Source organism: Diplotaxodon limnothrissa, linkage group LG11, assembly GCF_057381915.1.
Source record: "Diplotaxodon limnothrissa isolate DT_005_m linkage group LG11, D_limnothrissa_male_GT1.1, whole genome shotgun sequence".
In the NCBI taxonomy this organism is placed as follows: Eukaryota; Metazoa; Chordata; class Actinopteri; order Cichliformes; family Cichlidae; genus Diplotaxodon; species Diplotaxodon limnothrissa.
In genome coordinates, this window is record NC_140606.1 from 27,394,358 (window position 1) to 27,455,305 (window position 60,948).

A 60,948-nucleotide genomic window follows, 5' to 3' on the forward strand; every position below is an offset into this window, starting at 1 on the left:
GTGCTAAAACGTAGTATCTCTGCCAAGTCATAGAATTACTGCAATTTCATAGTTTTTTTTAGGAAATCTGTTATGTTATAGTATTACTACTAAGTCATAGTATTTCTGCCAAATCATAGTATTTGTGTGAATTTGTATACTGTAATATCACTGTATTATGTAGTGGCTAAGTAGGGGCTGTTTACTAAGTGCATCAGTGTAAATAGGTCATCTCTTGTGTTGGAGTGCCCTCTTGTGGCGCCTTTTGGGTAGTGCCTTAGTAAACGGGAACCCTGTAAAAAGTGGCATCAGACTGATTTGTAGTGGAGGAATTTGTTGCCAGTTTTCTTAATCTTTAATCTGTATGCATGTTGTAATGCATACCCTGTTCTTAATCATAGAAACCACACCATATCACCTCTCCACATCCTCCTACTGTATGCCATACCTCCCTGTACCATCCATCTGACCGCAATAAACTCCACCTGTGGTAATCTAATCCCTGGATGTCAGCCTCTCCTTCTGACCGAGGATAGTTATAGTATTTGAGCCAAATCATAGTATTTGTGCTAAAACATAGTATTTCTTCCAAATCATAGTATTTGTGCCAAAGTATAGTATTTCTTCCAAATCATAGTATAACTGCACAATAAAGGTTCTTGAGCCACATCAGTGTTTGTGCCAAATCTTAGTATTTCTTCTAAATCCTAGTAATTCTGCTCAATGATAGAATTTCTGCTATGCTGTAGTACTTTTTTCCTAGATTGTAGTACTTCTGCTAAGTCAAAGTATTTCATGTAAATCATAGTATTTCTACCAAGTCCCAGTGTTTCTGCTTAATCATAAATAATGTTTTAGTACAAATTGTATGATTTGGCAGAACTTTCTGTGTTCCAGCACAAATGCTATGATTTGGCAGGAAAAAAATATTATTTAGTATAAATACTAAGTTTTAGCAGAAATACTATGTTTAAACTTTAAAAAATTCTGCTATTTCTGCTGATGTGTGTTATGACTTTTGACCATTGAAATGAATGGAACACATTATCAATGTGGTCACTGATTTTGCATGATGGGCTGAGCTGTGTTTTAGCTCAGTGAGATAAGCATCCGTTCTCAGACTGGGAGGCCTGGGTTCAAATCCAGCTTATGGCAACATTTCTTTCACTTAACAGTTAAACTTTTTTTAAACTCTTTTCAACACAAATTTCATCTTTTTCACCCCTTTTCAGCAAAATTTTCAGTTTTTTTAACCCCTTTTCAGCACAAATCCAAACTTTTTCAGCTCTTTTTCAGCAAAAACCTCTTTTCAGCAGAATTCTGCTCATTCAACTCTTTTCAGCAAAATTTTCAGTTTTTTCTGCTGTTTTCAGAAAAAAACTCTTTTCAGCAGAATTCTGCTCATTCACCTCTTTTCAGCAGAAATTCTGCTGATTGAACTCTTTTCAGCAGAATTTTCACCCCTTTATTTTTGCCCAAATTCTGCTTATTCACCTCTTCTGAAAAATTTTCCGCCTTTCCACCTGTTATCAGCACAATTCTCAGTAGCTTCTGCTCATTTCAGCACAATTGTCAATCTCTCCACCTTTTCTTGGTGAGAAAGTGTTTTGCTCAGTGAGCTAAATAGCTGCCCTTTGACCAGGAGGGCCAGGTTCGAATCCTGCTCAGGGCATCTTTTTTTTTTTTTTGTTTCAACTTTTTCAGCTTTTTTCAGCAGATATCTTCAGCCGTTAAGGCATCCACACTGCATTTTCGCAGGAAATGCAAATTTTTCTAGTTGGTAGTAGGCTTTCGAGCCTATACAGCTTGGAGTAAGACAACATGCATGAAGAGGATGATGTGGACAAAATACTCATTTGCCTAATAATTCTACACTCCCTGTACTACAGTCAACGTGTAGAATACATACATTATATGAATGAAGAGTCAAACTGCAGCTTAAAATCGTTATTGTTTATTCTTATAAACTAAAAATAATCCTCTTCAGCTATCGGATAATGTGCAACACCATCTCCTACCTCCATCTCCTCCAACCGACAATCATAACATGCACCCCAGCAACATGCCAGTGCTAGTTCAATTTCAAGAACCTCTAAGACTAATACAACGATTAAGAACAGGAGAGTAAAATTACAGGATACTTTTAGATAAGGCAACAAACAACGATAATATTGTGACATAAATGCAGAAAACAGGAAGAGAAGCTTTATCAAAAATGTCAGAAATAGCATCAAATACATATTTTAATATTTTTAGTGAATCATCCTGCTGACATTAATTAATTAATTCTTATTTTTGATAACTGGTGATATGCTGTAATCTACAAAAGGAATCAAAACGTAACATCTGTAAACAGGTGTGTGTGTGTGTGTGTGTGTGTGTGTGTGTGTGTGTGTGTGAGTGAAATTACCAACAAGGAGGTTCTACCTAAATATACCGTCAAGCTGCATTGTGTGAGGTGAGCACAGGGTTGGAGCTTGACCCATGATGGGGAGAAATACTGAGCCACATTAACATCTGATTGTTTCCTTTTTCTCTCCCCTGTAACTTTCATTTCTCCCAACTTTATGGATGTTGCTGACGTATCTATCCGTCAATATCTTTTCACTATAAGAAACAAAATGCCAACTTTCAGTGCTATTTATGCACTGATCAGTTGTCTTAGTTTCCTTTACAGTCACCTAAAGGTCTTTAATGCTGTTTAAAAATTTAATCGGCTGGTGAAGAAAATGTTATCTCATAATCCCTTACTTTGGTCCAACCTGCGGTCCGACCACGTGCCACCCTCAAAAATCCTGATCCATGCCATGTCACTTTAACGTTGCTGTACCTACCAGTGCTGCCAGAAAATAAACCTGGTTGGAAATGATGGAGGCTGCATGTGTTTCACATTTGTACTCGTTTGTTGTTAAGTATTGCCTCATTTCAAAGCCTTAAAAAAATACAGATGTGTTTCCTATCAGGTTATGACTCACAAAGGCAGAAAAGGATTAAAGTTTGGGTGCTCAAGGCAAACTTATCTCTCTGACATTGTTCGTTTTTCTTAAAAAACAAAACAAAACATTGGCTTCTTTATTTATTCCTCCAGTAATCCTCCAGTTCTGCACATTGTGAATTAAGGTGAAAATAAATTTAAATTCGAGATTTGACTATAAAACATCACACAGTGGTTTAAACCTGACACAGATATTTAAAGGTGCAGAAATGTGAGGGTTTTCAGAGTATTACAGTACGAAATAATATAAATATCGACAACTAAAATTACAGGCTGTTTGTAATCATAATTAGTGTCTGCGAACTTCCTTCAATCAGCAAAATTTAAGGAAAAGCAAAATTCAATCAGCACTTACCCTCTGCTGACAGCGTCCTCCCATGAAACCAGCGCCACGTCAGTTTGGTGCTTCGGGTTGTTTCCTTATTAAACCAGCCGCTGTTTGGTTATTTTTTTTAATGATTAATAGCCGCTGCGCGAGCTGACCCGTGCTGGCGCTCTGTCCGCGAGCCCTCAGGTCGCTGTTGTGCGCGTCCACCCTGCCGTGCTGTGCGCTCCCAACTAGACACGAGCACGCGCCTCGCCGGAATGCCGGAGTGACCTTGTCACACCAGCCTCAGAATTACAGTTTATATGGGTAATATCCCAACATATAGAACCCAAACACCAATTATTTTTTACATTCAAGTTATTTTTAGTGTTTTTATTATTACACGAATAGCTAGTTAAACAAGGAAGTTATTATTCTTTTTTTTTAAATAATAAACTCAGCTCATTTAACCTTATAAGGAGGCCAAGAAGTGATCCATGCCATAAGTTGCTGCTCTGCTGTAGCCAATGGGATCCTGATAAAATAAACTAAAAATAAAACAATCTATTTGTAATCCCTCTTTTTGGCTTTTTGTGTGTAGGAGACTTGTATTTTAAGTTAAATTTACAATAATTTAAGTAGAAAATGTGATCATTTTTAGATTATTACAAAGAACAAAGTATTATTTTTTATGGTTATACTGATTATTTTTATGTTATATATATTTTTTACATTTTGGCTTGCATTAAAAGTGTCTTCTGTCTTTAATTTTAAACATTACAAAAAAAAATCAAAAATAAATATCTGAAAGTAAATTGTAGGGACAGACAGAGAGCATCAGACAGTGACTATGTAACCGGAGTATTGAGTTAACTAGTTTGTGTGCGTCCGTGCATGTGTGTGAGTGTGTGTTTGTGCGTTTGCCTTTACTAATCTGATTTAATCTCAGTTAAGGAGGCCAAGAAGTGACCCATGTCATAAGCTCAGTCATTCTATGGAAACGGGGATCAGATTTTGGGGCAACAGCCAGAACAATCAACTGCATCCAACCAACGTGAGCCCATACACCTTTGGATGTTTTAAACCTAATGGTGTTCATTTATCTGCCTCACACGGCCACTGCTGAAGCTGTCTCGACAAGTATATGCAGTGGAAAATCAAAATGTCCTGACAAGTGAAAATGTTTAGTCAATGTATTATACATGTTGTATGTACAAAGTGTGTCTACAGAGTGTGTCTTTTTAAAAATAGGATAAGCGCTGGTGTAAAAACACTGTTGTAACTGTAATTGACCCATGGAAAACTCTCCGGGAGGAGGGGGGAAGAGTCACGCAGAAAGAGGGTGACGTGGGACGGCATGGTGATGTCAGGCTTTGCAAACTATCAGAAAAACACGAGTTTTAGAAAGAAACTCCAGGTTTTTATTAAGACAACAGAACATTGGTTTCAAAATTAATTTAAAGACATTTCTTTGCAATTTGGTGCCTTTTTAATGTGGTTCCTGGGCTTGCCCTTTTGGCCTTTGTGTTTAAAAGGCACAGACATCTGCTAATTCAAATAATCTTTGATGGTTATGGGTGTTAAAATGACATCATAACCATCTCGCCCTTCTCTCTGCTCTGTCCTCTTTCCATATAAACAATATTTTTAAAAGCCTGAAAATAGATAAATACATGTCAAACGGTCTTCTGGATCTTTTTGTGTTGTGTTATGATGCTGGTAAATTGTTGCAGCTGTTGTGGCTTAAAACAAACAGCGAGGAGAAATATGTACATCTGGAACAAAACTTTGCCTTTTACTTGTTTGGCAAGTAATGGTGCATTAAACCACCAGCAGTGCTCATTTCTGACTGCTAAACAGTGAGCCAACATTTCCACTGTTTAGCTTCAAATATGGCTTAGCTTCAGACACTGATATTTATTGTACAACAGTGATTTGGAAAGGTGATGGGGTGCTTGCTTGACTTTGGTTTTTACAGTTTGGAGGGAAATGTCTGCAGCAGGCTTGCAGTGTGAGAAGGAGAGCGACCACATATCTGAGGCTCAGGCAAATACTGCTTTAGCATGCTGGTTTGTTCCCACTGAAGGGTTGCATAATTAGCCTGTTATATTATTATTGGATGGATGCATGGCGTTGCAGTACTGAATCTAAGCCACCAGTGGGCAGATTAAAACAATTTTTGCATCCATCAACCAACCTGCACTTTAAATGACTTAAAAGCTTTATACCCTAAACTGGTTTTTAGCTAATCAGACTACAGGGCTGCTAATTGACCAGGGGCAACACACACCTGGTTTCTGAGAGTGTAATTACAGGGGAAGATTTCAAATGAGCAGCTGTGCAGACACTAAAAGAGAAAAGCTTCACACCTTAGGTGTTTTATGACTTGAAAGAAGCTAGACAGACAGAAAATATCCCTACTTACACTTTTGTTTTCACAGAAATGCTTTTAAAGTTACGTGCTATTGTCTGTAACATGTGGATTGTTATTGAGAGTTTTCTCTGTAACACCTACAACATCTCATATGATGGCATTACTAAACAATCCCGCTTGCAAAGCAACAGTCCAATTCCCGGCTGGCTGCTATGATAACGTTCCACATGTGCCTGTGAAAGGCTGATCTGATTTCTGCAGATGGAGGAGCAAACTCCGGCTCAGTGTCATGTAACAACAAGTTCCAGATTTTGTTATGGTTGCAAAATGTCCAAATCTAATGCTCTGTGACTCCAGGGTTAGGCGAATACTTATTCAGTGTGCGGTGTTGCTTAACCTCCTAGGACCTGCCGTCCACATATGTGGACATCACATTTTGGGTTGTCTAGACCAAAATACTTAATTTTGTTCTACAAGCGCCTGATATCTACTTACGAGGACGTTATGCTGCCACTGTTCTATCAAAATTTAAAACGAATGTCCTCACATGTGGATCTCCTTTTTAAAAAAAAACGAAATTTAGGTAAAAAAAAAAAAAAGAAAAATCTGGTAATTCTTTGTTTTTACATTCATCAGGTCCCAATCAACCCAAATAGCAAAGAAAAATTAAAAATGCATGCCATGAAAGAGTTCGGGAGAGGTTAAATCTTCTTGTGGGCACAGAACAAAAGAAATGTGACTGAAAGTAAGTGTAGGAATCTTACATACCCTGTATGTAAGGTTAAAAAACATCTAGTTTGAATTAGTTTGTTTAATTTTATTTTTTCTTTAACAATAAATATATGATTCACATTAAATTATGAGCACCAAAATCCAGCATGTAAATGTGCCTGATTTGGAAATAATTTCATCTGCAGGCATCTAAGCACATATGAGATCCAGAAGACTAAATATAAACTAAATATTAAACATCAAACACTGAAGAACATTTATGAAAACTCACACAAAAAGACATTAACATAATTTTTAACTAAGAACAGACAGTAAAAATAGAGTTAGGGTGACATCACCTCAGATCACGAGTATCCAGTTTGCTGCTGTATAGGTCTGGGGAAGGAGTTAAGAGATTTTGTGCTCCTTAATTGTGAGGGTATAGTGTTCCAGGTATAATACTCAATAGGACCAAATGCACAAAAGCACTGCTTCTGAAAAAGGACTGTCTAGAAAATTCTCTAGTAGATTTATTTTGAATTTGTTCAATCAGTTCATTAAGACGGGGGAGAAACTGGGACTGTTGAAGGCCACAAATAAAACATCTGCAAATGTAATTTTTCCACTTTAAGGGTAAATAAAAGTGTTTGTGTTTTATTTTTAAGCTGAGAAACCATTAGTGCAATAGGATGAAGACATGAACGTGCCAACATGAATAAGTGCTTTAAGAATAGTATTAAAACAATGACAGACAGATGTAATAATGGAATTAATTAAGAAGCTTAATGATGTTTGCATTGAATGCTATTTTAGCCTCCTAGGACCTGCCGTCCACATATGTGGACATCACATTTTGGGTTGTCTAGACCAAAATACTAAATTTTTCTCTACAAGGGCCTGATATCCGCTTACGAGGACGTTATACTGCCACTGTTCTGTCGAAACTTAAAACCAGTGTCCTCATATGTGGATCTCATTTTTCTCAGAAACAAAAATCCGGTAAAAAAAAATCAAATTCTTTGTTTTTACATTCATCAGGTCCCAATCAGCCCAAATAGCAAAGAGAAATTACAAATGCATGCCATGAAAGAGTTTGGGTCTCAGGAGGTTAGGAAATTTAAAACATTAAGTATACGTCAAGTAAAAATATAAATTTGAAACTGACATGTTAATTAAACTCTTCAAATTCTACTTGACAAATGCTGAAGTTATTCTGTAATTTTACAAAATGAAGTCATTAATACAAAGAGTAGCCCTGCATAATCTACAAAATCTGATGTATTTATTTATGTATTTAATTAATAAAAGTAGATGAGTAGGGAATTGTACGTTAAAAAGCGTATCTATCTGAGCTCTGTGCTCTCACAGAGGTTTGTATTGAGGGAACAGGAGAAATTTGATGTGTAACTGCAAAGCAGACAGGCTTTGGAGGGGGGGGGCGTAGTGGGGATCAATAACTCATCACAAGTTGTGAATCAGCCCAGTCCAACAACCATTTGTCATGAACGCAAATGTCCGCCCATTTAATCAAGGCTACGACGTGAGGACTCTCACCGGCAGGCAATTTGTTAGTCAGTTTGCTCAGAAATGGTTTGGCTAATTAATGAAATGACTGAGGAAAGCAAGGACAGCCAGGAAAAGGTTAGGGAGCTGTTTGTGTTTACGTGGAGGGTATTTGTCATTTTGTGACTAGGTCCTGATTGGATAGGGTTGCAACACTTACAATTGGGCGTACTGTAAAGATAAAGAATAATACTGACTAATAAAAAAAGTAAATCAAGATTTCTTTTGTTTTAAAAATCCTGCAGTCAACAACACCCCAGGGACTGTGTGCTCTAATGATATCTCAGCCCTCCAGAAACCTGGGAGTGTTATAGGTGGTGGCGAATGTTTCTCTTTGACAGCCACACAATTAGTTTAATGAACTATGTCAGGCAAGTGCAGCGGATAGACTCCCATATGCAATCCATTCACTGTCAGCTATGATCTGTACCTGCCCTAAAGTTTTTTTTATCCATCTATAAGACAGTTATTAAATTACTTTATTTATTAAGATAGTGTTATCACATTGAGCTAAATCATTTAATACATTAATGTATGAGCAGAGAAATAATTTTCATCAAGCTTTTACAAGTGATTTAGCATTTTAGTCAAAACATTCCCATCACAGTTTACCAAATACTGTCAATCAAACAAGCTAATGTTATATATGGTGATTAATTGACAAAAACAAACAAAAGACTGTATGTGATCTTGTCAAACAGATAAATATAATTTATTTAAATGAAAAAAGTCACTTTATAAATTAATCTATAGTTATAGAGTCAGATTTAAAAAATAACAGTCATTATTTAACTCTTTAACATATAAAAGAAAATGTTTCTACAATTACACAATACAAAACCAGCATAGCTCTGCCCATTGTATACAGCTTTAGTTACAAAAAAAGGGGTTAGGTTAGCTCTGGGCTTTAGATCTTATCTGCATACTCGATATTAAAGAGACTAAATACAAGATCTTTAGGTCAAAGTATAGGAAAAAACACACTCAGGTAAATTTAATTAGAAATTATATAATGTGTCTGGGCAGACATGTGTTCTGACAAAGACAAATAAACAGCGCAGCACTCAGACTCTCTCAGTCTGCTTCTCCCTGCTCCATGGTAAATATGAGTAACATCTGCACCCAAACTCCTGGTTTCACTGTTCATACTCATCTGACAACTCAACTCAACTTTCTACACTGCTGTACATCTGATACGAGCAGGCCACCTGATGCCCCTTTAATAAAACTTTCTTGCCACTTTGGCACTCATTTCTATCCACTCAACTTATATACCTGTCCATCTCCTTGTATGAGGGAGCCTGGTCTTCACATGCCTCTATGGCCCTCTCCCCCCAATCCCCTATTTTGGCATGTCTGTGCCAGGTATTTGTTCAAATTCCTCACACCCCGTGGGGATAGGTATGTCCCCCCCTTCCCCCTTTCGTCTTTACTGCCTGTCTCTGTCTATCTTATGTATGTCCTCACATGTATGAAGCAGCCAACATGGAGTCCCCTCCACCAGCACGAGCCACACAGCATACACATTTTACTGGGCAGCCTCAACTAAATCACTACCAAGCTGCTTAACCTCTTGAAGCTGGCAAACCACAGCTGTAGGCTCGACAACTGCCAAGCCAAAAACAACTCAGTGGATAACATGCAACTATAAGTTCTGAAAGACCCGTTTATTCAGTGAGTCTGCACCAGTTCAACTTTGCTCTGACATGGAAAAATGTTGATACGGGCAAGTATAGTGGGTAATTAATTTCCTCTATAATTTAAACACCAAATCATCATAAAAATCCCGCGTGGGGGTGTGAGACGTTGGAACACGAGCTGTATGGTATTGACTTTGGGTGTAAGTTGAAGTGCATTAGTTATTGCAGTGTGTCACAAAATGACAACAAATACCACTGCTGTGTCAGTCTGTCTCGCTGCAATTCCCACAGAGAATTTTAACTCAATTTTAAGGGTCTTTTTTATATATATGATTACATTTTCCACGTATGAAGCAGAAGTCAAGATTTATTCACAAAGCGAGCCACGTTGAAGACCATTTGGCCTATAAAATAGTGCAGGTCGTGTTAGGTGCTTGTTGAGTCCATTTTTTGTGTGTATGTCTGGACAGGAAAGCATTTTGATTTGAGTGCCCCTGACATTACTTTCTTTATCGAGGGTTTATAAAACAAATACAGAAAAGACGTTGGCCAATGAAGTAATAACAGGAATAACATTTACACTAGCATCCGTTTTACAGTTTTGCTTTTTCCCTACATTTTTTTTGCCTTTTTATATAAATGTCCTTACTAAAGTGTTTTCCTGAACATAAAGAAACCTGCTTCTTTATGATATTAAATATTCAGGTTTCATGGCTCTTTAGTGGTAGGTTAGGTTTTTAAATTTTATGCAGCAGCTGTTATAACTGTGAATTACAGACCATGTGATTATTTCCCAAAATATGATGTTAGGACACCATTTATGGTCAGACTCTTAACTCTCATGGAAAGACCTTTCAGTGAGTTCACAGTGAGATTTATGCTTGGTTCAAAGGTATTGAAACTATTAGAGAGTCATGAAATTTACGGTAACCCCCCCCCCCAACCCAGCTATAAAATATAGACACTAATAATACCTTTGTTTTAAATTCTTACATCCTTACTCAGCACTGCTGAGTGGAGGCACACTCAGGATACAGGATACCGTCAGTCATAATTCAGAGCTTTTGAAAGCATTACTATTTACTGTTAACTACTGAGTGATTAAAATAAATCACTGCTCTATTTTTTTTATTGTTATGCTTCTAATGAGGGAAAAATTAAACTTCTAATTCAGTCTGCGGGGCCTCCCTGGACCAGGACAATTCTGTATTAATATTCAGTATGTAGGGTAACCCCCTCCCTTCACTTAGCGTCCCATCCCACCCCTTTTTTCCACTCACACACACTCAGTTGGGTCAGACACATCAGTGGCTGAGCTGTGGACAGACAGCGAGACAGGCAGCGGAGATCAGCTCACAGGCTTTGGATGAAGATTATCACCACATAACTGCATTTAATCAGCCGAAAACCTCAATTTATGGCTGAAGAGGTCAGAGGGGATTTCAAGACAACACATGAGAAGAGGGAGCTTTCAAAATGGGAACTGAGTTTTTTCACCAAGTAAAGGAATATTATTTTACAGTGTCTGGGACTAAACTGATCTAAAGTAAGTTTCTAAAAGAAATCTCAGTAATTATTCTGATTAATACTATACTGATGGCAGCTTCTCTGCTTTCAAAAGCATTTCAGAAACCAAAAAGTTTTTGCTTTAGAGAAATGACATACAGTAGCCTTATTTATTTATTTTTAAAAAAGAGTTACTACATGATGTTTTCCCCAAATTCGGGGCTCCTCAAAGTTTTCTTTGAGGCCTTGATTAAATATTTTAAGTGCCATAAATTAAATGCTGACAGTGCAGTCTTTAAACACACTGAAACCACATTGTTTGAATTATTTTGTTTGTGGGTAAATTTGTGGGTAAATTGAGAATTAAAGCATTTAAAATTTTGGAAAATTTCCTGATCTGTGAGGCCCTGTCATTAATATCGCTGTTATTTAAAGGGAGCAAGTAACCTGTGGAGCCACGCAGCACCGCAGGGGTTCAGCCGCTCCTCCAGAGTTCAACAGTAGCTCTTAACCCCGGTGCCGCCCGGGTCACCGCGAATCACGCAGCCCGTTTCTGTCAGGCTCCCCACGTCTGCTTTGATGTCACTGCTGATTACGTTGCTCCAGAAAATCGCCAGTCAAACCAGCTCATAGTTTTGAATTGTCTGATAATGTATTTCTGTCCTTGAAAATAAAACTAGCACGTATTCCATATTCATAACACACAATTTAAAGAAAAGATGCAATCATTTAGAGCTGAGTCTGCTGATTTAAGCCGTCTCTAAATTATTGACCAACTGCTGACCTTGACAAAGAACGAGAGGTTTCAGTCTAGATTCATTGTCTTCATTTGGAGACCTCCTGCTCTGAAAATCCAATTATTTTACTAAAACCACAACAGTATCACTCAGCTTAGGGTGATTGTGGCTCAAGAGTTGGCAGTTCGCCTTGTAATCAGAAGGTTGCCGGTTCAAGCCCCGGCTCGGACACTCTCGGTCATTGTGTCCTTGGGCAAGACACTTCACCTACTGTTGATGGCCAGAGGGGAATTGTAAAACTGCATTTTCATTACTGGAAATAACCGTATTTTTATGAGTAAGTTATTTTCTGTTATTTTATGGTATTATTTTGGCGCCCCAGCTGCTGGAATATTACTGTTTTTTTTAAGATGTTTTTTCTAACAGTGTATAAAACTATAAAATCAGTGCCAACCAGAGAGGGTTCTGCTTTAGCTGACACTTTCATTTCTGCATGTTTATATGACTTTATTTATTGGTTGTTATGATTTAAATATGCATAAATCAAACTGAGGCACCCTCAAAAATCCAAATACAAGCTATGTTTTTCTTAACACACATAGAGAAAATAAAATCTCCTAAAACCAGAGAGTGACCAGAGAGTAAAAATAAGAGGATATATATATAATATACTGAAAAATCTAACAGATACTGTTTTGCTCTCCTCTCCACCTGTTTCTTTTTCCCTGACCCCATCCATTCCCCTTCTGCCTCTGCTAGAACTGCGTTTTTACTCAGCTGATATTTCACTGACTTTATTCCTTCTAAAGCTTTTTTCTCCTTTTTAAAAAACAAAACAAAACAAAAAACATCACACTATGGACCTTTCAGGCTCTTTGCCACCACCCTCTACCTACACCTCCCCTTTTATCTCCAATTTCTCTGTGCCTTCCTCCTCTCCTTCCATCTCTCCATCACCCAGTTTGGCATCCACAGTTCTCTTCTGCTCCTTCCTCTCTCTCCTCTCCTTGCTGGGCATCACAGGAAACCTCTACACTTTGGTCCTCCTTCTGAGGCGCAGGAGAAGAAGCAGGAGAAGATGTGGAGCATTACCAGCCTGCTGCCTGACAAGACTCCTTTTACCATCATGCCTTGCCAACTCCAGCTCTCCTACCTCCTCTACCTCCTCTACCTCCTCCTCCTCTCTTCACCTCCAGGTGCTGAGTCTTGCTCTAGCTGACCTGTTGTACCTTTTCACCGCACCTTTCATCGTGTATGACAGCCTGGCATCTGGCTGGGCCTTTGGCGAGCTTGGATGCCGCCTCCTGCTGAGCCTGGATCTCCTCACCATGCACGCCTCCATCTTTACTCTCACCGCCATGAGTTTGGACCGTTACAGGGCTGTTGCTGACCCACTACACACTTCATCCTCCAACTCCTCCAAGTTGCTGCGTGTAGGCCTCGCCTGGGGGCTAGCGGTGGCTCTCAGCCTGCCCATGATGATCACACTGCACCTGGAAGATGGGGATGACCAGGAGGGCCAGCTGTGCGTCCCAGCATGGGATGAGGAGAGCTCCAAAGCCTATCTGAGTGTGCTTTTCTGCACTAGCATTCTCGGTCCCGGGCTGGCCATTGGAGCACTTTATGCAACACTGGGTCGCCTTTACTGGGTGTCACAGACACGACCAGCCTGGGCCACTGACAACAACAATGCTTGTCCTCCTCGTGCTCCCAAACCCAAAGTCCTGCTCCTCATCCTGGGGATTGTCCTGGCCTTTTGGGCCTGCTTTCTTCCCTTCTGGATCTGGCAGCTGCTGCCTCTCTACAAGCCTGACATGCTGCGGACAGTCCCAGTGGGCACACAGGTGACAGTGAATCGTATCCTCACAGGTCTGACTTACGGAAACTCTTGTGTGAATCCATTCTTTTACACACTGTTGACTGGAAAACGAAAAAGCAACCGACAGCTGCTGACATCAGCAAATCAGCTGTGCCGCAAAAGCAGCTCTCTGGAGTAGTGTCACTATAATAATAGACCATAATGTGAGTGTGTGCATGTATATGTGCACATACAAGTACTGTATATGGATGCTTTATAATAGACACCAAAGATCATTCACTTCATCTTAGCCTGCAACCCAGGGAAGTAGAAAAACATTACCCAAATGATAGCACTTTGCAAAAATGCTTTGTAAAAAGGACAATGTTTCCTATTAGGAGATTAACTTTCTTTCTTTGAGTCTTTGAGTCTTTAAGATGTGTCACCTAAAGTTGTAACTGCAAAATATTCCACTGTCACTTTGATAATGAATTATTATTATTATTATCATAATTTAATTTGGTTTTTAAAATGTTCTTTTAACTTTGGGAAATGTATGCAGTGTCACTAATGATACTACAGCAACATGTGTACACGCGTCATCTTGTTTAACCCCAGAACAAAACCGTCAGCTTTATTTAGTAAACAGAGTGCAGTAATCACAGTTTATACCACATGCTGCATATGCACAAGCATTTCCAGTAAAGCCCTGAAGCTCTTCTCCTTATTTTCAGAACAATCAAAGGAAACGCTTGTTTTTTAACAATAGGTTGTGTCTGCGCGGGACCTCGCAGGGACATTTTTCTGAGTTATTGTTTGTGGACATAATGAATTATGTATTAGTGGGTCAGAAGTCTTTTTGTTTTTTCCCCCCAATCTCTGACATTTCTTTTTTTTTTTTTTTGAGAATTTGTTTTTAAAATTATATCTTGACCTGCATGTTGGGTTTGAAAATGTGTTGGCTTATTATGAACCATGTGATGCTTTGCATGCTCTCTACTGGTGTTGACTATAACTGATGTTTATATAGGTTATAATATATAGTCTTGAATAAAGAGTACGCTTTCTTTAATTCACTGTGTCACTGGATCTTTTTACTAATGGTAATCAACACCACCAGAAATCTAAAAATATAAAAAACAACAACAAATGTCAAGACAACAGGAAAGTTCAGGTATAAAATATGTGGATCGCTAAGGAAAAGGCACAATACGGTCAAGAAGTCCTTGAGTTCCACTCGTACTTTTGTTTGTGTCTGTGTCAGCATGACAGCCAGTCCTGAAGGTCTTTCTCGTTTGCAAAGGTCTGTCTCTGTCTGTCTGACTCAAAGGCTGCTCTGTACTGTGTCGCAGACCCTGCTGCTCTTTGACGCACATGAGCAAATATTGCCGTTTGACAGACAGGAGTAACGTTGGGGAAGGGATAACAGGACAAAAGGGGCAGAGTGTAACTGGTCAGAAACACAGAGCTTTCTGGTTAGGTGTGAACTTTGAGGTCAAGGGGTTTAAGTTACTATGTGATTATATGGTCCCTGATTCAAGTCTGGCTTGAGGCTATTGACACATGCCATCTCCAATCTTTCTCCACTTATTTTCTGCCTGTGCAGTGGGTTCAGAAAACACCGGGAGGCTCGAGGAAGCCAAAACACAGACACGAGCCACAAGATCAGATATCAGGGTAGATTTGAGTGTTTTGAAAACGAATCAATCAAAGCTCACAGAAACTCAGAACAGCACTGGCTCAGCGTAACTGATACAACAAGTTCAAAAATAAAACATGCCATAAAATCTTATTTTTTTACTGTGTTTCCACTTATTTTCTAAAGTTTACAGTATGTCTGCGTCTGTGCTGATGGTGGTTAACTTTTCCTTTAAGAGGACATACCTCCTCATAAAAATAATTCAAGAAATAAGTTATAAACATTTTCATTTTAATGCTCATGGAGAATCTGAGACAACATTTTAGAAAAATAACCAAATACTTCAGGAGACCAAAGTAGTAAAACTCACAAATTATAATATTATTATAATATACAAATTATAATATCTAGCAACTCAACATTTTTTTCTTGCCATTTAATAAGCAGATGATTCACAGTAGTGATCCCTAAAGCGATCCGCTGAAAAAGGAGGAAGATTTAATAATGGGAGCGTGCAGGCAATGGATAATTTGATTTAATGCTATAATGCAGTTTAAAATGAAACCTAAACTTAAATTTTAGGTTTATTTATCTGCACATGAAGTAGATATATTCAAGAAATACCTCCGGACTGCACAAGAAGCTCTGAAGTCATGTGTCTCATTACTGCTTGAGCAGTAACAGGTTGAAGAGACACATACCAAAAGCGTTTGTCAAAGGGAGCTTGTGTGTGTCTCTGCGTTGCGATGCCATTATTTCTGCAGGCTGTAGAGCTCTCCAGTAATTCATGCCGCCTGCCATGTGTTTCTATTTACCTGGCACGGCTACTTCTCAGCATAACGTTCCCACTGCAGTTATTATTCAGAGCCCTGTGCAGTCACACCACGGGGGCGCTTCTGTTGCAAAGCTAATGCAATATCCATCCACCGTTCACAGACAACTGAGACCCGAGTACCACATTTATCCACTGAAATGGAATTTCTTTCAGAGGAAGCGCCAGCTCAGTATACATTTAAAATAAGGCGTCTTAATATGAGACTCAGTGATTTTGGGACCCCCGGGGTCATACCAAAATGACAGAAGATGGAGGGTGTAGCTTGTGTAAAGATGAAAGGTATCCAAAAAAGACACTCAACAGGAGTGTGGATATTAAAGCACGCAGGGCTTGTTGTTCAATTTTCTGACTCTGCATAGCGGGCAGGTTTGAGGTGTCGATGTATTCTAACCTCCATATATCAGGTGATTAAGTCCTGCCACAGATCTGCAGGGATGACTGAGTGTTTGATAAACTTCAAATACACTGTGTTTGGTCAACCCAATGAAATAAGATGGAAAATATTGTCTCAGATGGCAGGCCGGCCAATCTTTAAACTTTGTGTTGGTAGCTGCAGAGGCGGATTTGTGCCAATCATAACTTTTATCCTGTCGTGCAACAGAAGCTTTAGATTTCATCCTGAGACCACAGAGGGTGTCATTGTCTCGAGACCACTGGGGAAAAAAAGGGGGACAAATATTTTCGTCAGAGGGCATCGCTCTGTTCTACCTGAAGATTTCATAAATCCAGCACATGTCACTTTCCTGGAACCATCGAGCATCTTTCCATTTCAGCACCCCTCACCCCCTCCCATCAGGCTCTCTTCTTGACCACTGTCTGAGGCTGAAGCAGGTGCCCCTCCCCTGGGCAGCCCGCTCAGGAAAGCAACCCGCTGTGTAGACGAGACGAGGCCACAGCCCCGGGCCAAATTCACACTGTGAAGTGTATAAGAGGCTCCCTTTCTCTCCAGACATACACAAGAAAGATTCCCTTTGCACTCCGCCTCCTCTAAAATTCAATCTGCCCATCTGTTTTCCTTCTCTTAATCACTTTGTGTCCCCTTTACACTTTGCTTTGTCTGCACCTCCATTCCTCTGCATGGCCTCACCTCATGTGATGTTTATCTTTGTAAGTTTCTCATTTTATTTATAACAAAAGGGGTTGGTATTATGACATGTTATCAGCTGTAACATTTATAACACCACAACAGCAGATATCCCTTTCAGGTTGATGATACCCTGCCTGTGATACACACAACCACAAGATTAAAAAAAAAACCCCAAAAAACTGCTTGTAATTTCTGGTTTGACAGCAAACTGAAACATAGGCACTGACAGTATCTCATTGTTCAACCCAGTCGAAGCCCAACGTGAGGCGCCCTTCTCCTCATCACGTCCCCTGATTTCACATATCTGTGTCAGCCGCCAGGATCAGGCGAGACCCAGGCCTGCGTGCCTTGAAGGCCGGAGGTTAAATCCACCAACATGCACATTACAGTTCACACTTTGCCTCTTACTAGGAAAGGCAGTAAATATGGCATGGATGCCCTGCTCGCTCCTGCTCCCTCTGTTTTCTCTGTGTCTCTTGCTCCCCTGGCTTCTCCTCTCACAGCATACTGCCTGTAAACAGTCGAGTCAGGCGTCAAGACTTGGCTGACCTCTGACCTCTGACTTCTGACACGGCGAACCCTGCAGTTGGTGAGGAACGGATATTTTACATTTCTACAGCTTTTCTTAATCTTGTTTAAATACGTCACATATTGTTTCATTCTTATTTTTATCAGTTAAAAAATATACTTTACCTCAGTGTGCACTTTGTTTTATACTTGTATACATATTTGTATTTATTTGACTCTGAGCTCTGAGCTCTGAACAAGATTTCCTATGTACCAAGACCTAGTGCATGTGTATAAATGGCAAATAAAACTTTCAAGAATTTATAGCATTTGGTTTTATGGGATAGGAATGTATATGAAAAATGATCTTTTACATTTTTCAGATAAGAAGAGTGATAATTATTATGCTTTACTGAGCATTTATTTACTAAATAAATACACTTGTGTTCAGCAGAATCAAATATAAAGGTCAAGCTGGATACGTTTGCTTACTGTAAATTTATTTGGCCCAACAGGTTAAAGTAAAACACCAGTATGATAACTATCTAAATGTGACATATAGACCAGCTAATGTAGCTCTAAGTGTCATTGTTAGAATTAGAGTGCCACCTGGAGGTGAAGTGAAAGAAAAAATCAGAGTGAGGGTGAGATCAAGAGTTTGTCTGTGTGGGACAAATCCTTGCCTCAAGAATGAGATTTCCATACCGGATTAAAAGGGTCCCGGGTCCCAGGAGGATGCTGGGGAAAGGGTGGTGTGGAGGCAGGTGATCTGCTGTGGTGACCCTTAAAACAAGCAGCTGAAAGAATAAGATTAAGAAGATGATGTAAAAGAGAAATATAACATATTTATTTTTATTGCAATATTCCTAACATACTTAAAAACATTCTTTCTTAAAACATTTAGTAACTGTGCTTCAATGAATCTCTTTCTTTTTGACTTGCACTCACTTGATTCTGGTGAGACTTGCATGTACTGACTTAAAAGCCAACCAAAATGTGGGACGATGTCTCAATATGTGGGGCAGCGAGACAAGGAGTAAAAATGGTGTTCAGTCCTTCATAAAGTGGGACACCTGGCCACCCTAGGCCTAGTTGCCTGCCACAGCTAAAAAAAACAACCCAAAAAACCCACCTAACTTTGGAGAAGACACCTCGGTTCTTTTTTTCATGGTTTGAAAATTCTTAAAAGTCACAATAAATAAAGAAAGACAGAGGTCCGTGGATTTTAATTGTATTACAGTTTATTTTGGATTCACTTTGCAGGACTCACAGTTCAGCCCACCTTGAACAAAACCTTTTGCTCCTCTCTCTTTTTTTTCTGATTGGCTGCCCCGTGGAAACAGAAAGTTTGAACTGCAGGTGTGTGGGCCGTTGTGAGCTCACAGACAGAGTCTTGTGCCTTAAGTCACCATATTAAGGATATTACCCTCTTCTTGGCAGAGCAAGTAGAAAAAAGGCTGAATTTTTACACTAGTCTGATCATCAACCAGTGTAACAATAAAACCATGTAAGAAAATAAAGGAAAAGCGCCATCGTTCAATTTGAACAATAAAAATCATTATAAAAAAGTACTAAATATCTACTCGTCGTCCAGGCTGATTATTTTAGTTTGACAGGCGGGTTGAAAACTGAGGATGAAAAGGCAGCGATCGAGAGTATATCTATTATTTTATTAAATAAGAAAGCATATCTTTTATCTTCAGGATCAATAACAGACTGTCCCAATGGGCTTGCTAGTTCTACACCAAGACTTAATCATGTCTGTACAAACATCACACTACAGTCATGATGGCTTGGCTGCACCGTGTTACACAACTTATTGTTCCACCCGTCTGTCTTTGCACTGACTGAACTTCCAGCTCGGGTGGCTCATTAAATGACACACCTCAGCAATCAAGTCTATAGCTGTGAGGTCACCTCCTGTCCTGATGGCTTAATGCTGCACAGCAAACTCTGTTCACCTGGTGAAGAAATATGATTAATTTCCAAGGCTCAAAGGTTGACCTCCCTTGTAAGCTTACATGCTTGTTTTTTATCAGTGATAATGACTGACGGTCAGTTAAAACAGTGAACTTTACAAGTTAACAGTTTTAGCATGTAAAGTTTACCCTTACCTAAATCTGCATTTAACAAAAAATCTGCAGCACACTTAAAAGATACAGTTAAATAAATTAAACATTTAGTAAAAAGCATGTTAGTTACTATAAAAACACCAAAACCTATCCATGACCTCTACCATAAAAATGATAAAATGATCTTAGGCCCAATAGATAAATGCAAACCAACAATTTCCTGGTATGAAAACATGACACATGTTGATCCTGATCAAACTGAAGAAAGCAGAGTTTAGCAGATAATTTTCAGCACCCTGCACCACAGAGCAACAGAAATACAAGCAGGGCTGCCAGTTGTTCAATCTGTTGATTCATGTTGCCCCCCTGCAAGGTGTTCTCACCTTCCACAGAAACCTGCACCTCCTGGCCCTGTCTCTGAAAACCCAGGGTGGTCAGTAACCGAACACCTGTACCTGCCAGAGTGACTCTCAGTAAGACAGCACAGCTTAAGAGCCAGGAGGCACGATGCCATTGCCTGGCTTAGCCTATAGGGGCAAATGGGGTCTCTGCAAGACTGGGTCTGTTTTGTTTTACAGAGCAGACTTGGGGTTTTTAATCTTGGGTCAGTTTAGAAACATTTAATTTTAAGTCTCTTTACAAAACTCACAAACTGGTCCATGTTAGCAGGAACACATTTGTATCATGATAAGCTGGAGAGGACCCAAGTGCAGGACAATGAATGCTGAATAACTTTAAAAAATCACAAGTTTCAATAGCTTTGATAGTAACAGAAAAGTCCAAAAACAAAGCGAGCCAGAGAAAACATGAGGATACAGCAAGTAAAGCAACACAGCAAATTCAGGAACATAAACAGTTTGACAAACACTTTGCTAGTGTTGGGTTAGACCCTGTTTTCCTTCAGCGCAACCTTAATTCTTTGTGGCACAGATTGATTTCTCAGAGATTTCGGTCCATGTTGACATGATTACATCACATAGTTGCTGCAGATTTACTAGATATGCATCCATGATGTAAAACTCCCTTCCCACTACATCCCAAAGTTACTCAACTGGATTGACATCTGTGGAGACTGTGGAGGCCGTTTGAGTACAGTGAACTCATTGTCAAACGCAAGAAAGCAGTTTGAGATGATTTGAGCTTTGTTTCATGGGGTGTGATCCTGCTGGAAACAAACGTTAGATGATGAGTACACTGTGGTCATAAAAGGAAGGACACAGTGAGCAACAATACTCGTGTAGACTGAGGTGTTTAAAAGATGATCAATTGGTACCAAGGGCCCCCAAATGTGCTGAGAACATATTCTCCACACCACTATATCACCAAGCAACCTAAACTTTTTTTTTTTTTTTTTCTTTTGCCTGTCCCGTTTGGCTCTTTTGCCATCAGAATTGTTGTCTAAAGGCAAAGAAAGATGCCCAACGGATTTACTTTACCAAATTGACCATCCCAGCCTTGCCATAATGGTCCATTTGATTCACCTTTTATTGTTTATTTTATTTTCACTTACTGAACATGGGACAGACTTGACTGGGGGAAAGAAGGGGAGAAAGAAAGAGGGAAAGAGAAACAGCTGAGAAGAGGGACGGGGGAGAAGGGCAAAAACCAAAAACCAACAGAATGAGCAGAAAAAGAAAAAAAGAAGAAGAAAAAAACAGTAAGTATTCTTTTAAGCAACCTAAACTGTTGATATAAGACAGGATGGAGCCATGACTTCATGTTTTTTTATGCCAAATTTTGACCCTACCATGAATGTCACAGCAGAAACTAAGGCTCATCAGACCAGGTAGCATTTTTCCAATCTTCTCTGCTCCAGTTTTGATGAGCCTGTGTAAACTGTAGCCTCAGTTTCCTGTTCTTTACTGACAGGAGTGGCACCCAGTGTGCTCTTCTTCTGCTGTAGCTCATCAGCTTCAAGGTTTGCCAGGTTGCTTATGCAGAGATGCTCCTCTGCCTTAGTTGTAATGAGGATTATTTGAGTTACTGTTGCCCTCCTATCAGCTCGAAGCAGTCTATCCAGTCTCCTCTGACCTCTGGCATCAACAAGGCATTTTCACCCACATTTCTCTCCATATTTTCTCATTTTGTCTTTTTGTTGAAAACCATATAAATGATTGTGTGGAAAAATCTCAATAGATCAGATGAGATCAACAAGCATTTTCTTCCCCAATCTGATGCTTGGTTTGAACTTGTCGCCATGTGATTAGCTGATTAAATACTTAAAACAAGGGGTTGAACAAGAGTACATAAAGAAAACACCAGTGTGTTTGGGGCTGATTACACAACAGGACATAGGTGAGGGTGGGGGAAACCAAGACTCATGACAAGAATACCAAAAAAAAAAAAAAAAAAGAAAAAGAAAAAGACACAGAAACACAGCAGAACATCAATAAAACCAGAAAGCAGAAACCAAAAAGTAGTATTAAACAGAAATACAAAACTGGAAAACCACACCAAATGTGTTTCATTGTCTTTATTATTATTATTATTATTATTATTATTATTGCTATCATAGTGCTGTAAGTGTTAAACTTCAAACATTAATCTTATGTATGATCAGTCCATACATATATTTACTGAGTGAACATCATTCATTTGGCTTACTGTCACAGTTTAACCGACAAATTATTCCGCATTTAAAGATGACTGACTATGTTTAAATTTGCGCATTTGAAACCCTAACAGAATTTCAACACAAATCAGTGCAGTAACCTGTGTCCTTTCATTTATGAGGTTTTTCAGTGGATTAAGCAGGAGTACACCTGCTAAAACTCACCTCGTCATGAAGCCTGTCCGGCATCTCAAGGGTTTTCTCTTCACTGGAAACTCTGATATCGCCTCAAGAGACACTGGCCAAGGGTAGCACGACAGGTGAGGAAGAAGCATCCCACCTGAACCTTCTGTTTTTTCCCCCTTTTGAACACACTTGCTGGTGTCTGGCGCCCTCTGGTGGCGTCATTGAGCGAGAACAGCAGTAACCGGAGGCGGAAACGGTGAGACACGAAGCGGCTAGCCATCAGCACAGCTGACTGTACGAGCTGTGCAGAAGTCTGGAGAGATTTTCCTCACGGGGATTTTTTTCTATCTGACGAAACATTGATGTCATTCTGTGGGGCTCAGAGCAGCGGGTAAGCCTTTAAACCCGGACAGTTTTTGTATTTTTATTGTGCTGTTTAGCCGCCGCCTTTATGCTTTCAGATAGTCGGCTAGCTCGCTAACGTTAGCCGCCTTATATAATCATGGCCGTGCTGTCGCGCTGCAGCTGGCGAGCAGCTCATGCTTTTTATCCTGTAGCTACTCAAAAACAAAATATTTTTAAATAATTAATTTCGGTGGCAGAGTGCCTGTGATTGTGACCGCAAACTGAATACAAAGAGGAAAAAACCCTGTTAGACCACAGTTCTGGTTTCCAAAACGTCAACAATAACAGCATTGGGTGTTGTTTGCTTATCCTCACGGTTGAGTTTTTGGGGGTTTGTGGGCTGAAGTGAGGGTTATACAAACTTTTTTGACTAGTTTAATGTTTTTTGTCTTTCTGTGTTCCAGCCGCCGCAGCAAATGGGACCAGCCTGGGCCCGGGTCTGGCTCTGGTGGGATGGGGGAGGCTGAAGCTGCACCCACTGGAGCTCTGGATGCTGCTGCTGCTGTGGCTGCCAAGATTAATGCCATGCTGGTGGCCAAAGGCAAACTCAAACCCTCACAGATAGGCAACCCCGGGCCGCCTGATAAGGTAATGAACAGCATGGCGGTCTTTCTATTAATTACTTTTGTTTTAAAGGCGATTTTATAAATTATTGAATCCGTTGTTGTGCCAAAAAGTGATTTCCAATGTTTCTGTGTATTTTTTATGTGTAATATCTTTAGGCATAGACTTCGGTGAACAGGGCTTACAAAGGGGTTATATATAGAATTTAAAAATTATCTGTTTTTGAAGTATCTTTACAACTCTGTGTTATTGTACTTACATCATAACCAATCTGGTCCTTTATCCCCACTTAAAATATTTTTACAGAACTATTGTAATATTTGCTGCCATTTCTGCTGTGCTCTTGGCCAACTTACTCTTACAAAAGACATATTTAATGTTAATGAGATTTTTTTTTTTAACTGCATAAATAAAGGTTATATAAAAGTCACTGCCAAAAACTGATTGCGGCTTCTACTTTGTTGTTTGCGGCTCAAGATGACTTTATGTCATCCATGAGGGATGCATTTGACATATGTTTCACATATTATAGCCCAACAAGTTACTTATAGCAGTTTAAATACAAGCAGTCAGTTTTTGGCAAATACCGGAAATCAGTTTTTGGCAGACAATCAGTTTTTGGCACAACACCGTAATAGAGAAGCGTGGTACCCAGACTGCACTATACAAGGCTGTTCCACCCCGAAATTTAATAATTTTGGGTTGGATGTTGTGATTGTTTAACCTCCAGTATGCAAAATACTTTACCCAACATCTTCATACTGTAGGGCCACTGTTATTTTCACTTTTCTCCTGGAGAGATGATGTCTACCTGAAGTCAAATTATTCAACCATTACTCCATAGGGTCCAGTACAGTAATCATTAAACTTTAATAGAGCTTTTTTTATTTATACATTTATGTTCATCACACAAACTCAACAACTCTGTCGCAGCAGTGCTGTGTTGACCTGTGGGTAAAGGTGCAGAACATATCAGCAGGCTATGTTATGAAATGGAAAATGCACTGTGACCTAACACACGCACAATCTGTCATGGTGATCATTTCTTGTAATAAACACCGAGATTCTGTGGGGCGGTATTATCTTCTGTCCTTTCTTAACGGATGTGTTCAATGAGGTAATAAAGGAACCACCTTTTCTTAGTACTTGGAGGGTTCAAGCAATTAGGAAGCTTCCAAAGGAAATTAGACTTTTATAGTTATTCCTATTACCATAAGCCTTATGTGTTCTTCCTGGTGTATCCATACACTTATATATATATATGTGTACATGTGACCAGCACTGACAAAAACATAAGAAAGATATTCATATTCAGATATTATTGGATTTCATAGAAGATAATTAAGAAAACAGGATATTCAAACACGGTGTCTATATAATGACATTTGATTTAAAGCTTTAACTGTATTCCCACATATTTTCTCTCTTGTCCTGCATTTTTACACTTAGACTCCAACATCAAGGTTATAAGATAACATATACCTCTTTTTTCAGCAGGTAAATATATATAAGTAACATGTTATGTATTTCAATAAAATGCAATACAGTGCAATCAAACAAATATCTTAATAACGAAGTAGAAACTAATCTGAAATAAAAAAAACAGTGAAGTAAAATTAGTACATTTTGTTTTTGCATTGCGCATGTACACTTCACCTCCACCAGATGTCACTCTTTACAGTTCCTGCTGGAGGAGGAAATGCTGCTTTTACAGACCTGTAAAATGGCTTTGTAGTGCTTTAGTGATATTGCAGATTAATGAACAGGACCGCTTTATCTTTAATGCTTTAAAGATTTGTTGCATCAACATTGTGACAACAGTATATTTTATTGTTAACTTGTAACTTCAATTTTATATTGAGTCAAAACTTTATTAAATCATTTTTAATTCTCAACACTCAGACGCTAATCCCTTTTTGGCTCCAAAACAATGTGGTTACCCACAGTGGCGAACCCTTGCGAATAAGAGAGCAGCTTAAAATAGTTTTCACTTCAGAGTTATTCCAATTTTATTGAACATTTCTGTAACTGGATTTTCTTAAACACTGCACATATCCAAACTGAAACAAAGAAACACAAACGCCCTTGTTGACAACGTCCTCCTGTTCCACAGTTTGGCTTAAGCTCGGCTGAACAATCATGTCACAATATCACAGTGCGAGTCATTGCCAAATAAAAGGCGGCAACATTTTCATTACCTTGTTTTCAAAGTCTTTGGAAGCCAGAGTCGTAATTGATAATAAAAATCTATCAATTGCCAAATCCTACATGAGTGGAGACACAGGATTATTTTGTTAAGAGTAGAGCTGGGCGATATAAGATTTTTTCATATCACGATATGTTTTTTCATTTCAGGCGATAACGATATCTATCATGATATAAGCCAAATAACTATATTTGTAAGATTTAAATGTACCGTTGCTCACAAGTAAAATGTGAAATAATTAGCAGCTCGTTTTAATTTAAATATTTATTTCCCATAATAAGTTCAACAGGGTAGATGTACTTAAGGAACATGAGACTTCAGTTTCAGATAAATAAAGGCAAATATTGCAAACTACACAAAAGGCAGCCGCTAAAGCGTTTAAGTTTCAAAATAGAACAAACGAAACAGACTAAATTGTCAATTCCACTTAGAAACAAAATATTAATTCTAAAAATAAATCTTAGTTTGTTTTACAGAAGAACAGACAAAACTGACTAACTTTTGTCAATATCAAATAAACTGAGAACTAAAAGGAAATTCTCAATCTCTCCTTGTTGTATAGCTGAGCTTTTCAAACAGTTTTAACAGTTACTTTAGTCTGACAAAAGCCGAATGACGAATTAGCGCTTTCAGTCAGAGATTGAGCATGCACCGGTTTATTGTATTTCCAGACTTGCTTTCGGCACAATTTACAGTGCAAGCTACTAAGTTTTTTGTCAGACTTGAAATAGCCGAAATACCTTCACACTACGGAACTTCTATGGCCCTTCTGTTCGACAAGCTCTCCGGCATTGGAACCATCATCGGTTTTTTCTTCGGTAACCTTCGCTCACGCTCTTGGTTGATTTTTCTCTAGTCGGCACACTCATTTCCTTCATTACCTGGGCAGCCCAGCTGGCAGCTTCCCAAACAAATACACATGTGCGCCTTGGCACTTGTGCTGCACGTAACAAGTCACGTGACGTGACGCTGCGGCTGTGATTGGTTCGGCTCTGCGCTACTTAATTTGGATTGGCTGTTCTTTTTTTTAAGAGGCCAAGAGAGATGAGGCCTATCGCAATAGTTTAATTTTTCTATCGAGAAAAAGTTATTTCGCAATACATATCGTTATCGTTCTATCGCCCAGCTCTAGTTAAAATGTATGTTTTAAGTCTCCAGTATAAAATAATGAGCTGTGCCTTGACTGACGCATGCTTCTTGTTCCGTACCCTCTTTCAGGTCCTTGGTGTCGGAAAGCCTCCAGTGCCGCCAAAAGCCAAAGACGACCTGGTGGTAGCTGAAGTTGAGATCAATGACGTCCCAATTAATTGTCGAAATCTCCTGACACGCGGGCAAACGCAGGATGAGGTCAGCAACAATATGGATGATATTTTCAAAAGTTAGGTCTGTTTCTTAGCTAGCGGATTGCTCGTGATGTGGTTTGTAATTTTTAATATGGTTTGTCCACAGATCAGTAAAGTGAGCGGTGCTGCAGTGTCGACCAGAGGCCGTTACATGACAGCAGAGGAGAAGACCAAAGCGCTAACAGGGTGACTGTCTCTCATTTTCACTAACCGAACTGATAGTAGACCCGGTGTTTGATGTTTTTATGTAAACTCGGCCTTGTTTCTGCTCATTCCAATCAGGGATCGACCTCTGTATCTACACGTCCAAGGACAGACAAGAGAGCTTGTTGACAGTAAGTATTCTTTTAAACTTCAGTCAGTCATAAACGTTTGTCTTTGTGTAGCTCGTAATTCGACTGACAGTTTCTCTTCTCCGTTTTCCAGGAGCAGTTAATAGAATCAAGGAGATCATCACAAACGGGGTGGTGAAGGCTGCAACTGCTTCATCATCCTCTCCATCTTTCTCCTCTACTGGGGCTTCAGTCACAGTGTATCAGCAGAACAACCTCCCTGCTCCTTCACTGCCCCCTGTGACCCACCACAAACCACACTTTCAGTCAGGGGTAAGGCAGTTCCCACATGGATGCAGGTCATACTCTCTGTTTCCACCTAATTTTGAAGCACCGATCAGTTTACCAATTGCCTCAATACACTTACTGTTTTTAGAAAAGGTGAGGGGGGTGAGATTATAAATAGTTAGCATCATATTTAATCAATGCCTTCAAAAGAACAGTAAATAGGTTGCTTTAGATTTTATATACTTCAGAAGTGTAAGACTTGGAAGACTTCAAACATCTAGTGCAGACAAAGAAGCTGCGATTGTTTGAATGAAAAAGACATTTGATTTGATTTGCATCCAACCTTCGGTAGCAGTCGATTTAACAACAGTCTTCACTTGGGGGGGAAAAAAAGGACATTAGTGGTGTGCGATAAATACAGAGGCACTACTGCCAATACCGATGCTTTTTAACTTATAAAGGTAACTTATGTAGGGGAGAGCGGTGTGCCATGATTTATGAGATGAATGGGCATCAGTTTAAAAATCTGAACACCTTTTAATGACCACCAAAATCCCTGTAACTGTTACTTTCTATAATAATTAGTTAACACAACAAAACCTTTCAGCTTTTTGAAACTGGATTTTTTGGAGACCTGGAATGTGAATGTGCCTGTTTTTAAAGGACTTCGGTCAAGTTCTGTTGTTTAAATGTGTTATAGGCTTTAAATAAAACAGGTGATAACACAGAACACAAAAAGTTTCAGACATTTTTCATAGTGCATGTTTGAGATATAGTTTTCTTATTAAAATAAAAAATTTAACACAATTCAGTGGAATACAGTCTGACCTTTTAGGATAGAGTATTGATCCAATAAAAGTGTTTGTCTCGATACTGCCGATATTTGGAATGATCAACCTACCTCTAGACATTCATGAATTTAAAAATGTTTGGAGATATACTGGAACTAATGTCTAAAAAGGGGCATAAATGTAGGGGGGACTGAAAACTGTCAGTATGGTAATGTGTTTAGTCATAGTTACTGCAACCCTTCATATTTTCTTTCATTTCTCAGATGCATTTTGTTCAAGATAAGATCTTTGTGGGCCTGGATCACGCTGTCCCGGGCTTTGCAGTCAAAGAGCGTGTCGAGGGGCCCGGCTGTTCATACTTGCAGCACATCCAGGCTGAGACCGGGGCCAAAGTCTTCCTCAGAGGGAAAGGATCCGGCTGTTTGGAGCCTGCCTCTGGACGAGAGGCCTTTGAACCCATGTACATTTACATCAGGTGGGTATCATCAGTCTTTGTCCATTAAAGGCGGCGCAGGCTAATGAAGCGTTGTCACAACACTGCCACACTCTGGAGTTTTCTGCAGTAGAGCGCAGTCAGAATTTCCAAATTATTATTATTATTATTTTTTTTTAAGAAAATAAATTAAAAGTAAATGTGATTGATGCTTTTTTTTTTTACCAGTGCCTGGTGGGATGCTATTCACTATAATGGCCAAAAGGTGGTGGTAATGCAACTACAAACTATTTGCCACCCACTACTAAACAATAACATTAAAAAGTTCTGATTACTGGGTGTTAGAATAATAAGATGGTAAAATAAGATAGTACTGTACAGACACGAAGCCCAAAACTACTTCAACTGTCATATAGTTCTGTGTAAATTTCCTTTAGAAAAATTAGAAAATGAAGTCTGGTGTAAATATGTCACATGCAGCGTCAATAGAGAACAGTGGATTTCAAATATTGGTAGTTTTCCATGATTATGAACTATTTTTGCTGTTTTTCTCTCCAGTCACTCGAAACCTGAAGGACTTGCAGCAGCAAAGACTTTGTGTGAGAACCTGCTTCAGACAGTGAGTACTCCAAGTGTCCATTTTCCCCATTCCAGCTTCAGCAGACAGTCAAGCATTAAAACCAATTTTCAGATGCTCCCTTATCCACAGGGTTGCACAGCAGGTAGCTCTGCATATTTGTTTTGCCGGATATTTACTGCAGACGCCTTTCCTGATGCAACCCCAGAGGGATTTTTGTCTCCTCACGGGATCAAACTGGAGATCTTTTGCTTGTTAGGCAAAGGTGCAAACCCCTACACTGTGGAGTCACTAGACAGTCCCTGAGCATTAATAAATAATAAGTAAGTAATGAGTGGTGGCCTGTCACAGATTAGTTATGAAAAGTGTTTTGTTTCTTTTTTTTTAACAAAACAACTGGAAACACTAATGGTACGAGATCAATATTGCAAATGAACAATTAATTAAATCGCTGGTGGCACTGATGTTTCCACACTGTGTTAACTGTTGACACTCGCTGGTGATAAAACGAAAATGTTTTTAAACTAAGCAAAGAAACACACACTTCCTTGTGGTTTAAGGGATCACTGATCTCAGCTTCTGCAGATGCGCACATCGGCTACAGAGCTGTAGATAGTGAAGGATTATTTGTGTGCTGCACCACAAGCGGAGACCACAAGTATTTTCTGCAGACACAGCCGTTTTCTTAAAGGTGGAGACTCAAAGGTAGTTTGTGCTGTAAATGTTCGAAGGCGTTTTTGTTGTTGTTGTTTTTTAACTGAATCTTGATAGATCTCGTTCTTTTACAGTTGGTTTTTATGTTTTTTTTTCTTTTATAATGGTTACATTATGTTGAACTCTTGTCTTTATAGGATGACTTTCAAAGTAAATTTTTTATTTTTTTTAAAACTATTAACAAGATTAAATGCAATGTTCCTCTTTTCTAGGTCCATGCAGAGTATTCTCGCTTCCTTAATCAAATGATGCCAACACCACAAGGTACTCCACAGCTGGTAGTTTTTCTGTAGTTTCTGTTGCTGTACCAAAGCTCTTTTTCTTTAACTGAAAGCTGTAAGATTCTCAGTCTAAGGAGCTTGGAAAGAAAAGCGTCTGGACTTCTTTAAGTTGCTTGAAGACGTTTCACCTCTCATCCGAGAAGCTTCTTCAGTTCTGAAACTGAAACTGAAGAAGCTTCTCGGATGAGAGGTGAAACGTCTTCAAGCAACTTAAAGAAGTCCAGACGCTTTTCTTTCCAAGCTCCTTAGACTACGATGACCTGGATGACTGAGAACCTTCACAGACATTCTCAGTCTAACACATCTGTTTATTGACATCTCTGTGAGAGCCTCATTCTAGCTGTTTTGCTTGTTTCTTTTGTTTTTATTCAGGGTTTGGACAGCCGCCAGTAGTGAATGGGATATCTCCTCAACCTCCTTACTACCCCCCTACTGGCTACCAGCAAGGCTACCCACTGCCCGTACCCCCACCTCAGCCTCAGCCTGTCCCTTCACCTTACGCTGTCCCACCTCCTGTGCCGCCAGTGGCTGCCGCTGGTGTTCCCTCTCAGTACCCTCTCCGCCCAGCTCCTATTCCTGCTGCTGTCCCTGTACCTGTACCTGTCCCTATCCCTGCCCCTGTCCCCACTGTAGCTCCTGCACCCACGCCTGCACCAGTACCTGCTCCTGACATCTTGCCACAGGTAGGATTCATTGTAACATGGCCTTAAAACTAAAGCAGGCATCCAGAAACACAAATAAAACAAGACTGTGTAAAATCTTTGACTGTACAACAATCCCATTTTTTTCCTAGGTCCACTTAACTCTTTACCCCTTGAAAGCTAACTAGGAGCAAATCTAAACATCTGACACAATCAAAACTTCTGCACAAAATTAGATCTTTGGATTACTACTTCTTTAATTTTACTTTTATAAACTGTGAAACTCTCGCCAAGGATATGTGTCATAGCAGGCAAATCAGTAACCAGACGATACTGTTGTTTTCGTCTTTTGTGCAGACTCTAGCCCCTCCTGTACGTTTACCTCCCTCTGCTGCAGCACCACCCAAAGTTTCACCTCCTGCTGCCCCAGCCAACCCACCACAGAAAAGACGCTTTACAGAGGAGGTGCCTGACGAGACAGACAGTGGCCTGCTGGGATACCAGGTGATACATTTCTTTTGCATTTTCACCCCCTCATCATTCTCTGGTGTTTTTTTTTTTTTTTAAACACCCCCTATATTTTATTTTCTCCACATCGTGGTCTCATTGTCACGAGTCACCTTCATGAGCCGAGGAAGCACTCTTACCTCTCTTTCCGATTTCTGTCTCCTAACATATCATCTTTGCTCTCTTCAAATGTCTTTTGTACCTTGGTTGAGATAGCTTGGAGAGCTGTTAAAAGTATCTTTCATAGTGGACGGGAAAATATCATTATAATCACAGGTTTGTGGTAAGCTAGCTTTTTTTCACTTTGGTGTTGTAAATAGGTGTGTATTGTTTTTTAGTGTCAGGGCAGGGCTTAGTTGAGGATGTCTCCTAATCGTGCCTGTGTGTTTTTCTGCTCATAGCATGGACCCATTCATATGACTAATTTAGGTGCAGGCTTCTCCATGGGCAGCCCTGAGAATCCAGGATCCCAACCACAGAGTTCCTCCAGCCCGTCGTGTGAGAGGGACAGGTGTGCAGATTTTACACAGGATGTTGTTCAGGTTAATAATATTCACAGGTCAGTGAGAAGAGTTCACTCACTCCCTCTCTTTGTGTTCTCCAGTAAGCAGCTAATGCCTCCACCCCCCTTGGCTGTGAATGGAGCGAGACCCAAGGTGGAAGAGAGAAAAGCACCGCAAGGCCCCGCCGGTAAGGGCGTTATCCTGTGGATTGACAAATCCCTGCCCAAATCCAAATCACGGACTGTGACCCTCTTATAAGCCTGGCCTCAATTTTATTCACAGCCTTAATGTAGAGCTGTAGAGACAAATGTAAATCCTCTCCCTGCCTACTGAAGCTGGATGTCTGTTACATAAACCCCCCAAAAACAGATTTAGTTTCGTTTTTCTATATTTAATATTAAAGCCACTCCTGGTTTTGTGGCTGAGATAAATGCAGCGCCCGCCACAATAAGCCTCAAACGGGCTTTTCCAGGAGTCTGCTGCTGTGACAACACATCTCAAGATAATGAGGCGGAGCTATGACTCAACACCTTTTGTGTGCCTTCAACTCCTTTTTATAAAGGAGTGCGATTATGTCGAGCCGTGACGACATCATCAGTCTGGATTGTCCGACGTTCGTTTTCCTCCCTCGCTAACGAGAATCTCTCCTGTTTTTGTGTTTTTCTCTTTTTCTCTGTGTTTTTCTTCTCTTCCATGTGTCTCCGGTGTGATGATGGATATCGGTTGGGGGTGGGGTACGACTCGTCCTGTGACACCGTCTTGCCGCTCGATTGGACGGCCCCTGACACTGTCGCTCCCCACCAACCAATGGCTGCTTTTGAATGGCCGCCACCCCCCCTCCTCAAACCGGCTGACATAAACGTTGATTTACATTTGATCTATTAACTTTTTGTTTCTCCCAACATGTGTTTGAAATAATTACCTTTGACTTGAAATGAGCTGCTGCTGTTGTTGTGTATCTTTTCTCTCTTTCTCCTCTCCACATGTGCTGCCTTTCTCTCGCTCTCTCTCTCTTTTCCTGTTTTTTCTTTTGCTCTCTTCTTCCTCTTTTAGCACCTGCAGTAAAAAGACTGAAAACAGGTTTGGTGGCATACACCGGCGGCTCTTCTGATGAAGAGGAAGACCACCCCACCTCAAAAGCCACCTCAGGGCCAGGTAACCCTGGGGCAGTTCCCCCTACCTCCTCAACTACCACAACCACCTCAGGCTGGGCACAGGGTTATCGCTGCCCTCCTCCACCACTCCCTCGAGCTAAAACACAGCCGCAGCAGCAGTCTATACCTTTCTGGATGGCACCCTAATGCAGAAAAAAAAAAAAAATCTGAACTCACCGAGTGCTTTCTGCTGAGTCTTACAGGATATCCACCCAAACTGAGCCCATCTGTTCTTCACCAGGATGACTCGTAACAGCTCTGTGTTGGTTTCAGGATTTAGCACTTGGGTCTAAATGGACAAGCTAAAGTTTTGTAAAGATTCCCATTTGTTTGTTTGACTGTCATTAGTCATTGTTCAAAGAAGGACATTTGCCGGAGTGATACTTCAACCTTTAGTCTGGATGTATAGCTGGTCAGTTGAGCAATATTCTGCCTGCCTTCTTGGTCTGAATCGAGGGAAAACCTGCACCAGCTCAGCTGTGTGTCTCTGTGAAATGATAACACAGACTGTAAATCACAGACCAGTTTTCCTTTCATCCTAACACATCTTTTCCTGTTCCCACTCTCTTTTCTTTCCCCAAAGTAAAAACAAAACAAACATCAATCACTTAATCCTTTCTTGATCATCTCCTTTTTTTGTACAGATCAGACTGGACATGTACGCAGTGAAGCATTTGAATTTATTTCTCAAGTTTATGAAATAAAGCTAATTTATTGACGTATGTGTTCATTTCTTTCATTGCGTCGTGCATCAGTTAACTAAGTTGAAGATGTCATTGCTGCTTTTATATCACCAAAGCAGACTGGTTGTCCACACATAGCTTTTGCGATCAGGATAACTTTGATCAATAAGTAATATTTACACTTAAAATAAATGATCTATGGAATGATTTGATGACAGACTGAATGGGAGGCATTTCACTTTCAGATCATCTCGACCTCTGGCGCCCTTGCGGGATTTTTCTTGTTATAGTGAGCAATGCGGCTCTCCATGACAGGCCTGAAGTGGCGGATCAAACCCTGCACACACAAAAGGGAAAAAAAAAAAGAGGGTAAACGCCCCTGACTCTTCACATTTAGCATTTCTTTTGAAATTGAAGGCTCAGTTTTACTGAACTTGTGCTTAAGTGCTTAAAACGCCTCCAAGAAGAAATCTCACCTGCACAGGCCAAGCAGCTCCGTCCCCAAGAGCACAAATGGTGTGTCCCTCTATCTGCTTACTGAGCTCCCAAATCATGTCAATTTCTGAAACTGCTGCCTCGCCTTGGACAAACCTCCACATCATTTTATCCATCCAGTCCACTCCTGTGGGAGAGGAAGGAGTTGAACAAGCATTATAAAATTACAATTCCTGAAACTTTTAAGCAAAGTTTTACCTCGGAGGAGTTATTATTGACCCTAATCTTAATCCAATTCTAATAAAGACTTAAAAACCTATTTGATATCTTAAAATAACAGTTGTAGCTTCCTTTTGTGTTCTTCACAAACTAATAATCCAAATCCTGAAGCTAATTGATTAAATTACTCACACATTATGACTCTAGCTTTACTAAGACAATGAAACGAATGCTGTTGCACTGTTTGTCCAAATTAATGCAAAAATTATACACATTTAAAAAGGCTTTTTCTAACCGAGATTTACATTACATATGTGCAAATAAAATGCATCAATACAGGCTCAGATTATGATTAATTTGTCATAAAACCTCTGTTTTACCAGTATTATGTTTTCAATCCTTCGATAATTGTGCTCTTACAGGTATATCTTACCTTACCAGAGTGTTTATTTTGCTATAATAACATATTTGAGCACTTATCATACCTATGTACCCTTCAGGCATGTCCTGAGTAGTAAACGCTTCACCTAACCCTGATGTTCTTGTTGACAGTTCACACAAGTGCTTATTATAGCTCAATGAAGAGAGAAGAGCACTGTAAGGAATGTAAGGAGGATGTAAAAAGATTTTAAAGGGTGAGATAATGGATGTTTTAACAGTTACTGCCTGAGCCCAGTGTTGAATGTAGTTCCTTACCCTCCCTGCAGGGGGTGCACTGTCCACAGCTCTCGTGTTTGTAAAACTCAACCAAACGTGCAATGGCTCGGACCACATCGGTCTGCAGAGAAGACGCATCAGTCAGATTTTCTTTCTGCTGTCACTGAGGAGCCTGTGAAATGTGCAATATTTCAGGCAACTGTTTACCGATTTATCCATGACTATGACAGCTGCAGTTCCCAGGGCACTCTCTGCACGAACCAGGTCATCGAAATCCATCAGCACATCATCGCACACATGCCGAGGGATAATGGGAGTGGAGGACCCCCCTGGGATCACTCCTAATAGATTGTCCCAGCCACCTCTCACTCCTCCTGCACCAATCATACGAGAGAAAAGAGGAAAAAAATGTGTAATGTTTCATAAACTCTTCATGGACAGAACTGGATTAAACACACACACACCTGCATGTCTCTCTATCAGCTCTCTCAGAGGAATAGACATCTCTTCCTCCACTGTGCATGGGGTGTTTACGTGACCAGAGATGTTGAACAGCTTCGTCCCAGAGTTCCTCTCCCTCCCAAAGCTGGTGAACCAAGCGCCGCCTCGACGACAGATCGTAGGCGCCACAGCAACTGTCTCCACGTTGGCCACCGTTGTTGGGCATCCAAACACCCCTTTAGGGAGAGAGAAAGAGAGCAGTAAATAACTATAATTAGAATATAACCCTATTTAGCAGTTTCTTAAACCATAATTAGGTGCTGCAGGATATTGGAGGCTGCTGTGGAGAGTTTACCTCACCTATGTCTGCAGGGAAAGGCGGCTTGAGCCGGGGCTTCCCTTGTTTGCCCTCAAGAGACTCGATTAGAGCAGTCTCCTCTCCACAGATGTATGCGCCTGCTCCCCGCATAACAAACACATCAAAGTCATACCCAGAGCCGCAGGCGTTCTTTCCAATCAGCCCTGCTTTGTACGCCTCATTAATGGCCACCTGTTTGAAGAAAACAATTAAGACAAACGCTCTTCATCCACGGACTGTTCGTCACACATCCATCCATACATTACCTGTAGGTTTGATGACTCATTGTAAAACTCCCCTCTAATGTAGATGTACGCGGCACGAGCTCCCATGCCTCTCCCAGCCACCAGACAGCCCTCTATAAGCTTATGGGGGTCATGACGCATTATCTCGCGGTCTTTACATGTCCCAGGCTCCCCCTCGTCAGCATTCACCACCAGATACTTTGGCCTACCACATAGCAAACGCGGAAAGTCACAGACACGCCAACAGATTATTTATTCATGAAACCTTAGCATCATTCGCAGATTGTTTCTGTTCCCTCTTGCTCCTACCTGCCATCGCTGGGTTTGTTCATGAAACTCCACTTCATGCCTGTCGGAAATCCTGCTCCTCCTCTGCCACGAAGCCCCGAGATTTTCACCTCATTCAGGATCCAGTCCTGTCCCTTCAGTATGATCTCCTTGGTCTTATACCAATCTCCTCTTTTTAGCGCTCCTTTGAGTCTGGGAGAAAAAACGGAAGAGAAGAGCAACAGAGAGAGATAAGGTGTTTCTACAGGTCATTAGAGAGTAATGAAGGTGGTTTTACTTCAAATACTTTTACCTCCAGTCATGTCGGCCATATAAGTTAGTAAATATCCGATCTTGGTCACTCAGAGGACCAAATATGGTCTTTTTTGGCTTCACCTGCTGGAAATAAGAAAAGTTGGAAAAAAAAAAAAGGAAAAGGTGTGGCTGAAAAAAGCTGTCAGTCTTTCTGGGTTTGGACATCTGCTGCCTTAAACAACCTGTAATGTTCTACTTCTGAGATTAATGCTGAGGTGATTTGGCGCCATATCAACAAATTAAAATGCCAAACAATACAACTTTTGTGAAGCTTAACATAAGACTACTACTGAATTAAACCCAGGAGTACTTTATAGGACTTTTTAAAATTGCACAACACGCATTCATCTTTGTCTTTTACTGTAAAATCTACAGTAATATTGGGGGGGGGGGGGGATACACGTTTAAAGACCACAAGTTGCTCTAAAAATCTTAGTGGAACGATCCGGATAATCTTATTTCACTCACAAACGTGCCACTTTCTTCTCTGTGCTGTGTATTGATGTGTGACCGCAGGCCTACATACCTGTGGCTGCGCAGCAGTGCTGTAGGTGAGTCGTGGAGCAACCTGACGCGCCACAGCGCCCCACAGCATCCGCGGAGGCAGCATCCTGCAGGGGGCCCAAGACACCCACCCCCAGCTCACTTTTAAACTGCTTTAAACTCCAAAGCTGCTTCTCCCAGGGTCTACGTTTTCTTAGAAGATCGAGTCGACTTTTAAACCTCGGCTGCCGAAGGAGCTGCAGCCTACGCCTGCTGGTTCAGCTTAATTAAACTAAGAGGATTAGAGACTACGTCACGTCCTGCTCGCGGAAGGTACCCGTTAGGCTATGTTATGCACGCGCACGCACGCACACAGAAACAATTATTGGGTCACCCAAAAACTAATGCTCACTAATATGGAAATTGTCATGCCAGCTGATCAGTGGCCATGAGTACTATTCACAGAGAGTCACTTAGAAGAGTGACGAAACGTTTTCCCCACTGAAAACATTAATTCCAGATGAACAGAATCAACTTTTTGGGATTTCCTTACCTGGCTGATTGAGCGTGCATCGAGACAATTATTGGGTCAGTATCAAAGCCACATCATATCATTTTTATTAAGGGATTTTGTGCACAGTTTACATGGTTATGTACGAATTATTAATCTGAAAGTAAACATGGCCTCCTGGCAAGGTGGTGGGGGGCACCGATTTATTTATACCATCCGTGAGGCCTGCTTTGCCACTTGGGTTGGCATTTCATTTGTCTTGGTATTTTGTGTGCTGGTTGACTGGAAAAGTTTACTGAAACACTTGAGGTGTTATTTCCTTTTAATCTTCTGTGAAAATGCTCCATAGATGATTGAACTTGAACTCGAAACACACAAATGTTACTCACTTTAAGTGCAGCCGAGTTCCACGGTGAGACAGAGCCAGAACAAAATTAGGACCATGAACGCAAACCAGCCACGGTTTATTTTATTATTCACACCTGTGCCTTTCATAGGTCAGAATGACTTCCATGTTAAAGACCTGTTCACTTTTTCCCCCACACCATTTCCAGCTCAATCACTTAAACTAAGAAATAATGGGCTTAAAGTGTTGCGTGCAAGTTTATTTCCCCTGGGTTAGAGTTAGGGGGCAGAAAAAGTGAGCTCAAGTTCAACCTCCATTATGATCCAAAGAAATCATTCAAGCACACAGTCATGGCCACATCTGCACAACTGCTCGTTAACACAAATATCTAGTCAACCAATCACAGTGCAACAACCGTACTAGGAAAACTGAGCAAACCATTGTTGATGGTGCCAGACTGAATATTTGAGAAGCTGCTGATCTGCTGGGATTTTCCCCAACAATCACTTCTTCAGTTTATGAAGAATGATCAGAAAAGAAGAAAATATCCAGCGAGAGGCAGTTCTCTGGAGATTGGCCAGACTGCTTCCAGCCAATACGAAGGCAACATCAACTCAAATAACCACTTGTTACAGCAAAGGAACGCAGAAGCAACACAATTAACTTTGAAGAAAATCGGGGTAAAGCAACAGAAGACCACACTGGGTGCCTCTCTTGTCAGCTAAGAACAGGAAACTAAAGCTACAATTCACACTGATAAGACAAAATTGAACAAGATGAGCAACTGATAAATGTGCAGCAACTATGTAATGGTATAGTGTCAGTATTGAATATGGAGTGTTCCAGTTGTGAATTCAAGAATCAAGACAGTTCTGAAGGTAAAAGGGGGCCCAGCTCAATACTAACAAGGTTTACTTATTAAAGTGGACAGTGAATGTAACAGCCAAGCAAGTAAACATGAGAAATATTTAAAACAAAATATTATGGTAAATGGCCTGTATTTTTATAGCGCTTTACTTAGTCCCTAAGGACCCCAAAGTGCTTTACACTACAATCAGTCATTCACCCATTCACACACACATTCACACACTGGTGATGGCAAGCTACATTGTAGCCAAATCTGCCCTGGGGCGCACTGACAGAGGCGATATTAAAGTAACAATAGCATAAATAATCAATTCGATTCTATAAAATCCAAACAAAACAAAAAGAATCATTAAATAATCTGTCTGGAATCGGGACAAACGAATATTTGAAACAATTACTCTTTAATCTGTCAGCATAACGATGAACTTTGTAAACAAACAGTGATCGCTGACTGAAAACACAGTGCCAGCTCAGTCTATACGTTCCTGTCAACTAGCTCAGGCACGCTTCATTTCCCATCACTTTTCACCTTTTCTGACAATGCCATTGAAAGCATAACTGACACCTCAGTGAGGTGATATTTCACCAAGATTAGCTCATATTACAGATCACTTACTGGCACTTAACAAGAAATGTCAGCACAAGAATGTTAAAAATAACAGCAGCACTTTTTTTCTGCCCACACAGCTCAGTCACAACTATTTAATTATTAAATGTTGGGGGGTCCTTTTAGTTTAAGTTTAAATTCACTAGTATTACAGATATAGTGCGTTATACTATTTCTCAACTCTCCGTGGATTTTGACATTGGACTTAGAAAATTGCCTATGTGCTAGTTTTTAAACCCCAGAGAAGAGGGACAGATGGAGGGCAGTTAGAGAATCAGGAAGTGCAGCGGAATTTGTAAGGAGGAAGTGAGAGCAGCTATGAAGAGGATGAAGAGTGAAAAGATGGCTGGTCCTACTGACATACAGTACCTGTAGAGATATGGAGATGCTGGTAGCAGCAGACTTTTTAATGAGTTTGACATAATCTTGGACAGTTGGAGGATGCCTGACGAGTAGAGAAGAAATGTACTGCTACCGATCTTTAAGAACTGGGGTGATGTGGAGAGTTGTCGTAATTACAGAAGAATAAAGTTGATGAGCCGTAGCATGAAACTATGAGTTATTCAAGCTAGGTTAAAGAGCAAGGGTGATGATCAGCGAGCAGCAGTATGGCTTCGTTCTGAGAAAGAGCACTGCTGTTTGCTTTGACAGTGTTGATGCAGAAGCATAGAGAAAGTCAGGAGCTGCACCGTGTCTTTGTGGATCTTGTTTGCAGTGGTGATGGACAGGTTGATAAGGTCAGGCAGGAGTCTCTGTGGACTATGATGTTTGCAGATGACATTGTAAACTATAGGGAGAGTAGGGAGCAGGTGTAGGAGATCCCAGAGAGGTGGAGTTATGCTCTGGAGAGAAGATGAATTAAAATCAGTACAAACGAGATAGAATACACGTGTGAATGAGAGGTGGAAGGTGAACATGTGAGGAATAGAGGTAGTGAAGGTGGATGAGTTTATATACCTCTGGTTAGCCATCAAAAAGCAAGCAGTGCACAAGAGAGTGAAGAAGAGAGTGCTGGCAGGATGGAGTGGGTGGATACGAGTGTGAGGGGTGAAGGATAGTAGCAAGAGTGAAAGGCAAAGTTTACAAGATTGTTGTGAGATCTGTTCCAACGTATGTTTTGTAGATAGACTCCTCAAGCTCTGCCTCCTTAGTGCTACTAAGTTGAAGATGCTGATTTTTGGGGGGACTGAGCAGAATGGACAAGATTACAAATGTGAATATCAACGGGATAGCGCAGGTTGAGCAGTTTGGAGACAAAATTAGAGAAGCAAGGCTGAGATGGTTTGGACATATGCAGAGGAAGGACATTAGATATATGGAGCTGCCAGGCAGGAGGAAAAGAAAAAGGGCCTAGAGAAGATTCATGGACGTAGTGAAGGAGGATATGCAGAAGGTTGGTGTGATAGGAGGAGGATACTGGGGATAGGGTGAGATGGGGGCAGATATGGGAAGAAAAAAAAAAAAAAATAGTAAAAAAGTAAAAAAAACAAAATAACAGTAACACAGAAACGCCAAGCTTAGATATCTTTATTTATTCTCTTTACAATAACTGAAACAAATCTTGGGAAAATGAATTCATATCACTGAGAAGGTCCACTAAAAACCGAAAGACAAAAATGTATCCCTGATAGCGGGGTCTCTGCTCAGACTGTACCCCATGTCCCTTCACCGAAGCCAGGAAAACAAAAAACAGCTCACATAGAAACTCACACTTCACAGCTGGCATCAGTTAAACCACATTCACTCTCCGACTGGGAGTACCAACACCCTTCATGCCCAATACCAACCGTCATACTGCCATTCCAGTAAGACTGGTTCTAGTAAGGCCAGTAGTTTACTGTCACTACTCGTATTCACCTACATTTTAATTCATTCATTCGTGGTTTAAACATCAAACAACTTGATATAAAAGCAAATATGAAACTACTGGCATTACACAAGTATGAAGAGTGTCAATCACCCTGCAGCACCAGTTTCTTCCCATTCGATATTTTATTTAATCACTTAGTGCATTGCTCAAGATTTCCTGAGAATAGTTGCAGCACAAAAAAAACAAAAAACAAACCAAAACCTAAGGCAACTTCATCCCAATATATATATACATGTATATATTATATTTGACAATATCTGTACTAATATACAGGAGGAAGCATGTGGGTTTTAAAGAAGTATTCTCTAGTTGAATCACAATTTTTTAAATGGTAGTAAGTGAGTGAATGGAAAAGATTTTAAAGGAAAATAAAAGAAAAAAAGCTTGAAGCTCCAAAATCTCTTAGTGCAAAACAAACTGGAAACAGAGAAAAGGTTTCACTACAAGGAAAAGAGCTGACAGTGCACACAAGGCCAGATCAGCGTGGCTGATACAGCGGGCTCTGAAAATGCAGATTTCAATGAAAGTGAAAATAAAAACAAACGCTGTCACTTCAAGCAATTGATGGTTGCATCACACCCCGTGAAGGTTCTGCTTCAGGTAAAGGGTGATAAAAAGCTTTTGGTCAAAAACGAATGAACTGAAAAGACAACGGCCCCCTTTAGGCCGATCTATAAGAACTGCCATGCAACAACATGTGATACAGTACCATACATGTTGAGTTAACAACTGAAGAGCGTGCTGAAAAGTCCGTTTACGAGGGAGGGTTTCAACCCCTGATACTGCTGTTCCCTTCTCTCTGGAATGTGCCTGTGTTATGGAACCTGATGGGGTTAAATGTGCAAAGAATGCATTTGAGGATGAATGGCCAAAAAAAACAACAAAAAAACCCAAAACAAAGACACTGCCTGTAAAAAGGCTTTGAGGTGTATGGAGACCACAAGGAAAGATTTTTAGCATAATGCAGCTTGGATGAGGAGCGGATCAGATCTGTGTCCAACCCTCTATTTGGTCTTACAAAAGAGTTTGAGCGGAAGAACCTTAATAAATATCAATAAATAAATAAATAGAGAAAGGGCGTGGGGGCACGTCGTCTTCGATCAAAGAACCCGAGTGAGTGCATTGGAAGACTTTAGTCCACAGCTTCTCGGGAGTGGGGGGGAGAATTGTCTTTACCATTTATCAGCATCAACTCATTGACCCAGACTTTGTCTCTTTTTGGTCAGGCATTTAACACAGAGCTCTGCAGCTCTTAAACACTCAAATATAGAAGCAGGTTTCTTTCTCATGGCTATCAAAACAGTTGGGAAGATTCTTGCCTTCAAACCCAACATTGGCTACAGTTCACCTCTCTCATCTCCTCTTAAGAAAACCTAAAATCTTTGGTTTATGCACCAAATCAAAGCTCACTCAACAACTAACAACAACAAAAAAAAAAAAAAAAGGTAAGATTATTGCTTTCAATGCACAGAAAAAGTCTAATTACTTAGACTGCATTTCCACTGATAACCACCAGAGGACAGGGCACACAAACTCATTGTTGTGATCCAGCTGATATGACTCCTGAAGTGCACCTGAATCAACATATTTTGTAACTAAAATATACATCTTAAACTATCACTCCATGCCGCAGCCCTGGATTTTAGTTTGCATAGTAAAAAGCATCCCAGGAACCACACGCGCACACACACACACACACACACTGACACACACCAGCTTCCAAAAATAAAATCAAGACATAAGAAAGAGCTCAAACCTAAAGTAAATGAAATTAAACGGCAAACAAGAAATACATTTTAAAAGAAAAATTCAATCAAATGCCAACAACCAGAAGACAAACATTTAAAATATCGCAGAAAACCCGTTTTGCAATTTTTCTCTTATTATATTTTTTCATTTAATCTTTGTTTTCTTAAGCGCTCTCTATCGGTGAGCAGCAGGTAATTAGTCCAGCCACCTGAGTGATCTTATTATTATTTTTTTTTTATTGTGGATGTTTTACCACACACGCATACACACACTTGATCAGTCAAACAGACGTTCTGTTTTCACTATTCCTCTTCTTCTGCCTCCTCGTCTCCCATTTCCTCTTCCATTTCCTCGGCCCACCGGTCGCGATGTGTAGCTGGCGAGCGGGTTCTTCCTGCATCTTCTCCCTCCGCCTCCCTGCCTGCTCGCATGTCCAGCCCTCGTAGGAAAAGCTCGGGGTAGCTGGCCAGCCTCTGAGACCCAAACTGGGCCAGAGCCTGAAGGGCGAGAGAGTGCTCCCTCTCGATGTCACCTGGAAATATTAGAGGACCGGCGCCGGAGCCACTTCCCCCTTCCAGCATTGTGCGGGGGATGAACGTAGAGGAGTGGGGCTGTAAAGACATAGCCTCCAGATGGTTGGACTGCTCCCTCCTGCCTCCGTCACCGATCTCATCCTCCACAAGCTCGGGCCCACGTCTGGGGCGACGCGTGCGTAACTCCAGGCAGCTGTGACCTTTGCGGTGACGCTGGAGGTGGTCCTCCCGGGCAAACGCCTTGTGGCAAAGCGGGCACTCGAAGGGCCGCGCCCCACTGTGGAGGGACAGGTGGTTTTTGAGGTCATAGGAATGCAGAAACCGAGCAGGGCAGTGGGGGCAGGGGTACGGGCGCTCGCCTGTGTGTTTCCTCATGTGGATCTTCAACTTATCATTGCTGATGAAAATAGAGCAGAAGACAAAATCATGAAGAGGTAGAAAGAGTTAAAAAAAGATGAAAAAACCAACAACAACCGAGCACATTCTGATTATCGTAGTAAGAAGTTTCTGTACCGGGTAAAGCGGACTCCACAAGCACTGCACTGGAAGGGTTTCTCTCCAGTGTGCGTCCTCATGTGTCGTGGCAGTTTTCCTGCTCCGTGGATGATCTTCTGGCAGACAGGACATTGCTGTGGGGTCTGAGACTTCCTCTTTCTCCCCCCTCCCACTACTGAGGGGGCTGCACCACGATCAGCTACAGAGGTAGGCATGGAGGTGCTTCCCATCGGCATACCATCTTCGCCCAAACCCTCAATCTCTTCATCCCCTGACAGCTTGTCATTTAGGGGCGGTATGGGAGGTGGGTGGGCTATACGAGGGCGGTCTTGTAGCCAATAAGGGAGCCCTCCGTTTAGTGTAGCCCCTCTGCCAGGTTCTCTAATCTCTTTAGGATCTCCGTTCTGGCCAGGCGTGAGGCGAAGCTCGTGGCGTTCGGGGCTAGGAGGCTGAGTAGAAGGCAGAGAGCGGAAGCTGTCGGATGCAGGTGAAGGATGCGAGATGGGAGAAGCAGGCGGCGGGTTCAAAGGTGAGGAGTTGATGTTGTGATATGGCCCAATTTTTTTCACCTTTTTTCTGTCTGTTTTTCTTCTGGAGGCCTTCTCTATTACCCTCTCTCCCCCTACCATTCTATCAGTAGCTGTGTGCTGAACTCTCTGCTCCTCTGCTGCCTCCCCCTCGGCCTCTGCCGTCTCCCCCAGGATGTCTCTGCAGGCGTCAGCCACACACTGGATGCCCAGAAGCTGAGCCCCTCGCAGCACATCTCTCATCCCAGAGCTGGGGATCGTCAGAGTGGCAGTGTAGGCGAACTCCAGCAGGGCGTCCAAGGCGTCTGGTGCCACACAATCCAGCTGGCAAACGCTGAAACCTCCTCCGCCCTCGCCGCCCGCTTCTTCTGTACCAAACAGTCGGCGGAAGTACAGACTGACGGCAGCCATGACCGAGCGGTGCGTCGGGTAGCGTGCCCCGCGGGAAGTCAGGGTGAGGTCACACAGGAGCCCTGTCCTCCTCTGGTCATTGAGGTGGGACAACAGTTCATTGCTGTGCTCCGGGAAGGGAATCCCAATCAGCCCGTCCTCTCCTGGAGACATTGCCACCTACATGAAAGAAAGGTAATTCAATTTATGTGCAGAAGCAGAGGGGTGAGCAAATTACAGGCTCATTTTTTTAAAGAAAGACAGGTTACTGCTGTGTAGTTTCTAAAAATAAGAGACCATCCTTCACAGAGTCATACTTAAATCTCCCAAAAATAAATCTCGAAGTGTCACTGAGGCTAGGATTCCCCTTTCACCTGACGTACAGTTTAAACGGGGATCAACAACAACAACAACAACAACAACAACAACTCTGCCTCATGATCCTCCTCGCCTCACTCTCCCTGTGCTTTTGATCCAGGTTACTAAATCAGGAGGTGGTGATTTTTGGTGGATGTCGAGAGGTCTGGGCATTTGAGAAAAAGTTCAAATGAAGGCAACTGAATGAGAGCTAAATGAAATACAAAAATCAAGAGGAAGCAGAAAAATAAAATCATGTGTGACACGGTGGAAATATAAAACAAAAACGACAGTGAAGATGAGGAAAGGACACAAGGTTATGTAATGTGCTGTAGGCGTCGTAACGAGAGGGCAGTAGGTTAATTCGTGTGAAACCCTTATAACATTAGCTGATTGAAATAAAATACCAGGTAGAGAGGGGCTGATGGAAGAGAGAGAGAAGGAAAAAACCCAAGCAAGGGAGGAAGTGACAGGCTAGAGTGGGTGAAAGGGGGAGTACCAGTGAAAGAATGAGGAAGGGAAAAAAAAAAAAAAACAGTAAGAGAATTATAAGCTTTAATAAAGACGAAAATAATCTGACGTCAAATACAAATTTTTAGAGTTGCAACAGGTCCATCAGTGACTCTCATAACGCGGTCTTTGTATTTTGTCTTTTAAAAGTGGCGTGAGGATATGTTAGAAACCAGTTTTTCGACAAGAAGTATGAGCGGTGGGTTGAACGTAAAATCCCGTAATGAACGTCAAGCAAGGACAATGACTTTCTTTATTTCCCTTTGTGAGATGTGACAGTAATAAGACCCAACAACTCCCTTCTTTGGATCCCTAAGCTCGCACCTCACCCTGTCCACACTGTACCTGGTCGACAATATCTCTTCACACACCTGAGCAGACCAGATTTTCCACAAACAACTCACGCTCCAGATTCCCCCTCCCTGCCCTTCGTCTCCCTCCCATAGCAACTGGCAGCCCCCTGGCCATCCAATAACAGTGTTCACACAGTGCCCAGAGGGCTCTGCTCAACAACAGTACATCCACCTGACTAACCTGCTCCAAAACACACCCTATTAAAACACACACGTGCATGCACAAGAGCACACAGGCACACACACACACACACAGTACACATGAGCACTTGCACACATAGCGTGCCAATCTGTGGCTCCCCCCACCCACCATTGTTAGATTTAACCAGTTATGTGATGATCTTAACGACAGGCTATTTAAGTCACGCAGAAATGCACCCCACCCATTCAACAACGAGAAAATAAAATAAAAGTACAGGCAATTAATGAAATGCCTATCAAGAACCTGCCGGTACCTTTTTGCAAACTTTGTGGTCCTTTTGATTTCTCAAACCGTCTCTTTCTCGTGCGAAGGTGAGAGGACGAACCCACCCAGAGGTCGTAAATGTTAGTCCTACCTTCCCTTTCTTTATGGGCATGGGGACCGTCAGCTGGAGACGAGGCAGCGTCTGTCTCACGGCTTCCATCTTTTCGTTCTTCGCAAGTCTTCTCCTTCACTTTCCTCCTCGCTCTGTCTTTCTCTTTCAAAACCACTCTTTTTTTCCTATTTCCTCCTTCCTTCAGATGTGCAGACAACTTAAAAGGTCTGATCTCTTTGTCAGAAGTCGGGGTTAAGCGTTCATCCTTGGGGATGTCTACCTCGTTCGCACATTCTGTCACTCACTCTCCTTCCTGTCGTACCAAAAGAGGGTGCAGGGTGACGAAGACACATTGAGAGATACCCCTCCCCCCCCAAAGTCGCCTACGCGCCCCCTCTCTCCAAAACCCAACGGCCCATTTTCCGAACACTTTCCGATAAACATAATCTTCCTGCCGTCCCCTCCCTGTTCACAAGTACGAGGCCAACAGGTACGTGGATCGCAACGCGGCTAAGGTTATGGCATCGCTGCGGTTGCTGTGCATTAATACCCATCCAGCTTCAGACCATGCACATTAGTACAACTACTTTCGCAGGAAGGAAATAAGCACATGCAACCAAAACCATGTGAAATGTAAAATAATAGAAGAAAAAAGTATTTTTTGGTAAAATCAAAGAACGCAAAAAAAAACGTGTAAGAACCAAAATCATATTGGCATTGTGAGTCATATTAAAACAGTGAGGTAGGTGCAATATGAGAGTTAAACCATATCACATTGCACCACTGAGACAAACTGGTGCAAAGTGCTCTTCCTTTGAAACTTAGGCGTGTTGAACGTCACTGGGTACTTGTCAGAAAATACCACCAAAGATTCTGTTACAAATATTTACTAATATTTCTGAAGCCAACGCACTTGTACAAAGAATTATCTCGCTGAACTTGAGGCATCAAGGACGACATGTAGGGCTAACTGCTGATATAGAAGAGTGAAGACGTTCAGACGGCCTTCTCAATTTTGTTTTTTGTTTATTTGGACACCTAACTTTTTCTTTTAAAATTCACATTTCTCAGACTTGGAATATCAGACATTTTCAGATTATTACAAATGAGGGTTAGCCGCTTTTCCTCATCTTAGATTCCTGCAAACTGAATAAGTTTGACTTTTAGAGCATGTGCTGGACAAAGAAGGATAAAAATGTCCCTTTTGCAACATCCATTTTTCACAGTTTCCTGAAATTTTACGGACAATTCTGAATTTGTAAAATAACATTTAAAAAAAACAAAAAATGTTTTAGGCCATCATAGAACAGATAATGAAGAGGAAAAAAAAGTGGAAACTAAGCAGATAGGATACTGGAGCAGAAAATTGTGTTCAAACAGCTCCATCACTGGTAATCACGCCATTAAAATCAGATTCTTTATTTAAAAAAAAACAAAAAAACAAAAAAACAAAAAAACACAGAGCACACAGTGTAATATTTGGAAATGCTTCTCAGCAAGCAAAAAGTCACTCAAAAAACAGAAATTGAAGCCCTGCAGAAAAGCGAGAAACAAAGGGGTTTTGGTAGGAGCAAACAACGGTGCACATTAAATTTCCGGCACAGGGGAGAGAGAAAGAGAGAGAGAGACAGAGAGAGAGAAAAAAAAAAAAAAAAAAAAAAAGAGCATCATGGGAGGTTGGTGGTTCAAGCTTGTTATTTTAGGCATATTCCTCAGAACACAGACGTATTCGGAAAATAATAAGATTGCATAGAAGTTTCAACGATTCCCATCAATTTTCTGTCTGCCTGTGAGTCACTTAATACTGACACATTATGACATGCACAGCCACAAACTACACACTCTTTGTGTCTCCCCCCCTTCTTGTTCCTTGTGACTTTGTTTCTGGTTGTTTTCGTCGCTTACGAAGGACATGTCTGCATAAGTTGCTGAATCTTGCAACACATTGTAACTAATGTTAAACCAGCCCACAGGCTGATACCACAAACGCATATTGTCATGCACTTGAAAGCTTCCAAGCAAGTGCTCAGCTATTAGCCTAACTCTTAATAACTGTCACTCTTAGTTTATTCATGTTAAACAGGACTTGTTACCTTAAAAGTCAAATAAGTGATAGGACTGTTTGCCTTTAGGCGTGTCTTTGAACGTCACTCTTACTCTCGCCAAAACACACAAATAAAGTGAGCATGCAAAGTAGATAAAAGTCAAGTTTTTTAACCCATGGAATTTTGGATTGTGTTGATTTTCTGTACATTTAATGCGACAGATGTCATCTTTCCAACAATTGTATCTCATCTCTTTCTTAGTTTTTTTTGTTCTCACCTCCTACTCTTTGTCGACGGTGGAGGAATGTACCACCTCTGCAACTTGACGGTTTCCTCATCCCTTGCTTTCATTATGTGCACACTCTTCCTCTCTTTTAACAACAAAGATCTATTTGTTTATTTAAATATACAGATCACAACTTCAAATCATTTTTTGGATCTCCATCTAACTGCAAGGCCACTGGTCAAAAAACCTGCAGGTTATACGAAATGTATTTTTTTTTAAAAAGAAGAAGAAAGAAATCAAAGAAATGTGGAGGATCTGCCGTGGATTTGCTTTTACTGAAGAGGAAATGGAAACTTAAATCCACAGTTACTGTCCACCAGCTCAACAGAAAGAGAGAGCAGTTTGTGTGGAGGCCAGGAAAACGACAGCTGCAGGATTGACCAAACCTGCTCACAAAGATTTACTCTTCAGTATAAAAGCAGCTTATACTATCCATCGACTATATGCTGAAATCCCACTGCACACACAGAGAGCGTGTGGTAACTGGAACTAGAACTGTTGGTATTATTTTTATGGCTCCTATTTTCCGTTAAAGGCTGTAAGTTTTCCCAGTCCACCTCAATTATATCAGGCTCCAGCACTAAGGGGGAAAATATGACTTTATACTAGTCACAGAAAACTGTGGCTGAGAGAGGGAGAAGGAGAAAAGCTTTTATGAATTCTGATGTCAGATGTTTTCCAGAGTGGCCTGCTCGTGTGTGTGTGTGTCCGTCCATGTTGGTTAATATGAGCACTTGTGGTGTTGTGATGGCTTTCTCAGTACTCGCGCTAGCAGACGGACAAGTTTATGGATCGATTTTAGAGTTTTACAAAGTCGTTAGGTAAATCTAAATTGGAAGAAGGCTTAAGAAAAATTGTGCAACAGTTTTGAACGTGGCTATGTGCAAAACGTTTGTGCTGTTCAGTGACTCGACGGGAGCACACAGATGCGTTTCAGCGGCTCTGAATAAATTATTATAAAATGTCCTCGTTACAGACGGAGTTTCTGTATGAAATGAAATTCCTCCTACAGAGACACACAGTGACTAAGAAACAAACACGTGTACAAGTGTTTTCATTCATATAAAACCCCGTATTTAGCGCAAAGTTAATCCAAACCACAACAAAACAAATCATGATGCTAAACAACCTCTGCCACAAAAACAACAAAACAACAACAAAGCAGCCAAACACATGAAAAATAAGATTCAAATTCATACCGTTTCTCCTCCACACACCTCGTCCGGCTCACACCAAGTCTCTCCTCTGTTTGACAGACTGATTTAAAGGGTTTAGAAAGATTTCAACCTTTTTTTTTTCTTTACACCTTACTTTTTTGGGGGTAATGACTTGAATGTGGTACTGGTACACCTTCGCTGAGAAAGAGTAGGGGGAGGAGGAAACGTGGGGGGGATGAGAAGAGATGAGAGTATACACACATAATGTCTGCCAAACCAGAACCGCTGCTTTCAGCCAGGCTAAGCGCTCTCAAAGGCATTACAGGGGCGCAAAACCATTTGGAGTGACAACTGTGTATAAAACGGCATAAAAAGCAAAACTAAACGAACACGGGCAGGTCTTCTAGTAAAGCAGCTCGTCCCTGCTGGGAGATAAAACACAAACTCCACCTGCTGTGTGTCCCAGCACTTCCCTCCGGACTGAACATTTGCATCCCACCAGGAGATATAAAAACAGACGCAGTGAGGGGGGTGAATTTGAATCGCCATTTGAATTTGTCAAAGACAAGACTTGAGACACCATCATGATAATTACAACGATTGCAACCTGCAATAACTGAAGAGGAATTTAGAAAAAAAAAAAAAAAAGAGAGAAAGAAAAAAGAGAAGTCCTCTGAGTTGATGTTACTCAGCAAAGTTTGTTCTTTCTTTATTTAAGAGTGCCCCTGCAACCATGCCCTCCTCTGTCCTTACTGTAACTGGGGCGTTATGATGTGTGTGTGTGTGTGTGTGTGTGTGTGTGTGTGTGTGTGTGTGTGTGTGTGTGTGTGTGTGTGTGTGTGTGTAAAGTGTGACGCATGCGCACGCTGTGGTCTTAGTTCCAAGAACACATTACATTATTCATTTGGTTGGCAGAGCGAAGGCCCTTATCCCCTCGCCCTCCCACACCACAACACTCCACTGCGAGCTACAACAGCAGCCGGTTTGTATGCCAGACCTGAACGCCGGTGTGAATCTGCTGGAGGATTATCAGCTTATCAGCACATGGGGCAAGACATTTGGGTGCACATATACATTGTGTAATATCCACCAGCTTCTAACCTGACATCTATGGGAATAAAAGGCTTTTATGTTTCCCTTTACCACATGAGAGTTATGCATCCAAAGGCTCTATACTGAAAACCTTTAACGAATGACATTACAGTGTGCAAGGGACAAAATGGTTGGCTTTTGAGCAATAACTGCTAGAAAGTCATGGTTTTATTTTGTTGTAACTTAGGAAACAGGATTCATGCTAGCTATTCTATTTGTATAGTTTAATGTAATTTTGTGGAAGCATCTATTTGACATCTGGAGGAGAAGGAAATGAGGGGATGCCGCTAAGACTTTCAAACATTTTTTAAATGTGTAATAAAACTATAAAAGTGAACAAAGTGTAGTAAGATTTAAGGAACACAGAACATTGGAAGATACGATTTAGTTATGATTAGTTTAAAGATTGGTTTAAACTACTTTAAGTTGAACTTTACATGTTTTTCATTCTGAATCATTTTCTAAAGCAGTTTCAATTTATTTCTGTAAAAAACAAAACAACAACAAAAAGATTTTTGTGCTTATTTTCTTTGCCCAAAATCAGCCTTAAGTCAAATTCTTCTGTTTGTTTGCCCCAGTTAAAGAAGGAGACGGAAAGGAGAAATCAATCTGAGGTTGGAAGGAAAACGGTCTGAGATTTGAGAAGAGGCAACAAAAGTTAAAAAAGGAACATGAGGGAGGTATGTTTTCTAAAAACACACATGTTCTTAGAAATCAAACAAGTGTAAGGAGGGTATGGGGGAGGAGAAACACATGAGAGCGAGTGAGTGAGTGAATGGGGAGTGGGTGTTGAGATACTCTGAAAGATAAAGCAGAGAGGAGGTTAAGACAGGAAAATCTAGTCCCAGCCTCGAACAATCTGTGTTAGCGAAGAGACATGAAACAAGAGTCGAGAGAGTTAAGTTACAAGGGGTGGAGGGGAGGAAGGTGGAGGGGAGGAAGGTGGAGGGGGAGGAGGGGGGGGGGGAGACAGAAAAAGAGAAGGGAGAGGAGCCATGACATGAAGACTGGGAGGTAAACAGAGCGATAGAGCAAGAGGTGAACACATGCACGCAGCCACAGGAAGTCGCCGAGTCCTTGCAGGTGTATGCGTTTGCGTGTGTGTGCAGATGTCTGAGGGTAGCAGCCACCTCTATCATTAGCATCACCAAAAGGGAGTTTCACCCTAAGATGGAGAAAATGCACAGATGTGTGAGAGAGAAAGTAGGCATGCTGACAGAGTGGTTTCACACTCTGCTCTCCCCCTCTTTTAGCTCCTTATCTGGTCAGCAGTTTCTAGCCCCAGAACTCCACAGCTGTGCGTGTACGCTGAAACATCAAGGTGTGTGTGGGCGAATTAAATGCCGCACCCTGCATCAATTAATAGGCAAAAGCAGGAAATGTTATCTTATTGAGTGTGTGTGTGATTTCTTATATCTGATTAGTCGAATTGAGCTGATGAAGTTGAGGAATGTTTCCACTGAGAGAACGACGACATGCGATTGCATGTGAAAACAAGAAAAGAAAACAAAAAAAACAAAAAAACTAAACGTCAGACATACAGAAATGCATCAGTTAGCAGGAGTGTTAAAACATGCCAATCAGGTAGAGCAAATGAACTGTGTAGGCGTACTGCACCCGGTGCAGTAACTGTGGTCAGAAATCAACCCGACATCTTCACAGTTAGTTTTAGATGAGAAATCACATGAAGAGTTTAACAAAAAAAGTGTAAAAAAAAAATATATATATATATATATATATAAATATGTTGTGTTAATTTTTTACATTACCTGAGAGAATATTTAAATTAGGTACAGTAGAAGAGTTCATTAGCAACTAGGAAGTCACTTTTCAGTCATACTTTCAATCGACGCTAGTGCGATACTGCAACGTAATCGGGGCTAAAAAAACAACCTGCATTATAAAATAAATATGTTTTATTTGCAAATAGATTAAAGTCCCCCAGCTGCGTAAATTTTAAACTAAAAAAAAGAAAAAGTGGCAAAAATTTGAATCCAGAAACAATACAATAAAATATTTAAATACACTTTTTTTTAACACATATGCAATATACTACAATGATACACACACATATTTAAAATACATCTATAATCATTTTCCTAATTTTTTTATGTTCTGTACACACAGGTGTATAAGAGGATGTCTGTCAACAGGTTTATAATATAAGAACTTACAATGTAAATCAGTTTCAATAACTGGTCATGGCTTTGAAACGCAAGTACATATACAATATATGTACTGTGAAAATTATAGAAATAACATGCTTGTACATGTGTTGTAATATATCGTGATAATAAGAAGAGTAATTTAAAAAAGTAGTATTTTTAGAGTTAGACATTCGCTCTGTGTTGTATTTTTTAGGGTAATTAATTGGCCAGAAAAAAAGAAAAAGAAAAGACAAAAAACAATTCACAGTTTTGTAGCGGTACAATAAAAATATCGTTATGAGTTCTTTTAGATGTTAAATCACACATTTAACATCTAAATTCCCGTCAGTCTCCCTGCACGTTATACTCGACATCTCCAGTTCTCTCCTCGAGCTAAATGAAAACTAACTTGTCCTGCTCGATACTCCTCATGGAGCCGCTTATAATATAATGTCCGACTGAAGCTTTCAGCCTTGCCGTGCAGGATATAAAATTATATTCATAAGATTGCTGGGGAGGTTTAACCATGTGATCAACCCAATGCAGTCAAACACGACCCCATCACCACCTGTGCTGCAGAAATTACTGTAGACCTGAGCCAAAAATTTTTTTTAAAAACATTTTTAAAATAAATTTTGGTGTGTGTTCCTGTGGGTGCTCGAGAATGTAGTAACAGCAGTGGTAGGTGGAGCAGGTGAGGTGGTTTTGGAGATGGCAATCAGTAGATGGGGCAAAAAGTTACGTGAAAGTATTCAGCAACATATTCTTGCGGTACTTTTAAGTGAAATGCTGCTCTCCCTCTCTTTTAAGGGGGGTTCTTGAATCGACTGAAAAACCTAGATTAGCACTCAATATTGTTACAGGCATGTGTGTAATTGTGGGTCCATTACATTAAAGTTGTCAAAACAGTGGGAGGGTCTTAACAGCTTCTGTTGTCCTGCACAAATGAACTCCCACTTCAGAGGAAGATGTTGCAAAAGGGCTGAACACACACATACACACACACACACATCCTCACAGAGAGAAATGTTGCAAAAACTAACTGATCCTGATCAATTTCCTCTTCCTGTGCTCTATAAAAAAAAAATGGTCGACCACTAGAACAGATGGAGAGATAAATGAAAGACAAACACACGAGAAATGATCGAGAAACGGCTCAGGGGAAGATTAGACTAAAAAAATGTGTAAAAACAAAACAAAACAGGTGAACGCTGCCAGACTGGTAGAAATGAAAAGAAAGAAAGACGACCAGAGGATATGACCAAACAATGTGTCACTTTCCTGACAAATTGGCTCAACTGTATGGGAAGAGGAGGAGGCCGCTTGTATTTACTGTAACTACAATCCCTGAAATATTATCAGAACTTCAGCCCAGCATCAGGGAGGGCTTTACCGTTTAGCTGACTGGTGTACAACTGCAACACCCACTGCTGTGGTATCAGAAACCAGGCAAGAAGAAGAAGAAGAAAAAAAAAGAGAGAAAACGAGAACTTTAACTGCTGATCAAATGATCAGTTAGTGAAGCCAATGCAGCCTGAATGATGGACGAACATCTCAGCAAAACTTTGTGGTCCACAAATACTTCTATTTTAAATCGCATTTAAAGTAAAAACAATGCAATTCACATTTTAAAACAAAAACTACAAAAACTAAAGTGATTAGATTTTTTCCAGAAGGGATGATGATGTGCAGCCTTTTGGAATGAACGCCTCCATTTGCAGCTGGAGTTCCCCTCTGAGCAGCGCACATGAAAGGGGTCAGTTTCAGCTGCAATGACTCCCTTTGCCTGCACATGTTTGGGTGTTTATTCTCACTTTCCCTGAAGTGTTGTCTCATTGTACCTATTTATGATAACCGCCCGCTCAATGTGTACAGAAACAATTGCACTGTTACTAGAAGAGCTGAATCACGATCACTCCTTCAGTCTGTAGCTTTTGTTTTTTTCCCTCAGGCCCCCCCTTTTCTCTTTAACTCGTTACAAGAAGAAGAAGAAGAAGAGTCACGGCCACCTGCTCCTTGGTTAACACTAGGGTGGCGTGGGCTGTGAAGCTGGTGGTCGAGAGCAAGGGAGGGCTGTCAAATGCTACAGAAACTCATGACTGAAAAGAGGAAATGGCAGATACATAACTTCCTCTATTGACACAGATCGAGTGGGGGCAAGACTCAACTGTAGTCGCTGCAGACTGGATTACGGACACCATGCAGTCACCCCTGTGTCATTACAGCTTTAAAGTGGAGAAACAACCGCCATATATGGTGAAAATGCGCAACTTGTCTAAAACCATGTATGTTTAAATAGAGGAAACGTCCGGGTACAGATCTGATTAGCGCAGTTACAGTATTGGATTTATTTAAGGATATATTGACAATAAAGAGCTGGATGAAGACATTGTCATCTTTCTCACACACACACACACACACACACACAAGTCAGAGTGCAGGGCACTACTGAAGGTGTCGGAGTGATGCTGGATGAGAACAAAGGAGACACAAGAAAGAGGGTGAGACACCTTCAGATATCTGGGGCTAAAAAAGAAACCTCGACTTCTTTCAACTCCATCCTCCATCCCCCGTTCTCTCTCTCTCTCCCCCCCCCACCTTCCTCCCACTCAGTCGGTTCATATGAAACTGAAAGACCCATGTCTGAATAGGGGGAATTTATATGGGCTCACATGCCCTAATTAAAGCATTTCCCAGAACTGTGTGCATGCATGTATCAGAGTGTGTGCATGTGTGTGTGTGTAGGTCTGTGACTCTCTTCCTCGCCTGACAGACCACTCAATGTCACTTCCCTTTATACCCACCCTTTCACGGACACATGGTAGTCACCAGTCATACTCTAGCAAAGCAGTGGTCACATGAATTGTCACACCAACTTGCCCACCACACACACACACACACACACACACACAGTCACATGATAAAGTCATAAACAAATTCAAACCTAATTAAAATTAACCTTCAGTCCAGATAACTTTACATAACATATAGGCATTTTCATGCTTCCTTCAAAGAGGAGTGTTCTCTTTATAGCTAAACATATAACATGTAAACAATACATCATGCATTTTATTAATATACATTTTACTTCCTATGACAGTTAAGAGGAAGGGAAAGTTGACAGAACTGCAGCTGTTTTAAAGGTAAAATTCAGTGGGATTTAAACACCAGCGTTATCTGGATTACGTTGAAACACAGGTAAATATGCACCGAGCGTGGCTGGAACTGCACTTCATACAGCACAAATGTTGGTAGGTTTGTGGCATCTTGCTGACATTGACAGGAAACTCTAACATCTTCATTTAAATAATAATCAGCATCAGTAATCCGGTCATGAGCTCTTTATTCTAGAGCTCAGCTTTCTCAGTAGGTGGATCTGACCTTATGCTGTCAGAAGGCATATCAAAAATATCCATTCATTACATGGTTTGTTTGCTAATCTCAATTTCACGATCGCAACTGGAATAATCATTTAGCTTTAGGAAAAAAAAAAAAAAAAAAAAAGAATGAATGAGATTCATGTCTCTCGTTCCATTTTAATTGCATGTTTTTAAATTAGCCAGCATATTGTTGCCTGAAGCTGAAGGAGCCGCTAATCCTCGAAGACTGCGTCCTCCGCTATGTGATTATGTCTAACATTACTGTTATGATGTCCTTAAAGCTCCTTTGTGCTTATTTCCCAACAACAAAAACTTATAAATATCATCAGCCTGGTTTAAAAACATGAGGGTTTATTTTTGGCATTATTCCTGAGCCATCTTTAAAAGCCAGTAGAGCATCTGCAGCCGACAAACCACAGTGGAGTTAACTTCCAGGTTGCCTATAAAATATTTAACTGTTTGACCACTTTATTCAGCTCATATTTATTCCAAGGACACGGATGCTTTCACGATGCTGCTCCCAGCCCACCAAGACCAGTGTTTCCAGAGGATACCCCTCACACACACACACACACACGTTTGATTTAGTATGTTTGGCTGATATCGCACAAATTAGTCATGTATGTATTACTCAGCGTGGTAAATGAGTGCAAATGGAGCTCTGAATAAGCGGCACCGATAATATGACATTTTGGTGGAGATTAAATAGCAAAATACATTTTAAATAAATATATATTTATTAAATAATTCTGTGTAATAGCATATAATTTGTTCAGAATTACATTATTACTTTTTAGCAAGCTACAGGATAAGAAACACTGCTAAACCGTGTCAATTTAATGTCGCTGTCTAATTCATCTATGAGCTTGCAGGGGAGCTAATTAATATAACTACCACATGCCATCAAGATGGGTTTTTTTTAAAAGTCTAGCAGGGTGACACCGTGTAGTCACAACTTTTGAATAACATTAGGAGAGACGTGCATCCTGAAGTTACAGGAAAATCAGTTCCTGAGGTGACCTTATAGGCACTGACGCAAGCTCCTTTCACACTCTTCACACAATTGCATTTGTGACTCAACACCACACACACAACTTTTATGTCCTGCAAGTGTTATCTCCACTTGTACTGTTCATTTCCGTCTACTCCTTGACGCACAATTTCTTCTCCATTGCTGAGGGCGGCCATTCGAAACAGGTGTTAAGACCTTGGCTTTCAAATATGCTTGGATGACACAACAACATTTCAAGATAATCGTTTTCCCATTACACGGTAACGCACGGCTGCCTGACAGCTTAAGTGTCGGGAAGACGGAGCGAGTGAGTGATATGCAGACAAAAGCCTCAGTTTTGCTCGTCTGCCGTCGCTCTGCAGCCGACAGCTGCTGCTGGACTTTCCGTACCCTGCTTGAGTAGGTTATGTGCCACATGCCAGTCAACAGTATTTTTCACACCTATTGGTAATTGCTTCAATTGCTCACCTTAAAGCTGAGATTAGGATAATTCTGTACCTGCCCACTTTGTGCTGCTACTGATTATTTCACCCGCCTGAAATCTATTGACATTTTGTGGTCTCCAGTTGCCACATAAGTGCTAGTCTCTTCTTGAGTGTACACGTGTTTACAGTGTAAGTCATATTATAAAAAGGTGCGAGATTCCTACCTCCAGTCCATAAACCCAGGAGAAGATGGGTTCTTGCTTTCTGTTCTTTCTCCTTTGCACGACCCCTTACTCTTTGGTTTTTTGCTCAGAGGTTTGCAGATGTCATACACCTGAAAAAGAAAAAGATTTTAATGCTTGAATTATCAAATTGAAAGATGCAGTAAAAAAAGAAAAAAGAAAGAAAACACACAAACCAGCTGTCCTCTCTCTCTGCTATACACCCCTTCCTCCAAACGAACAGTTGTTATGGACTAGAAAAATGAGTGTACAGTGATTGTTGGCTTCACACACAATTTTAACTTCTTTTTTAAACCAAAGCGGTGTCTAAGTTTCACTTTTTTTAATACTGCTCTGTGCTACTCTTTTGATCTGGTTTATAAAATACCTGTGACTGGTTTCCTGTCATAGTTTAGATTTTCTAAAGCCTGAAAACGAAGTCCCGAGGAGGTGCAGGAGTGTAGCGCTCTCTCTCAGAGCACTTGAATTACAGTGTGAGAGAGGCTGTTATTGATTTTTGCCCAATAATGTCAAAGAACACAATGCCTGGAGCTTTAATTTGATTGTTACCTTTAACTAAAGGGTGCACGAACAAAGAGAGGAGATGTGATCAACTGATAAAGAAAAACACAAGGTGCTGACTAACTAAACGACGCCCGTTTCGTTTTTGTTTTGTCAGATATGTTGGGTTAGCTATGCTGCATATGGATAAGCGCGCACACGCACACACACTTGCACACCCACAAGTTATCATATGATGCACCAGATGTAATTTGGAGTGGAGTGGGGAGTTCTTGTAGAAGAACAGAAAAAGAAAAATACACCGACAGAAACCAACTGCTTCCTACTTTGACTTCTTCGGAAAAGAAGTTCTCCAACTGTAAGTAGGGTTGGGAAAGCCCACACACAAATACACACCCCTACACACACACACCTTTTAGATGAACATGATTAGCAACATACCATGTACAAGTAATGAGGGCTTCTTTTTTTTAATGTCCCCAGCTCTCTAACTGAAGGACAGTAAGTATTCATGTTTCTGCAAATTAAGACTAAACATAATGATGAAATATCCAAGGCTACAAAAAGCAGGCATGCAGACAGCAGGCCAAGATGGAGGTCATGTTAGGACACCAGGAACAAGGGTGGGGGTGGTAAAACACAGATGTCTAATTATGTTGCAGACAAAGTTAGGGCAAACAGAGCTGGCTTTAAGAAATTATTTCAAAACCCTGATGGCTCTTCCATGTGTGGTGCCAACCCAGTGTAAGTGTTAGAAATGCCCCATCACATGATGATGGTAACCGGCTCACAGAGAACGCACGCACGCACGCACGCACACACGCGCGCACACACACACACACTAAAAGAAAACAGAAAGTACAAAGGCTGTTTTATGGTCTCCTTCTTGTCTTTTTGCTACCTTCCTTCCCTGGTTTCACAGCCACCCACTCTCACCCCTCAGAGACACAGAGGTGAGACAGAAGGAAGAAAATAAAGAAGCCTTCAGTAACACCTGAGCCTGGGAGCTTCACGGGGCTTTAACTGCCTGCAAGGGCGCCTAAAGATTTAACCAACCAAGCTGCTCACAGCACAGGGAAACCAAACCCAAGCCAGTTGAGCTTGTTAGGCCGGTCTGTCAGAGGGGCAAGTCAGCAACACGGTTACCTCTTCAACGACACACACACACACACACACACACACACACACACACACACACACACACACACACACACACACACACACACATACAGAAGCCCACTGATATAACAACCCTCCCCACCCATGATGCAGGCTGAAGCCTTAACCTAATATTACAGCCTTTGTAACACAGGATTGTGACAGGATTAAAATAAAACACTGGGTGCGCCGTAGGGATGATGATGATGATGATGATAATGATGATTAACAGACCACTGAGGGTGGCTCGTTTAGGCGCAAGAGACTAAATCCAGCAGATCCACTGCACCGCGTGCCCGTGAGTGGCGCAGGGAGGCAGGTGATGTGCGTGAGAACAGGTTATAGGTTTTGGATGTCAGCCGGTGTTCTCGGCTATAATTAGCAGCCCAGTCTCCAGAAATGTACCCGCCGACCCTGCTCCGTGTCGCTCACCTGGCCGCCGCCGCGCGCAGACGCACGTAACAAACAGCGGCTGCAGCACCTGCTTCGCCCACCACAAAAACAGAAGAACTGTGAGAGCATGTGTGGCTCTGTGCGCTTCTAAAAGTAAACCGAAACGCTTTTAATAAATGTCGACGGGAGTTACTGAGTAGCCGTGACG

At 41.0% G+C, this 60,948-nt stretch overlaps 4 protein-coding genes across 5 annotated transcripts; 2 read left to right on the forward strand and 2 right to left on the reverse strand.

Annotated features, from left to right (window-relative positions):
- Nucleotides 1-12,669: 12,669 nt before the first annotated feature.
- uts2r3 (urotensin-2 receptor 3) lies at nt 12,670-13,809 on the forward strand. Its single transcript, XM_085365579.1, has one exon. The coding sequence runs from the start codon at nt 12,670-12,672 to the stop codon at nt 13,807-13,809; it is 1,140 nt and encodes a 379-aa protein (XP_085221705.1).
- Nucleotides 13,810-22,766: 8,957 nt separating this feature from the next.
- Nucleotides 22,767-33,828, forward strand: khdc4 (KH domain containing 4, pre-mRNA splicing factor). The gene is made up of 14 exons (XM_085365580.1): nt 22,767-22,878; nt 23,297-23,480; nt 26,881-27,009; nt 27,112-27,191; nt 27,288-27,340; nt 27,432-27,610; nt 28,620-28,831; nt 29,348-29,408; nt 30,293-30,344; nt 30,734-31,044; nt 31,360-31,506; nt 31,911-32,020; nt 32,114-32,199; nt 33,066-33,828. The coding sequence occupies exons 1-14, from the start codon at nt 22,850-22,852 to the stop codon at nt 33,311-33,313; spliced, it is 1,881 nt and encodes a 626-aa protein (XP_085221706.1). The 5' UTR covers nt 22,767-22,849; the 3' UTR covers nt 33,314-33,828.
- A 262-nt stretch (nt 33,829-34,090) lies between these two features.
- LOC146622981 (NADH dehydrogenase [ubiquinone] flavoprotein 1, mitochondrial-like) lies at nt 34,091-37,396 on the reverse strand. Its single transcript, XM_085365582.1, has 10 exons — nt 37,313-37,396; nt 36,785-36,870; nt 36,514-36,684; nt 36,226-36,409; nt 35,962-36,151; nt 35,625-35,837; nt 35,368-35,534; nt 35,200-35,281; nt 34,326-34,471; nt 34,091-34,186 (listed from the first exon to the last, which is right to left on the reverse strand). Exons 1-10 carry the CDS (start codon nt 37,394-37,396, stop codon nt 34,091-34,093), a joined length of 1,419 nt encoding a protein of 472 aa, XP_085221708.1.
- A 6,125-nt stretch (nt 37,397-43,521) lies between these two features.
- zbtb7b (zinc finger and BTB domain containing 7B) lies at nt 43,522-58,711 on the reverse strand. Of its 2 annotated transcripts, none has more exons than XM_085365584.1 (3): nt 58,671-58,711; nt 44,266-45,344; nt 43,522-44,149 (listed from the first exon to the last, which is right to left on the reverse strand). In XM_085365584.1, the coding sequence occupies exons 2-3, from the start codon at nt 45,336-45,338 to the stop codon at nt 43,522-43,524; spliced, it is 1,701 nt and encodes a 566-aa protein (XP_085221710.1). In that variant the 5' UTR covers nt 45,339-45,344; nt 58,671-58,711. The 2 variants fall into 2 exon arrangements, with proteins under 2 accessions (XP_085221710.1, XP_085221709.1); XM_085365583.1 differs by lacking the exon at nt 58,671-58,711 and adding an exon at nt 46,942-47,010.
- Nucleotides 58,712-60,948: the final 2,237 nt, after the last annotated feature.

What these genes read in the sequence shown, in the direction of transcription:
- LOC146622981 (XM_085365582.1), bottom strand. Translation starts at nt 37,396, where the DNA reads ATGCTGCCTCCGCGGATGCTGTGGGGCGCTGTGGCGCGTCAGGTTGCT. An exon ending in GCACTGCTGCGCAGCCACAG is followed by an intron (nt 36,871 to 37,312) that starts GTATGTAGGCCT and finishes TCTTATTTCCAG; the next exon opens with CAGGTGAAGCCAAAAAAGAC. An exon ending in ATGAGTCATCAAACCTACAG is followed by an intron (nt 36,152 to 36,225) that starts GTAATGTATGGA and finishes TTCTTCAAACAG; the next exon opens with GTGGCCATTAATGAGGCGTA.
- uts2r3 (XM_085365579.1), top strand. Translation starts at nt 12,670, where the DNA reads ATGGACCTTTCAGGCTCTTTGCCACCACCCTCTACCTACACCTCCCCT.
- khdc4 (XM_085365580.1), top strand. Translation starts at nt 22,850, where the DNA reads ATGTCATTCTGTGGGGCTCAGAGCAGCGG. An exon ending in CTCCTGACATCTTGCCACAG is followed by an intron (nt 31,045 to 31,359) that starts GTAGGATTCATT and finishes TCTTTTGTGCAG; the next exon opens with ACTCTAGCCCCTCCTGTACG. An exon ending in CCGTCGTGTGAGAGGGACAG is followed by an intron (nt 32,021 to 32,113) that starts GTGTGCAGATTT and finishes TGTGTTCTCCAG; the next exon opens with TAAGCAGCTAATGCCTCCAC.
- zbtb7b (XM_085365583.1), bottom strand. Translation starts at nt 47,010, where the DNA reads ATGGAAGCCGTGAGACAGACGCTGCCTCGTCTCCAGCTGACGGTCCCC. An exon ending in TGCCCATAAAGAAAGGGAAG is followed by an intron (nt 45,345 to 46,941) that starts GTAGGACTAACA and finishes TCTTTCATGTAG; the next exon opens with GTGGCAATGTCTCCAGGAGA. An exon ending in TGTGGAGTCCGCTTTACCCG is followed by an intron (nt 44,150 to 44,265) that starts GTACAGAAACTT and finishes TATTTTCATCAG; the next exon opens with CAATGATAAGTTGAAGATCC.